Consider the following 72,089-nt stretch of genomic DNA (forward strand, 5'->3'; position numbering starts at 1 on the left):
GGGTGATGAGAGGGAGGAAGGCTAGAAACAGGACAGCACGAGGGGCGCGGTCTTTCCTGATGCCCGGGGCAGGACCATGTGCAGGGTGATGCTCCGGTGAGGAGGAGGGGAACATCGAAGAGGACGGAGAGTCTCCGGGATGACCGGGTGAGCCTCGTGGGCAATGCGGACGAATCAGAAGAGTGAGGGCTGAGAGAACAGTGAGTGTACCACGGGAGGAACGCGTTTCACAGGCCTGGGGTGAGCGGGAGGAGAAATACAGGGGACTTTTACCGGTCCCGCACTTTGGGGGCTTCGGCAGTGGGCGACAGGACCCGGACATACCCGGTCAGGTTCCTCAGTGAATGAAGACTTAGAAACAGGGTCCAGGAGAAAACTCCCAACCGACCCGGGCCAGGAGACTGGCGCGGGGCTCACTGGGTTCCTGCGCGCAGCCGGGCCCACCAAGCTCCGGATTTCCCGGATTCCCTGACTTCCTGCCTGTGTTGCCTTGGTTCCGTGGGCCAGTGGAGAGGAGCCCGCGGTCCCCGGGTGGTTTGGCCGGGCCCCTTCGAGAAGTTCCCTTCCTTTCTCTGGTGCTCATGGGGATTCCCCCTCAACTTCCGCGTCCACGCTGTCCAGTCCTCTGCGCGAAAACCCACCAGAAAGGATGGGTTTTCTTTGGGCCTTGTGGCGTTCTGGTTTCTGTGGTCTGCAGGTGCCAGTGTTGCCCCAAGTATCGCCATTCTGTTTCTCCCCCGCCCTTCGTCGTTGAAAAAACGCGACGAAGCCTTTTGCCACAAGAAGTGTTGTATATTTTTCTCTGCTTGCAAGGGTTGGCTGGTTGAAACTGCATTTGACAAGACCTTCAGACAGCCCTTTGTGGAAACTTTGAACAAGCCCATCGACACTTAAAATTACGATAAAATAATATAAGCTGATCGATTGAATAATGGGGGAGGGACTGAGCTCCCTTGTCTTGCTTCTGATCCTAGAGGAAATGCTGTATTTAGAAAGACCTTTATTATGACAGTGAGTTTTGACTTGAAAATGTTTATGTGAAAGGAAATGAAACTTGCTCAGTCCTGTCAGATTCTTTAAGACCCCTTGGACTGTGTAGGCTGCCAGGCTCCTCTGCCCATGCGATTCTCCATTTAAGAATATTGGAGTGGGCTGCCATTTCCTTCTGCAGCGGATCTTTCCAACCCAGGGACTGAACCTGGGTCTCCTGCATTGCAGGCTGACTCCTTACCATGCGAGCCCCCTACAATAATACCATGACAGGGACAAGTGCCAAGCTAAGACCCTGCTGGGTAGATGCTGGACACCACCAGTGTTACAGCCCTCATTGTTTTGCCTTTGAGAACTGTGGCACACAGAGGGAGAATCAGCTGCCAAGGTTCCCAGGGTTCAGCCAAGAGTGTCCCTCCGATCAGGTCTCAAGTCTGTCAGATTGTAGTTTGCACACTGGTTTGCAGGGTGCTTTCCTATCCCCAAGAGAAGAATGAAATAAAACAATGGGAATGAGGGTAAAGTGAAAGTGTTAGTCGCTCAGCCCTGTCTGATTCTTTGAGACCCCCTGGACTGTAGCCCACCAGGCTCCTCTGTCCATGGGGATTCTCCAAGCAAGAATATTGGAGTTGGTTGCCATTCCCTTCTCCAGCGGATCTTCCCGACCCAGGGATTGACCCTGGGTCTCACAGGGATTGCACCGAGGTCTCCCACATTGCTGGCAGATTCCTTACTATTTGAGCCTCCAGAGAAGCCCAAATGAATGTAAAATAGCCTGCAAAATAGCCTTTTTAAAATGTGTAATAACATAGTTATTACAATAAGATGCTAAATGAAAAGGGAGGGTGCCACATAGAAAACAATTCATGTACTGTATCAGTATCATGCCACAACACAATGATAAAGTAAAGCACCTGGAACAAATCAGGTACTTTTCATTTGGTCTATATTTGACCAGATTTTTATTGAGAACAGACTGCGGGTCATTTCTTGGTTGATAATGGAAATACTAGTGTGAGGAAAAACACAGCAAAAGATATAGCACCTGTCCTTAGACAGTTCTATTATATTTCCCATTTAAGTAGGGGATCCGAGATGAGAAATATAGCTCTGGGGACTACCTGAGAGACAGATGGGCAGACAGCAGAATGCATTTTCACTTCTGAAGAATCTCATGGGCACACAACATTGAGCTCTGAGGGTGGGGAGGAAAAGTAGATTTCATCACTCATGTCTCCTGTAATGAAAAGGGAAGCTGTTTGTTATTAGGGGAAAGATGTTTGTGAATCACAAGTATGAGAAAAGTCTTATATTCAGATACGTAAGGAATTGGAAAATTGCAAAGGACAAAATGTAGTGAAGGCAGACAGATCCTTTTGTCAGGAATTCAGGTGTGGAAGGAGAAACGAGAAAGTGGCAGCTCCTGGGCATTTTCAAGGTGATGGGCGTGGCCTGTTCCTGGTCATGGTGGTGATCACTGGAATTTGCCATGTGTCAGAGCTCAGAAAGCTTCACACCCAAAGACAAGCAGGCCAGGATTTCCCTGGTGGTCCAGTGGTTAAGAATCCGACTGCCATATATAAAATTAATACACAGAAATCCCCTATATTCCTATACACTAACAATGAAAAATCAGAAAGAGAAATTAAGGAAACAATCCCATTCACCATTGCAACAAAAATAATAAAATACTTAGGACTAAATATACGTAAAGAAACAAAGGACCTGTATACAGAAAAAAAAAAAAAACTGGTGAAAGAAATCAAAGATAACACAAATAGATGGAGAAATGTATCATGTTCTTGGATTGAAGAATCTATATAGTGAAAATGATTCTACTACCCAAAGCAATCTGTAGATTTATCACAATCCCGAACTACCAATGGTATTTTTCACAGAACTACAAGAAATAATTTCACAGTTTGTATGGAAACACCAAAGACCCCGAATTCCCAAAGCAATCTTGAGAGAGAAGAGTGTAATGCAGGAATCAACATTCCTGACTCAGACTATATTACAAAGCCACAGTCATCAAGATGGTATGGTACTGGCACAAAGACAGAAATATAGATCAATGGAACAAAACAGAAATCTCAATGATAAATCCCTGCACCTACGAACACCTTGTCTTTGACAAAGGATGCACAAATATGCAATAGCTAAAACACAGTCTGTTCAACGCATGATGCTGGGGAAACTGGTCACCTATGTGTAAAAGAATGAAACTGGAAGACTTTCCAACACCATACACAAAAAGAAACTCAACATGGATTAAAGACCTAAATGTAAGACCAGAAACTAGAAAACTCTTAAGAGGCAAACATAGGCAGAACACTCTGTGACATAAATCACAGCAAAATCCTCTAGGATCTACCTCCCAGAGTAATGGAAATAAAAACAAAAATAAACAAATGGGACCTAATTATACTTAAAAGCTTTTGAACAGCGAAGGATACTATAAGCAAGGTGAAAAGACAGCCCTCAGAACAGGAGAAAATAATAGCAAATGAAACAACTGACAATGAATGAATCTCCAAAATGTACAAGAAGCTCATGCAGCTCGATATCAAAAAAATGATCAACCCAATAAAAAGTGGGCAAGTGACCTAAACAGACATTTCTCCAAAGATATACAGATGGCTAATAAACACATGAAAAGATGCTCAGTATCACAGATTATTAGAAAAATGCAAATCAAAACCACAATGAGGTATGATCTCACACAGGTCAGAATGGCCATCATCAAAATGTCTACAAACAATACATGCTGGAGAGTGTGGGGAGAAAAGGGAACATTATTTCACGATTGGTGGGAATGCAAACTGGTATAGCTACTATGGAGAAGAGTGTGCAGATTCCTTAAAAAACTGGGAATGGAACTGCCATACGACCCACTGCAGGGCATACACTTCAAGGAAACCAGATTTGAAAGAGACATATGTACCCCAATGTTTACTGCAGCACTATTTACAATAGTTAGGACATTGAAGCACCCTAGATGTCTATGAGCAGATGAATGGATAAGGAAGTGGTGGTAAATATACACAATGGAAAATTACCCTGCTATTGAAAAGGAACACGCCTGAATCAGTTCTAATGAGGTGGATGAACCTGGAGCCTGTTATACAGACAGAAGTAAGTCAGAAAGAGAAAGACAAATACTTATATTAATACATCTATATGGAATTTAGAAAGGCGGTAGCAACGATTCTACATGCAGGCTGGCAAAGAAGACAGAGACCTATACAACAGACTTTTCAACTCAGTGGGGGAAGGGGAAGGTGGGATGATTGGAGTGAATAGCATTGAAACATACACATTACCATATGTAAAATAGATGACCAGAACAAGTTCAATGCATGAAGCAGGGCATGGGGAGGGAGGTGGGACCCCCAGTTCCGGAATGGGGGGACATATATATAACTGTGGCCGATTCATGTTGATATATGGCAAAACCCATCAGAATATTGTGAAGAATTATTCTCCAATTAAAATAAATTAATGATTAAAAAAAAAGAAGAATCCACCTGCCAATGAAACAGGCAGACGTTCAGTCCCTGGCCCAGGCAGTTTCCACGTGCCACAGAGCAGCTAAGACTGTGTGTCACAACTCCTGAACCCGCCTTCTCCAACTACCGGAGCCACGAGCCTAGAGCTCATGCTCCGCAACAAGAGCAGTCTCTGCAATGAGAAGCCCGGGCACCACCGCTAGAGAGTAGTGCTCCTTCTCCACAGCTAGAGAAAGCCCTCGTGCAGCAACAAAGACTCAGTGCAGCTACAATAAAGAAAGAAATAAGAAAGAAAACCAGGCCGATCTTACTGTATGTTCATTTGAAAAATCCAGTGGTAGATACTGAAGTAGGTGCATCTCTATATTCTTTGAATACTCGTATCTTGGGTGAAGCTAACAAAATTTACATCACAGGCTATATTAAAACTTTAGAGCAGCTTCCCAGGCACTGCTTGTTTCTAGAAACTACTTTTCTCAGAGAACTTACTTCGGAACTTTAGTAACCGGAACTGCAGCCTCCAGCACATTCAAGGGCAGGAAACAAAACACATTAGGAAGACAGGGTTCAAATCCTGTGAGTTGCCTGTGACCACAGGCTAGGATGAACACACATCCCAGAAAGAGTCTCTTCACATTTCAGTAACTGATCCTGTATTTCAACCACTTAGTTCAGTTCTTCAGGGCCACTGCTGTCCCCTTAAACAAACACTCGGTGTGAAACATTTGGAAAATGACCTCAACCCAATTCACTCCCAACCTCTTTTCACATGTCACAAGGAGTCTCTCACAATGATATTTCTTCACCTAGAAAGCCAATTCTCAGATAAAGAGAAGAATTCACACACACCTTGTGAAGAAATAGTGAGATTTTAGAAACTGACTCACAAGTAACCCATGGATCAACATTCTTTTCTCTCTTCTCCCTCCATCCACTCTGAGAAATGAGTATTTAGCCATGCTATCTGCTTTGCCCACCAAGTTTCTCATACCACACACGTGGTGTTAATAGTGAGACTATACACAAAGGCATTAATACCAGTTAGACCTATTGAAGTCGGCTACCTGGGGGCAGGGAGGTGGCTGGGGCAATGAATTCATCATCTCATTTCCTTCACCACCCCACCCCATTTCATTCCCTGCAGTCACTGGGCCCAAATGAAAAAAGATATCATACCAGATCTCTCCTTAAATCACCACTGCCTCAAGATTCCTTCCTTATCTTACATGGCTTCTGAGGCCAGGGAACAGATTTTACCTGAGATGAGTAAAGCTAGAGAGACAGCCCATTGGCCACAGATTCTGTTTGGGAGGTGATGTCTCAGTGTACTGCTCCCCCAGTGTGATGAATAAAGAAAAAGTCATCTTGGCTTGGCTCTGGTGCCGCATGTTTCAGATGTTAGCCACTAGATGGCAGGCTAGTAAGGTACTTGGATACTTGATCAATAGACTTTCAGTTCAGTTCAGTTGCTCAGTCATGTGCAACTCTTTGTGACCCCATGGACTGCAGCATGCCAGGCCTCCCTGTGCATCACCACCTCCCGGAGCTTACTCGAACTCACGTCCATTGAGTCGGTGATACCATCCAACCATCTCATCCTCTGTTGTCCCCTTCTCCTCCGACCTTCAATCTTTCCCAACATCAGGGTCTTTTCCAATGAGTCAGTTCTTCACATCAGGTTTCAAAATATTGGAGTTTCAGCTTCAGTATCAGTCCGTGTAATGAATATTCAGGACTGATTTCCTTTAGGATGGACTGGTTGGATCTCCTTGCTGTCCAAGGGACTCTCAGGAGTCTTCTCCAACACCACAGTTCAAAAGCATCAATTCTTTGACATTCAGCTTTTTTTATAGTCCAACTCTCACATCCATACATGACTACTGGAAAAACCATAGCTTTGATTTGACAGGCCTTTGTTGGCAAAGTAATGTCTCTGCTTTTTAATATGCGGTCTAGGTTGGTCATAACTTTTCTCCAAGTAGACTTTAAGGGAATTATATTACCGGGCATAATGGGGAAGTGGGGGAGGGGGGGGGAGTGCAGATTCTTCATCCAATCAGTTGAAAAAGCTTAAGCGCAGGGACTGAGGCTTCCTGAGGATGAAACAATTTAGCCTCAAGGCTACAGCCTGAGAAACCCTGCATGAGACTCGACATTGCTGGCCTGCTCTGCAGATTTGGGTCTCTAGAGTGCAACCTGGATTTCCAGCCAGCCGACCTGCCCAAAGGACATCAGAACTGTCAGCACCCACAAGCCCATGATCCAATTCCCTAAAAGAAGTCTCTCTCTATTGGCTGTGTTCCTCTGGAGAAGCCTAACATACCCCCAATATGTCACATCTTTCTCTGTCCAATCCAAAAACATTGGCTGAGTCGAGTATTATTCCACACCAGATGCTGTGCATTAAAGAAGCTGACAGATAAGAGGACACAGACATTTATTTGGAGCCTCCCACCTGCCAGGTCATGGGCGCTAAGTGTTTTACATCTGTTACTTCTGGTAGGTCTCCCAATAAACCTTACCAACAAGTAGACTTATTGCCATTTTACAGATAAGGAATTTGAGGCTGAAGGAGAGTGCCTGGGCTGGTAGGGCCTGCACTGGAACCCAGCTTGAGTGTAAACTGTGAACTGTGGGATGGAGGGAGACGACATGGGGAGAGGAGTTTGGGCACAGGTCCCAGAGAGTTTCCATGGCATAGGGGAGCATGGAAACATCACACCCTTATTTTCAGTCCTGGGCATCTCCTTGCAATAGGAGGAGCCTCAATCCATCTGAGGACAATATTACCAGGAACAGAATGATGTGCGCAACAGAAGATGAAGTCCGTGAGTGGTTTCCAGGCGGGACAGGTGTAACAGAAAAGCCAGCCTCCTAGTGAGGGTTCGTCTAGCTGTGAGGGAGAAGCTCGAGGAGTGTGGCTGAGAAGGAAGGAGCCTCTAGGGCTGGACACAGATGTTTAATGTGACCTTGAAGCTCAGTAGTCATTACACCAGGGAATATGCCAGCACAAACCTCATGCCATACTCACAAATACAACCTGCTAAGTTCGTGTCATTATTCAGAATAATTCACCCATTTTCAGGTGAGGCTGCTGTGGCACAGTGAGCCAATTTAATTTCTCAAGATGTGATGATAACAAGTGGGAGAACTGGGTGCAAGGAAGGTTGTCTAGAATCAGAGCTAGTGTCCGTACCCACACACTGTATTGTTTCCTCATAAAAGAGAAAAAAGGAAGAAAAAAAGAAGAAAATGAAAGAAAAAGAATAAAAGGAGACCCATGATGCTTACAGTATTGCGGCATCCACCTTGGACTGTGAGTAAAGAGAAAACTGCTCAAAGAACCTAATCAGAAAGGTAACTGACGATCACACAACGTGAAATCAGGGGAATGGCTGGGCTCAAGCACAGTGTACATGCACACGGAGAGCAGTGGGAGCACAAAGGAGGGCACGGGAAAGGTACGGAGTAGAAGAAGCTATGGAAGCAAGAGGAAGAGAGGAGAGCAGAGTGACAGGGCTCCTGTGGACTTGGCCAAGGACACTGATCAGCAGGTTCAAAGCGTCCATCCTGCTAATGGCAGAATGAGTGGAAGTTACACCTCTCACCGGTGAAAGAAAGTAGCCTGGCTGTCAGAGCTGTATTCATCCAACAAGTATCCCCCCAGCGCCCACCTGGTCATCAATGCCCTCAGCACAGTGCTGAAAGCAGCTGTAGCCTAGGACAGACCTCAGTCTCAGGAGGTAACGGATTGTCCAAGATATAGAATAAATGGGAAGCCAAGTGGGAAGGGACGGACACTAGACACTCCTGTCCAAGTGGGGACAGAAGACAGGATGCCCACCACCCACTCAAAGGAGCAGAAATGTGAGCCTAAAATTTTCAGAGTTCACTCACTGGCAATTCAGTTGAGAAACAGCTGCTTGATGGTGATGCACTAGGGAGAGGAAAGGCGAGTGTTACTCTCGTACAACAAGGTTCCGGACAAGGTGGGAATAAAAGACAGACACAGCCCTGAGCCTATGAAAACTGAGCCAAGAGGTTTGCTCTAGCCACTTTTTTCGTGTATGTTGTTTGCAGCAAACAAATTAACAAGTATCAACAGCTGCACTGCTCTGTGTACGTCACCTTATCATCACTCATAAGATGGTGAACGTGTTCTGAGCTCCTGTGGGGCACCAGACTCCCAGACCGGTGCTTTCCAGACTCTGTGGGCACAAGAACGTTTCAGGCAGCAAGAGGGTCCTCAAGGAGCTCACCGTGGGGTGGGCAGGGAGCCAGACTGAAGACAATGGTCACACAAGTGTGATGAGAGCCTTGGCCTCAGGAGCCAGCGGAGGCTGGGATCAGAGGGTCAGGAATGGGCTTCTCCTGGGGGTGGGACAACATATAATATTATTGTCCCCATTTGCAGACATGGGAACCGAGGATCAGAGAGGGTGAGCATCTTACTCAAGGTCACACTGCTTGGTAGTGGTCCTGATCATTTTCCATCTGTGTGGGTTGAAATGTGAAGGTTTCTGCACTATTCATAATACCACTCTCTCAATGTCGTCACCTATTTTAGCTCACAATCACCACATCACACATTCCCTTGGCTCTAGGTCCTCCTTTATTAGATGAATAATCTGCTGAACAAAGTATAGATTTCCTGTTAGCACATCCAGTCTGTCCACTTTATAAACAAAATTTCCGTGCAGAACGTGTTGGCTCTACCCAAACTCATTGTTTACACTGAGTTTGTATTGCATCCACATGCAGGGTAAAGAAAATGGATCACTGGGATCTGTAGTTGTACTTACCTATTTCACACAATCTCAAGCATAATTTTAAATGTAGCCAATAATCACTTAAAAAGAGTAGAACCACTTCTTTTCTAAAATGACCACTCATGAAAGAGTTCATTCAATGTCAGTACGTGCTAGGCAGGAGACTAAACCCCTTCATAGGGAGTTGTGGAAATTCATCTCCTTAAGATATGGAAATACTTTTTTTTTTTAAATACATTTTTACTGTTGCTGGTTCCCTGAGAGACTTAAGCAAGCAATGCCACTTCACTTTTCTGTTTCTGACAAAACAAACAAGCAAAGCAACCCTAACACACAGGCGCATAGACGTATATAATACAGCCAATAGAGGTATGTCAAATATAAGGCAATGGTATTGGAAATACAAGGGCTTCCCTGGTGGCTCAGCGGTAAAGAATCCACCTGTTAATGCAGGAGACTGGGGTTTGATCCCTGGGTCATGAAGATCCCCTGACAAAGGAAATGGCAACCCACTCCAGTATTCTGGCCTGGGGAATCCCATGGACAGAGAAGCCTGGTGGGTACAGTCCATGGGATCACAAAAGAATGGGACACGACTTAGGGACTAATCAATAACAATCGAAATACAAGTGGAAATCCCTAACTAATCATATATCCAAATTTCTGACCACAGCAGAGGTCTACTGCCCAGGATCAGCTGTACCCCAGGACACCAGACAACCAAAGATGCCTTCCTTTTTAAATTACTATACACTGCTACTGGTCGATTCAGGAGACAAAAGTTTTCAAAAGCATTGCACACCAAGGCAGGACTCAAGAGCCTATTAAAAGTATGTACTTATTCCTATGTCACATCAAGGTCTAACTCACACACTCTGGAGAACACCTGTGATGATTTCAATATGGGAAACGCATTTCCCCTGAAAATACTTCATTATTTTGTCTCATTTTGTGACGTGGGACAGGAGGTGTGGAGGAAGCTGATGCCAAGGAAAGAGCCTACTTCTGAACCTGGTGAACACCAATTTGAGCCCAGTTATCCTGGTCATCGACTGATGTCCATAGGATGTTTCGATATCAGTTTAAAATGGCGACCCACAAGGAAAGAAACAGAAATAAGTCACATACAGACTGCCCGTACTGTTCATGGGGTTCTCAAGTACCTCAAGGCTATATATTGTCACCCTGCTTATGTAACTTATATGCAGAGTACATCATGGGAAATGCCGGGTCGCATGAACCACAAGCTGGAATCAAGATTGCTGGGAGAAATATCAATAACCTCGGATATGCAGATGACACCACCCTCGTGACAGAAAGCGAAGAAGAACTAAAGAGCCCCTTGATGAACTTGAAAGAGGAGAGTGAAAAATACACCACCTTTATGGCAGAAAGTGAGGAAGAACTAAAGAGCCTGTTGATGAAAGTAAAAGAAGAGAGTGAAAAAGTTGGCTTAAAATTCAACATTCAGAAAACTACTATCATGGCATCCGGTCCCATCACTTCATGGCAAATAGATGGGGAAACAATGGAAACAGTGAGAAACTTCATTTATTGGAATTGAAAATCACTGCAGATGTTGACTGCAGACATGAAGTTAAAAGGCGCTTTCTCCTCGGAAGAAAAGCTGACTAACTTAGACCGCATATTCAAAAGCAGAGACATTACTTTACCAACAAAGGTCCGTCTAGTCAAAGCTTTGGTTTTTCCAGTAGTCATGTATGGATGTGAGAGGTGGACTATAAAGAAAGCTGAGTGCCAAAGAATTGATGCTTTTGAGCTGTGGTGTTGGAAGAGACTTGAGAATCCCTTGGACTGCAGGGAGATCCAGCCAGTCCATTCTAGAGCAAATCAGTCCCGAATATTCATTGGAAGGACTGATGCTGAAACTGAAACTGCAATACTTTGGGCCACCTGATGAGAAAAACCAGCTCATTGGAAAAGACCCTGACGCTGGGAAAGATCGAAGGAAGGAGGAGAAGGGGACAACAGAGGATGAGATCGTTGGATGGAGTCACTGATGGGACGGACATGAGTTTGAGTAGGATCTGCAGGTTGATAAGAGACAGGGAAGCCTGGTGTGCTGGACTCCATGGGGTCGCCAAGAGTCGGATACGACTGAGCAACTGGACTCAACTGAAGACTGTCCAACCGCCATCTGCTACTGAAGTGGTGGGTCATCTGGGGAAAATAACTGTTCTGAGAGAACACGGATCCCACTTGGCTAAAGAGGTTTCTGGTCCTGTGACACTAAGGCACACCTGGTTGGTCCTAGAGAGATAGATGTCTTCCTCTGCGTCTGTCCCTCTCTCTACCCCCTCGCTCTCACACATTCCTTCTCAGGATCAGGTTCTCAACAGCAGGAAGCCAATGCAGTGCCTCCCATCCTCCGCCCGTGCAAGAAGCCGGGAGTGGGTGGCGGTCAGCCTCCCATCCTTAGTGTGTGCAGAATGGAAGGGTAAAGACCACCGAGAGGAGTCCTCCAGCGTCCTATAGAGCCCACCCACCTTTCAGGGGTGAGGAGTTGGCTGGCCTGGTTTTGACGTCACAAAGATGGGACATTTACCCCTCCCTTCCTTATAGAAGGACCTTCCTGCGTATTCCCTGGGTTGTAGTGGATTGAGAGGGAGCCTGGAATGGCCTGAAGACAAGTAGGTTCCTCCACAGGGACGATGGCAGTACGGCGGGGGGGATTCGGAGAAGAGGAGTTAGTGCCGGGTCCTCTCGACCGCGTGCCCAGAGGTCCTCTCCCAGCAGCTTGGAGGCTAGGAGGGACCATCCTTGCCAGAGTCACAGGAAGTTTCCTTCCACACAGATGGCAGCTGGTGATGGTCGGCTCTTGGGATCGGAAGGCGGGGGCTTCTCCCTGATGCCTGGTAATTTGTGTTGTCCCCTGTCCACGTGAGGAGCAGCTCCTGTTACTTGCATGTTTTTCTACCAATTGTTACTAGTAACACACTAGGAAAGAGTAAAAGCAAACTATTAGAGACACTGGCTGTATTTCTACCGATTGAATTTGGGAGAGCACCACAGACCAGATGATCAGACTGCCAGCAAGGTGGTTTTGCACTGTACTTCATTCCACAGAGAGTAGTAGAGAAGTGACAGTGGGGACCTTTGCAGGGGGGAAAACATTTAGGGGGAAATCCCGACAGAAGAGGAAATGATTATCTTTGTGACGAGCTAGTTTCAGGAGAACTGACTTTTAATCTCCGTTCCTAGTCATGAGACAGAAAACAAGGAGTTGGATGGTCTGTGTCTGCCTTTTAATGACAAGGAGGAAGGTCTGTACTTGACCTTGTGGTAGGTAAACCCAGGAGTCACTGGATACTTTGGATGAGTCTTACCGAAGTCTGACAGGGAAGGGTGGTGCTTTGCATTAAGTCATTTTGGGGACATGAAAGTCTGCAGAGATTTCTTTCCTGTGGCTTTTCTTAGCAGCTCAGGTGAAGTGGAACATTGTCAGCATGGTAAATATGAGCATCCTGCATGCCGGTCCCAGTAGATAAGTATAAAGGCAGAGAGGTTCGAACACCCCTCACCTTTTAAAATTGGATTATGATTGCTTTAAATGTTGTGCTAATTTTTGCTGTAGTACAAGGGTGAATAAGCTATAAGTGTATACATATATCCCCTTCCTCTTGAACTTCTCTTCAACCCCGAACCCCACCCCTCTAGGTCATTACAGAGCGCCAAACTAAGCTTCCTGTGCTATACAGAAGCTTCCACTAGCTTTCTATTTTACACATGGTAATCTATATTTCAGTGCTACTCTCTCAATTCAATCCATCCTCTCCTTGCCTCCTGTGTCCATAATTCTCTTGTCCATGACTGAGACTCTAATCTTGCCCTGCAAATAGGTTCATCAGTGCCGTTTTTCTAAATTTCACATATATGTGTTGATGTAGGATATTTGTTTTTCTCTTTCTGATTTATTTCACGCTGTATAAGAGGCTCTGCTGCTGCTAAGTCACATCAGTCGTGTCCGACTCTCTGCGACCCCATAGATGGCAGCCCACTAGGCTCCCCCGTCCCTGGAATTCTCCAGGCAAGAACATGGAGTGGGTTGCCATTTCCTTCTACAATGCATGTAAGTGAAAAGTGAAAGTGAAGTCGCTCAGTCGTGTCTGACTCTTAGCAACCCCATGGACTGCTGCCCACCAGGCTCCTCTGTCCTAGCTTCATCCAATTCACTAGAAATGACTCAAATTTGTTCCCTTTTATAACTGATGACTATTCCATTGTATACATGTACCACAACATGTTTATCCATTCATTGACAGACATCTATGTTTCTTCCAAGTCGTAGATATTGTAGATACTGGTGCAAGGAACATTTGGGTACACGTGTCTTTCGGAATTATAGTTTTCTCAGGGCGTATGCCCAAGAGTGTGATTTCTGGGTCATATGGTAGTTTTATGGGCTTCCATGGCAGCTCAGCTGGTAGAGAGTCCATGTGCAGTGTGGGAGAACCCAGTTGAAATCCTGGGTCGGGAAGACCCCCTGGAGAAGGGATAGGCTAGCCACTCCAGTATTTATGGGCTTCCCTGGTGGCTCAGACAATAAAGGATTGCCTGCACTGCGGGAGACCGGCTTCGGTCCTGGGTTGGGAAGATCCCCTGGAGGAGGGCATGACAACCCACCTCGGTATTCTTGCCTGGGCAGTTCCCATGAGCAGAGTAGCCTGGTGGGCTACTCTGGGGTTGCAAAGAGTCGGACACAACTGAGCAACTAAGCACAGCACAGCATATAGTAGTTTTATTCCCAGTTTTTAAAGAAATCTCCATGCTGTTCTCCATAGTGGCTGTATTAATTTTCATTCTCACAAAGAGTGTAAGAGGATTCCCTTTTCTCCACGTCCACTCCCACATTTCTGATGATGGCCATTCTGACTGCTGTGACAAGATAGCTAATTGTGGTTCTGATTTTCATTTCTCATGATGAGCGAGTTGAGCATCTTTTCATGTCTTTGTTGACAGGTTCCGTTTTTACTCTGGATGTAATCGACACTTGAACATCACTGTATAGTTCTCAACAGGTTTTTTTTTTTTTTTTGGTAATCTAAATGAAGGCAGCAAAAAGGAGTCATTATTGCAGAATAGGATCATCATCCTCTTCAATTCAGGAAACTAAGCCACACAGACTGTAAGTAACTTGCCCACGGTCACAGAAGGAATAAGTGGTGGGACCTTGATTCAGATCTAGGTGTCTGTGGCTTCATCACCTCCCAGCTCGGCACCACAGGCTGATGGTTTCCAGATCCACACATCAGGCTCAGCACTCTCTTCCTGACTACAGACTTCCCTAGTCAACTGACAAGGCTGCAGGGAGACTGCACTCAACAAGTGCTAGGCAACTTCTGGGACACCAGAGATGCCTTCACAGGGAAGAGAAGTGAAAGACACGCTGGGTCCCACAGGCCTCTACCCAGCCCCTGGAGGGAGTGAGGAGATACAGGAGGTTCTAAAGGGGGCTGTGTCTCCGAGAGACAGGCTGATGGACTGCCATTCTGCATGCATGTGACAGGAAACACTTGTTCCTTTGAGTTTATTTCTCTTACGGTTGACAATACATACCACATGGTGAAAATAGACAAAGCAGATATGTAAAACCAAGCAGATATATGGATAAGCAGATACATTCCCATTATACTGATGGAATACCTGACAGTAAGACAGCACTTGTTTGTAAAAGGAGAACATTCTCCTAGACTATAGCAATGAAACAGGAAATTAGTCTTTTTCTTAATTCTTAGCCTCATTCCCCCATCACAGATGAGGCATCATGGGCACAGAGAAGTTAGGTCAACTCCCCCAAGTCGTTCTGATAGTACATGTTTGAGTCCCCCAGGCAAGGAATATTCAACATGTCCAAACTGCACCCATCCCTCCAACCTCGCCCCCCCCACAGCTGCACCTCCTTTACTGTTCCCTGACTCAGTGCAAGGCAGCCTTCTCCCCAGCTGCTTAGGCCAGAGATGCTTACAGCCATCCTTGCCTGCTGCCTCTCTCTCACCACACTCGCAATCATCAAGCCTCACCTCTCTGCCTCCTAAGTCTAAGTAAGTTTCTGTTCCTTCTCCCCATCACCACAGTGAGTTCCCTAGGCCAGGTCACCCTCGTCTCTCTCCTTGACAAGCACCAGCAATCCTGATACTTTCCAATACATGGTCTGTCCTGCTGCCTGAGGAAGGGAAGCTTTCTTCAGTGCAATCTGGGCATGACACCCCTGCTCAAAACTCTGCACGGGCTGCCTGCTGCTCTTAGGATACTGTCCAGCCTCCTGGACTAGGCGCAGCAGGTCTTGTCTGCCCCCAAATGCCCGATCTTCACCAGACACCCTCCTTCTGTTCCATGCCCCACTTGATATTCCAGCCACCCAGACCTCTCTCTGTTCATCAGATGGTCGGTGTGCTCACATTCCTACTCCCTAGCCGCCCCCCCGCCCCCTCTCGCCCCCTCCCCCCACCCACTGAATTCACAATTTCACTCCTGCCTTTGCCTCCATCTTACATGCCCTTTCTCCCTCCTCATCTGCCTGATTCCTTCTTAGGTTCAGCTGCCAGGCTGGGTAGAGCAATTTCCGTTTTTCCTGGGGAGTACCTGGGAGAAAAGTCACAGTTAACAGTTTTGATATTTTTACCAAATGGAAGGTGGTGGAGATTTCACTATGAATCCCCGCTGCACGATGAGCTGAAGAGAAATGCAATCTGATGGCAGAGTTTGTCTGGGAAAGGCTTCCTTGCTAAGAATAGGATACAGACAGAAAAGCTCTCCTCGTGCTTTATATGTGCCTGTTGTTGTCTTTGAATATGGCCTTTTGAATTTGGTCACAGCGTTGGAAGCATAAAGGGATCCAGGGTGACCACCTGCTTCACAGTGAGCAGGGATCAGTGGAAGCGTGGAAATTTCACAATGTCACTTTACGGTGTCTGTGACCCAGTACATGGAACAGGACTTGAGCTGCCCTACCCACGCACTGTGTGTTGAAGAGATTTTCACTATTTTTCACTCTATAGTGTTGAGTTCCTGTTAGGACAAGATGAAGTATATTGACACATCCTCCCTATGCGGGGGTTTGATTTACTAGTCCCTGTGGTCATCAGGGAGGCAAGGACGAGCTGCCAGCTCAGTATGGGGACCCTCCTAGGGAATGTCACAGCACCTTCTTGCAACTCCTCAGGTGTCTCCACCTGGTGCCAACAACCATGGAGGGAACCGCCAGTTCCTGTGATGGCCAGTGGAGGGAGCGACCCCACTGCTGCTTCTACCTGCTACAGATTCAACTGTGATGACTGACTTCCTTCACTACAACTCCTCTGAGCAGAACACACCTAAATATGAAATGAAGTGTGTGCTTATGGTATGTAAAGCCAATTAAATAGTTGGACACGGCACCAGTTCCACCACCCCACCCCAACCCCCACCCCAGCCAGAGGATGGAGTAGATTCTCAGGGGCTCTGGCATGCCACCCTCCCCACTGATGTGTCCATAACACAGGGTGCAGTGTAAATGACTCACCTTGAGCCTACTTATGGAGCTTGTGGGAGCCAGGTATATGGGGTTTTATTCCACACAGACCCAGAGGAGTAAGAATGAACCCCAGCCTTCTCACAGACAAGGAAACAAGCTGAAAGAGCTTAGGTGGCTGATGCAGTAAAAGCTGGATCTGGGAGTCACGCCCTAGTTTCTCTTGAGTGCAAAGCCAGTCCTCTCTGCAGTCACAACAACACGCGTGGCTTGTGTTTCAGTTACCGACATGCAGATGTTGTTCCATGAGAGGAGAGCCACCAGTGTCCCAGTCTCCTGTCCACTTGTGAAACGTGGGTACCCAGTAGGGCAAAGCCACCCTGAAGGGTCCTAAGCCCCTTTGTGTGTGCCTTAGGAGGAGCAGACTTGCAGCCAAGAAACTGGAGTCCGCTGGTAGGAAAGGGTTGCTCCAGAGGCAACACCAAGCAGGACTTTAACTTCCCCTGCGGGGACGCACTCTGCCATATCAGAGAGGCTTTGCAACCAGCCCCCACCCCAGTTATGTCTCCAGCAGTCTCACTCTATTTATCAGGTATAAGGAATCGGGAGGCACGCCAAAGCACAGGAAGTGTTTTTAGTGGCTGTAAGACAGCGCTGGAGACGACCCAGCTGCCATGGTGCTCTGGAGACAACTGGGGATGAAAGTCTGGCTCCACCTGTGTCCAGGTCTGTGCTCTTCTGCTTGTGTGTGTGTAAACTGTGGAAGGTCAAAGTGCCACCTCAAGAAATCTCTCCGTCCCCCCGAGAATGTGTCCTGACTAGGAACCCACACCACATCCCACCCCCGGACATATGGCAGGGGTCAGATGCTCTCTTCTGTGTTCCCAGAGTTCTATAATTTAAATCCTGCCATCGCTTTTCTCACAGAGCACGTGGCAGTCATCTGCTTGCAGGGGACAGTCCCCATCATCCCTAACCAATCCAGCCGCAGTAGGAGGAGACATAGCGTCTGGTCCCTGCTTAGAACTACTTCCTCATGAATGAAGGACCGGGACTCAAGGTAAATTCTCAGTCAATAAAGCGTAGCTCTTCGTGGACCAGTTACTTTTGTGTTAATAATGACACAGGAGAATGGAGTAAGCAGGATATCTGTGGAATAGATTCTCTACCCTTTGGAGGCGGGGATTGGAGTGCATGTTTCATATGACCCCTAATTCTGGAAACTCCTGATCAAAGAGGCTGCAAGGTTCATTACACACGTGTGGGTCACTCTGTTGCCCCATCAGCCACAGTTGTAGCCTCACAGTGGAACTGGGGTCAAGATCCTGAGAGCACCCACTGAACGTTTCCCAAGGACCAAGTGGCAATGTAGGCCCCGCAACTATGTGTCCAGACGATGGACTGTTGAACGAACTCAGGCTGCTAGTGGAGTCTCTGACCCTGTGCCTGGAGCACAGGCGTCTATGGAGTCAGGGACACCAGCACAGGTAGGAAAGGCGTGTGGAGTCCAGGGGAGGCCGTCAGCCTCACTCGGAGCTGCCCCTCGTGCATCCTCCTCACTCCTTGCTTGCCCCACCTCAGCTGTCTCTGCTCTTTCCCCCTGTCCTGCCTCTGCCTCCCTCACAGGCCTGGCACAGGCATGTCCATCAGCACCTATGACCCGTGCTTGTCCCTGTTGGTTCGCCGACAGAGCAGACGCTTACCCAGTGCCGCGGTATCTAGTCCCCACTTTCTGTTCAACTCTCACTCCCTGCTCCCGGCTGCCCTGGCCTCCTGGCAGTGTCTGCCCCCCACATTTATCCCCACTGTTCCCTCTTCTGCAATATCCTGACTCCAGATGTCTGCTGTGCTCATTTCCCCCTTCAAGTCTTTGTTAAAATATCAGCTCCTCAATGAAGCCCGCCCTGGTTGCTCTGTTCAATACTGTGACTTGCAGCTTTCCCCCTTGCTGCCCACAGTACCAGTCCCTTACAGGACTTACATGTATCTGATCACAGCACCACCCCCTTCTAACACACTGTAGAATGTCCTGGGTTATGAGGAGGGTTTACTGGGTGCCTCCTACCCCTACCCGTTCCCCTTTGGAGAGAGTAATTCCAGCACAGGGATTTATGTGGGTTGGCCACTTGTATCCACCACAGAGAACCAGGAAAAGCCTTGATGCATATGTGCTGCCTGAAGCAATGTGCCTGCCTCCCTGCTAGACTGTGAGACCCCTGAGGGTCCTGTTCTTCTCGTCCTTGGGGCAGGCCCTCCCTCCACGCAGGGAGAGGCCCTCAAGTTGCGGCTGCGTCAGTTTCAGCCACACCTCCAGCCCAGCAGCTCCATGACCTGGGACTCAGGAGTCAACTGGCTTCATTCCAAAGTGTAAACGCCTGTCTTTAAAGGAATTTAGGTATTATCAATGTTTAGACTTTACTTTGGGCCTTAAGTTTTTTGGCACCCACATTAAGTAGGAATTGTTGTAGCCTCTGAAACACAAGTTCACAATTTTTGATGAATTTGGTTGTGCCAATGTGAAACAACGTGAAACATACTGGAGTGTGACATCAAGTGGGCCTTAGGAAGCATTACTGTGAACAAAGCTGGTGGAGTTGACGGAATCCTGGCTATTTCAAATGCTAAAAGATGATGCTGTTGAAGTGCTGCTTTCAATATGCCAGGAAATTTGGAAAACTCCACAGTGGCCACAGGACTGGAAAGGTCAGTTTTCATTCCAATCCCAAAGAAGGGTGATGCACTGGACACCCAACACCAAACAATCCACCAAACTGAAACTCTAGAGACTCAATAAATGAGGCAAGACACATGAAATCAGCTGAGATGAAATTCGAATACAGGCTGACATGCATTTTAGCAACTTCATAAGCTGCCATGGAGAAACCCAACTGCACAGAGCACTGGTATGGTGAACGCATACAGCTCTTTCACGATGTTCCATGCAGCCACCACAAAGAGACCTCAGACCATGGTACCCCGCATCCTACAAACCCCAAAGTTCACAGCCTAAGGCATAGTAAACCCCTCAAGGGTTTAGCACCCTCAATCCCTGGCTCACAGACTTATCTCCAGGTCAGAGATGGCACACTCAGGGTGCAGAGCCAGCGATGGGTCACATACCTCCCATGCTTTGTCAAATACACTTTGTGATGTCACAACCAAGGGTATGGACACCTAGGGTGTTCACGTCCCCTGAAATCCCTACGTGGATCAATCCTAGTTGTGGACTTGAGGCTCTTCTAAGGAACTGGACACAAGGTGTCCAGCCTCCTGCCAAGACCTCCCACCCTACAAATGGTACCCAGATGCCAGTAAAGGCACATTCACTCCCCTGCCCCACTGAGGCCAGTGTGAACTGGTGAAACACCTTTGCAGGGGTCTGTGGCAGCACCCATCAGAATTCACATTCCATCCTGCCCTCACCCTCGGCAGCATTTGACTTCATGAAAGAGGGACAAGTGTCAGTCCTATTCTGTGTTGCCTCCTTGGCATTTAGAACAGTGTCAGGCACATGCACATAGTAGGTACTCCACACATGTGTGTTTAGCCAAGGAAGTCTTTGATCCAGCGGTCTCCCTGCTATGAATGTGCCTTAAGGAAATATTCCCACATGCTCAGAGATGTGTGTACAATGACAGCAAATTTCTAGGGGAAACTCTAGTGCCCATTGATAGTCAGCGACCATTTACTTAAATTTTCATTAATTTCGTTCAACTGGTTTTGTCATTTTCAGTGTACAAATCTTACACCTCCTTGGTTAAACTAATTCCTAAGTTCTTTTTATATTGTAACTGGAATTTTCTTACTTATTAGGAGTATTCACCACGAGTATGGAAATACAGTTGAGTTTTGTATATTGAAGCTGGTGATGATTTCACGGGTGTGATGATTTCACGGGTGTGTACACAGCTTTTTACATGTCACACATACCACAATAAAGTGGTTTAAGAAAATAAAAATGAAAGCAAAGTAAAGGTATGCCCAAATTAAAAAAAAAAAAAAACTCAGGGAATGTGTTGGTAGACCTGGCTTACAAGAAAAACTAAAGGAAGTTCTTCATGCTACAATAAGTGAATTCAGATGTTAATCTGAATCCATGTGAAAAAGCAAAGAGCACAGGTAAAGGTAATTATATGAAGAAAAATTCTTTATGGACACATATTTCCCTCCTTTCTTCCTGTATTTAAAAAGCAACTGTCTAAAACAATATCACATAATTTATTGTCGTGAAAGCAGAAGTTGCTCAGTCATGTCTGACTCTTGGCAACCCCATGACTGTAGCCTGCCAGGCTCCTCTGTCCATGGGAATTTCCAGGCAAGAATACCAGAGTGGTTAGCCATTCCCTTCTCCAGGGGATCTTCCTGACCAAGGGATTGAACCCACGTCTCTGAATTGCAGGCACATTTCTTACTGTCTGAGCCACCAGAGAAGCCCAATTATTGTTGGGCCAACAACATATGGCATGTAATATATTTGCAGTAGCAGCACAAAGGAGGTGGTTTGGAGCAAAGTTGTATTAGGTAAGGAAACAAATCTGGATGGTGTCAAATCCATACAGACATATGCAAAGTATCAGAAATCATGACAAAGAGGATGAATATAACAGAAGTTATAAATAGATACCTGATATCCTGCCATATATCAGCTTTTCATCACATAACGTTATATATAATGTAATAATAATAATGTATTAATGGGCTTACCCTTTATAGATTTATTATATATGTGACAATATGAGGAAAAGAGGGAAACATGAATAGAGCGATATAGGAGTAATGTTTCTGTATCTCATTAGCATTTGTGTAAATTTCAAGCTGATTGTGATCAAGTAAGATGTTTACGGTGGCATACAGCTAAGGAAACAACTTAAAAGTAGTGGAAAATCAGTAAAGGGTTTAAAATGCTACATTAGAAACTATCCATTGACTGGAAAAGAAAGCAGTAAAATGAGGACCATAGAAGAAAATGACATGAGACAGAAATATACATTGGCAGATGTAAGTCTGTATCAACATTAAATGTAAATAGATAAAACAATCCAACCAGAAGGCAGACACTGAGAGAACAGTTAAAAAAACATCCATGTGTATCTGGTCTACAGAAGACACAGTTTAGATTCTAAGATACACAAATTACCATGTATGTGTGTGTGTGTTCCGTCGCTCAGTCGTGTTTAACTCTCTGGGGCCCCATGGACTGTAACCTGCCAGGACCCCTCTTCATGGAATTTTCCAGGCAAGAATACTGGAGCGGGTTGCTATTTCCTACTCCAGGGGATCTTCCAGAGCAAGAGATTGAAGCTGAGTCTCCTGCATTGGCAGATGGGTTCTTTACCACTAGCGCCACCTGGGAAGCCTTATATGACCCAGCAAGTCTACTCCTAGGCAGTTTTCCCAAGAGAAATGAAAACATGCTCACACAGTGGGCTGCACTCAAATATTCCACACGTGTATTCCTAATAGCCAAACGTAGAAACAACCCAGTTATTCAACAACTGGTATACAGATGAAAGAAAAACAAAAGAGTATACCTGCACAAAGCAATACTACACGATAATAAAAAAAAAAAAAGTAACTAATGCATGTAAGAGCAAGGATGCATCTCAACTGTGCAAATGAGAGAAACCAGACACAGAAGGCTACATATTATATGATTTCATGCCAATGGATTTCTGGAAACGGCACAACTGTTGGCACAGAAATGTATCTGTGGTTGCCAGGGTACAGGAGTGGAGGAAGGAGTCTGATGGCAAATGCCCCAAGGGAGCATTTTTGAACATTGAGCCCTTTTCTACGTTTTTATTGTGGTAGCATTTACACCACGGTATACATTTGTCAAATATTTACAAACGGTAATACGTTTAAGTGTTGGCTTTTATTGTATATAAATTATACCACAATACTTTTTTTAAAGGAAAAGTAAATTTTAAGTATTTAAATACTGGTTATTGTATCCATGTAGACCATGAGCTCAAAAACATAAAAATCTAATTTGGAATTCTTCCCAGACCTGGCCAACTTCCAGAATTCACCATGACAGTTTTGTACTTTATGACAGGACACTTGGTCTTAACCATGTTTACGATTCCCTCTCCCTCACCTCAAGTCCAAATTCTTGCTGAGTTCTGTCCATTTTACTTCGTAAACGTCTAACGTATCTAATTTTTCTAAAACATCTACTTCTGTGTCATTGACTACGCTAAGACCTCTGACTGCGTGGATCACAACAAATAGAGAAAATTCTTAAACAGAGGGCAGTACCAGACTACTCGACCTGTCTCTTCAGAAACCTGTATGGGGGCCAAGAAGCAACTGTTAGAACCAGAGTTGGAACAAATGACTGCTTCATAATTGGGGAAGGAGTACGACAAGGCTGTATATTGTCATGCTGCTTATTTAACTTATACGCAGAGTACATCATGGAAAATGCTGTACCGGATGACTCAAAAGCTGGAATGAAGATTGCTGGGAGAAATCTCGACAAGTTCAGATACACAGATGATACCACTCTAATGGCAGAAAGTGAAGAGCGACTAAAGAACCTTTGGATACGGGTGAAAGAGGAGAGTGAAAAAACTGGCTTAAAACTCAACTATTAAAACACTAAGATCATGGCATCTGGTCCTATCACTTCATGGCAAATAGAAGGGGGGTAAGTGGAAGCAGTCCATCCTAAAAGAGATCAGTCCTGGGTGTTCATTGGAAGGGCTGATGTTGAAGCTGAAACTCCAATATTTTGGCCACCTGATGCGAAGAACTGACTCATTTGAAAAGACCCTAATGCTGGCAAAGATTGAGGGAAGGAGGAGAAGGGGACGACAAAGGATGGGATGGTTGGATGGCATCACCAGCTCAATGGACATGAGTTTGGGTGAACTCCGGGAGTTGGTGATGGACAGGGAGGCCTGGCATGCTGCGGTTCAAGGGGTCACAAAGAGTCGGACACGGCTGAGCAACTGAACTGAACTGAACTGAAGTGGAAGCAGTGACACATTTCATTTTCTTGGGCTCGAAAATCACTGCAAATGGTGATTGCAGCCATGAAATTAAAAGACGCTTGCTCCTTGGAAGGAAAGCTATGACAAACCTAGCTTGCATGCATTCTCAGGCACTTCAGTAGTGTCTGGCTCTTTACGACCCCATGGACCGAGGCCCACCAGGCTCCTCTGTCCAGGGGATTCTCCACATGAGAATATTGGAGTGGGTTGCCATGCCTTCCTCCAGGGGATCATCCTGACCCAGGGATTGAACCCATATCTCCTAAGTGTGCTGCATTACAGACAGATTATTTACCGCAGAGCCCCCAGGGAAGCCCATGAAAAACCTGCTGCTGCTAAGTCACTTCAGTCATCTCCGAATCTGTGCGACCCCAGAGACAGCAGCCCACCAGGCTCCCCTGTCCCTGGGATTCTCCAGGCAAGAACACTGGAGTGGATTACCATTTCCTTCTCCAATGCATGAAAGTGAAAAGTGAAAATGAAGTCGCTCAGTCATGTCCGACTCTTAGCGACCCCATGGACTGCAGCCTACCAGCCTCCTCCGTCCATGGGATTTTCCAGGCAAGAGTACTGGAGTGGGGTGCCATTGCCTTCTCCGATGACAAACCTAGACACCATATTAAAAAGCAGAGCCATCACTTTGCTGACAAAGGTCTGTAGAGTCAAAACTATGGTTTCTCCAGTAGTGATGTACAGATGTGTGAGTTAGATCATTAAGAAGGCTGAGTGCCAAAGAATTGATGTTTTCGAATTGTGGTGCTAGAGATGAGCCTTGAGAATCCCTTGGACAGCAAGGAGAACAAACCCGCCAATCCTAAAGGAAATGAACTCTGAATAGTCACTGGAAGGACGGATGCTGAAGCTTTGGCCCCCAGATGCAAATAGCTGACTAATTGGAAAGGACCCTGATGCAAAAAATCGAAGGCAGGAGGAGAAGGGGGCGACAGAGGGTGAGATGATTAGATAGCATCACCAACCCCAATGGACATTAATTTGATCAAACTCAGGGAGACAGGGTAGGAGAGAGAAGCCTGGCATGCTGCAGGCCATGGGTAGTAAATAGTTGGACACGACTGAGCGACTGAACAACCACCACCACCTCCACCTTACCTTTGAGCTTCCCTAAGCTGCCAGACGGAGAAGGCAATGGTACCCCACTTCAGTACTCTTGCCTGGAAAATCCCACGGACGGAGGAGCCTGGTGCGCTGCAGTCCATGGGGTCGCTAGGGGTCGGACACGACTGAGCGACTTCCCTTTCACTTTTCACTTTCACGCTTTGGAGAAGGAAATAGCAACCCACTCCAGTGTTCTTGCCTGGAGAATCCCAGGGACGGGGGAGCCTGGTGGGCTGCCGTCTATGGGGTCGCACAGAGTCGGACGCGACTTAGCAGCAGCAGCAGAAGCTGCCAGAGCCCCACTCTCAGCAGGACTAAGAAGCTTTGTGTCTGTCAGTGGTAAAGGCTGACACTTATGTATTCACACACTCAGTGCCCCCTGCTTAGGTGATGATGGGTCCTTAGAATGCTCATCACTCCCTCCCAGAGCTCAGACCAGGGAGCCTTCTCACGACAGTAATGGAGCACCTACCCTGGTACAGAAATGGGAGTTGGAGCTGTTTACCCCCTCTCAATGTGTTTTCTCCCTTTACATTCATTTGCACATTTCTTCTTGAGTCACCGAATCCAACTCTGCTCATCCCCACCTGGTTACTGTAAAAAGCTGCACCTGCATCTCTATCAGGGCGGGTGCATGTATCCCCTGCACTCTTTATTTTCTTTCTCTCCCTTCAGAATCTCTAGACTCCCAGACACCACCCTCAAAAGGGGCAGTGATGAAGGGGAGGTTGTGACTCTCATCCATAGCCTGGGTCAAAGCACGACTGCGTTATATATAACCTCTTTCATTCTTAGAATGAACGTTATCTTCTAACTTTCCTCCTGCTTCTTGGCCACCCTGCTCACCGTTTTGCTTTGTTTTTCCCTTAGGTCCATTCCCTGTGTTTCTCCTTTGCACTTCTTTTCTGTTTATGTGTCTGTCTGGTCCACCAGTGTGATATTCCCATCATCCACCTCACATCACTGGTCTTGTTATTTCATGCATTGCAGACACGTCCTGAGACATGCTAGTAATCAATGTGTGTGTACTCAATGAAGGAATATTTTTAATGACTGACAGGAAAAGCATCTCCTCCATGTAGGAGTCAGCATATAGGTGTCATATTTGTAGCACCATACATAAAGCCTTGTCGTGTTCCAAAAAACACTGTTGGAGTGTGACTCTGTCTTGTTGCCCTGGTGCCCTTGCATGTCCCCAGTTAGGCTACGTAGGCAAGGCTACACTGCAGGCTGACTTGAACCTTGTCAGAGAACCTCCTGATTGCTCTTGCAGCAAGGGGAGATAAGCAGCCTGATGAAGAGCTGCTATGAGGCCATTTCTCACCTGCCTCCTCATCCAGCTGGAGGTGACACAAAGTTGCTACTCATCCACCTCTGGTTTCAGTTGAACATAGGATGGTCTCCCTAGCCCCAGCTGAGATACAGCTGTGGACTACAGAGCTGCTCAGTGCCCTAGGGCGCAACTGTGGGCTCCTTCCTGGCAGAGACGACCACCTGTAGTGCCTTTACTGAGGCCTTCCAGTTCAGTGGCAAACCGCGGGACTAGGGACAAGGCAACTGACGCCAGGGTCGTATTGCTTCTGCACTGTCTGTAAGTTAGAATCTGAATCCGTTCGGGTTCATTGTCTCCTTACTGGCCAAGCCCGTAGAAGGTGACAAGCCACACTAACAACTGCAGTGGTGCCCTGAGGCCCTGTAGCGCCTGCGCTCTGACTTAGGGACTGGCTGCCTGACTACGTGACACAGTCTGGTGTTGAGTTGTGTGATGTTGCGTGACCAGAATACTGGCTTATTTTCTTTGTCATCACGCACAGCAAGGAGCACAGTTTTCACTATATACTATGACTTAGGGTGGCTTTGTCAGTCCTCATTAACAAACCAGCCTTAGAATGGATGCCATGTCTGATACCAGCTATTGAATCTGCTATTGAATCAATATATTTATTTAGACAAAATATGTTTCTGAAGTCCAATTCATTTTAAAAGTTAACCTTATTGTCTACTTGAAATTCAAAATCTGTATCACTTGTGAGAGAATTATAATTGTAAAGGTAAATGTTTAAATGAAAAAATGGAGTAGAATGAGCCAAATTCATTTGCAATGTAATGCCTACTTCACATGTTATCTTGTTTATTCTTCATAACAAATATTTAGTGTAAACTTGTAATTTCCATTTCAGAAATGGGGAAACAGATCCAAAGGATGTAAATACCTTTCTCACCTTCACTCAGTATGTGTCAGAGCCAGTACTGATACTCTTAGTTATGTCACATCCTGTGCTTAGTTGCTCAGTCTTGTCCAACTCTTTGCGACCCCATGGACTGCAGTCCGTCAGGCACCTCTATCCATTGGGATTCTTCAGGCAAGAATACTGGAGTGGGTTGCCGTGGCCTCCTCCAGATCTTCCCAACACAGGGATCAAACCCAGGTCTCCAGCACTGCAGGCGGATTCTTTACTGTCTGAGCCACCAGGGAAGCCCAGTTATGTCATGTCATAGCCAATAAGGAGACAGAGCAGATAAAACTCAAGTCATTTTGTCTCAGGAAGTTCCCTCATTCCTTTCCCTTTTCTTCTAGCTAGGATCTAATCTTGTCAGGCAGCTCCATGACCTAGGGGCTTTTTCACATACTTTTTGGTAACATGGGATACTCTTATTTAAGTCTCATGGTAGATTTGAACCTCCCTTTTTCAGTCCTTTAGGACCTGGATTTTCATACCTCTGTAAGGGCACAACAGCTGCTATTTATAATCCCCTGTTATTCGCTAAGCAGAGTGAAGTCTGAATAGGTCCTTTGTTGCAGAAATATATTTTTTTGGTGCCTGAGGATGCAGATGGGGGCTCAGAGATGTAAGCGTTTTGTTATTATGTTAATAATAAGGATGTAAGGGAGGAATCAGACAGCTGGAGGACTTCCCTGTAGCTCAAACGGTAAAGAATCTGCAGGAGACCAGGGTTCGATCCCTGGGCTGGGAAGATCCTCTGGAGAAGGGAATGGCAATCCACTCCAGTATTCTTGCCTGGAGAATTCCATGGACAGAGAAGCCTGGCGGGCTACAGTTCGTGGGGTCGCAAAGAGTCAGACATGACTGAGTGATTCACACACACACACACACACACACACACAGACAACTGGAGGGCTTCTGAGATCTGGTGACTATCAAGCCAATGGAGGACATCATGGAGAAGAAAAGATGTTTGTGGCTGCTCTCCCTGCACCCAAAAAAACTTGGAAGGCAAGTCAGAAATGTGTGAAAGATATGCTGTGCTATTTGCCATGGAACTTGACAGCAGTTTTTTTTCCTGTCTCCCTACCACCTTTAACAATGGCTTTGGCATTCCATTTCTCTATAAGACAGTACAAACACATTACATTTTTAAAAATGTTTCTCTGTCAATGATTTCATCAGGGACACCATATGAGATTTGAGTGGCACATTTTGTAAACGCATTTATTCAAGAGAAGACAAAAGGCTTTTATGAATTTTGTATGTGTGGGTATACATATGTATGTATAGGCATTAACATGTAGATTACGCCTAAAGAACATGTTATGACCCAATTTTTTTAACCCTAGAAGTGCAAGGGTGGTTTACATGTATAAGGTTACCAATGCAATTCACCACATCAACAGAAAAATGGAGGGAATTCAATTCTATGATCATCACAATTGATGCAATATAAGTGATGAAAATTAATCGATATTCAAGACAGCAAACTAGGAATAGAATGGAAATTACTCTGATAAAGTATATCTACAAAAAAGCAATGTAAACAGGTTGAAATGGAGAAGATTTTTCATTTCCTCTTGGGAAAAATGCCGATTATCACCTACTTTAGTCAAGAATATTCTGTCTAGATTTGTTCAATGCTGCAAAATGAGGAAAGGCTTAAGGTTTAAGCCAGTAGAAACTGTTGATATTCAAATATAATAGTATATTTTGAAAAGCAAAAATAATCTACATCTAAATTTTTGGAAATATGCATATTTAGACGAACTGTTGGACAGAAAATCCATATACAGACATTCTCTCCCTACATACATCCTCAACTAGACAATATAAATCACAAACCATCAATTTTCAATAACATTAAATACCCAGGGATAAATTTAACAAAAAAATGTGCAATTAGAAAACGAAACTTTCTTGACAGAACTTTAACAGTCAAATACACAACATAAGAACAGCATAGATGGTTTCAGTTTATCTTCTTTCAAGCAAATGGCTGCCCTTCACCTATAATATAAACATTAAAAAAGTTACTTAGCAGAACTTTATTTTGATGACAGGAGAGGTATACAAAGTTCACTGCAGTTGTAGTTTTATAAAATGGACTAAAACAGGAACACTAAGGGCGACCTTTGGCTTACCTTCAGTTAATCCTCTATAGAGACTTTATAGACTTTTCAAGCATATTACCAGTATTTTTAAAAACACACTACTCTTCCTAGTTACACAAGAAAATAAGGACACTGAGTTCAGAACAAATGCAATCAATGGAACCTATCAGAAGGTAGTTTTCAGTAGAAGGCAAAACTGTGTACACATTCAGTAAAATAGCTAACAACAAAAAGCACCCTAAGAAAAACAAAATACACAAAAACTGAAACAAAAAATCCCCCAAAAAGTATCATTTAAATGCACTGGTTTGAAATAATATTCCGAATATAGGATAGCTAAACAGTTGTTCTCTCTGTTACTGCTTAAGTGAAGTAAATAAAAAGGCCAGTATTACATTTGTTTCTTCTCTACTGTGGAAAGGTGTAGACATTTTCATTTGTTCTAAATGGTTGATATGGTTGTTTTAAGTCGGTTAAACATGTGTCCCCCTTTCTACTTGTGGCCCTCAGGTAATTCTGAACGTTTCTTTTCTCCCTGGAAAGCATTCCAGTTGCTATAATACATTATATGGTGACACTAATTTTAAGCCATTACTATCACTGGCGACATGGTGACATCAAAATGTGAAGCAGAGATAGGTCTGTTTCTCACAGCCACACCAAAAAAAAGGAAAGAAAGAAAAAAAGGAGAGACGAAAAGGGAGAGCAAGAGCGAGTATGAGTGAGAGAGAAAAGCAAGTAGGAAGAGAGAAAGAAAATCTGGAAAAGCAGATTTTTTTGTTTCTAAATGATAATGGCTTTTGAGAGAAAACTCTGACCAATTTCAAAAGTTCATCCACGGTGATGTTTAGTTATTTAGCTACTGTGGGGTATGTTAAATAATACTTGTTTTTATACCCTACTAGCCATTTCATCAATATTCTGAAAATATTTGAGTTCCAGATTATACCCTGTTTTAATTCTGTAATATACTAACTGTTAGTGTCTTGTTCCTATTTCTAATTATGTGTACTTGGGCTTTGTCCATTTGCTTCACAATTACGTAAACTGAGAGGAATGGACTGGCAGTTTGGGGTTGGCAGATACAAACTATTACATTCAGAATGGATAAACAACAAGGTCCTACTACATAGCACAGGGAACTAATGTCCAATCTGCTGTGATAAATCACAACAGAAAAGAATATTAAAAAATGTGTGTGTGTGTATATATATAAAATTTTGTAAACTAGAATATTGTCTTTATTAGTTGAGTTTATTTTCCTCTTCCTAACAATTCATACCTGTCTTTTATTAAGTATCTTTTTCTTTTTCCCTTAGGTTTATTCTGTTGCTCTTTTTCTTTGTCAATACCACACATATTTAGGGCTAAGATTTTTCTATGAGAACATTTTAATCATGTTCTGTAGTTACTTGAAAGTAGTCTGAAAGTTTTATTTTTCCTTAATTGTTCTAATGGAATGGAAAAAAAATGTAAAGTGAAAATATTTTGAAGGCTAATACACAGTAAATTCTTCCCTAACTATGAAGTTCTTCCTTTAAAATCAGAACCATGCAATTCATTGTCAGCAATTTGGAAAACACTTATGTGAAAGACACTAAGTTGATTATGTGGGAAGAACTAGACTTACAATATTTGGCCTTCAAAACTTTTTAAACTCATGTATCAAAGAAGAAAAATAACATACTTGATATGGTTAGAGATGATTATATCATGAGGCTCAGATTTTTATTAGTTCTTTAAGAGCGAGAGTGGGGTGTATGGCAAAACCATCATAGTACTGTAAAGTAATGATCCTCCGATTAAAATAAGCAACCTCCCCCTGCAAAAAAAACCAAACGTGGGGGCAGGTAGTGTGCTTAGCATATGTATCTTACTCACACCTGCCTTGAATATCACTGACTAAATGCACTCTCTCAACTTGACCAGCCACAGAAACAGGAAACTAGACTATCTTTTGCCATTTTATTATTCAGTCATTTCATGCTTCCCTGGGGAAAGGATTTAAAATGCAACTTTTTTTTTAAGAGTTAGAGAATTCAGAATTTGAGAGAATTTAACAAACATCAAGCAGAATGTTGGCTCATTTTCTTTTTAAAAAAAAATAATTAATTGATTTTAATTGGAGGCTAATTACAATAGTCTGGTCGTTTTTGCCATACATTGACATGAATCAGCCACAGGTGTACATGTGTCCCCCGTCAGAAAATGAAATCTCAATCCCCCTGTTAGAATTTGACTCAAGATGATATTTTATGATAAATACATCATACAAAACAGAGTATTCTTGTATGCATTCCATCAAAGAGAATCAGAGAATGCAAAAATTAGCATTGAAAAATCAGCATTTTCGTGTATCTGTTCTGAATTCACAACTTACAGGAGTAAAGTTGAGTTTAGAAGTTAAGGGATGTCACAGAATCACACACATTATGCTAAAGCTGGTACTAGAACCTACTTGGCTGCCTAAGCATATTTCAAATAAACTGATATTTATTACAAATGCATTCCATATTTGCTACAAGCAGAAATTATAAAAGAACCTGAAAATTATTAGCTGTTGCTTAAAGTACTTATACTCAAGAGAAGAAAACGGTTTCCTAGTTTCATTTTGATATGGCTTTGATCTTGTCTGTTTCTTTATTTGACAGTCTGTAAGTCAGGCACTCAGGCATCTGGGGTCTGAACTATCTTTTCAAAGAATACGTGAACTCTGTTATTAAAATAATAGTAATGTTCCCTCAATATTAGTAAAGATATAATATTCTGAAAAACAGAAACCACATAAATTACTTTCTGAATGGATGACATACCTGCTTCTGGCACTTCAACAGGCTCTGTATATGATGCAAACTCCTCCCTGACATCAGGACCATCTCCACCTTCACCCCCAGTCTTTGCCAAAGCCAATTGCTCGAGAGCAGCTTCCAGGCCAGAATCTTTAAAAAAAAAATGCATCAATTCAGCTGTAAAGCATACAATATAAACAAGGGAATGATGATATTCATTCCCTCGGTGTTATGAATTAAAAGCCTTAGGTTAGTATACTAAAAATGTGATGAATAAGAACCTCAGGAGCATTATTCTGGGAATGTTTTGCTGGAGAAAAAGGAAAGCAGAATTTTCCGAAAATGTTATTACCATTTTCCTTTTCCAGGGTTGTCCTCGGACAATTTAGTTGCCCGCCTCTCTGTCTTGAAACCAAGGGAAAATTTGAGCGACCACACTAGCCTGCAAACTATACTCGCCTCAGTTTTTTAGGAACTGTCTGAAGTCCTTTTCTAATGTTTCCTTTCCTCCTCTTACTGGTTATGTCTTAAGGCATGATGCACACATACACTTTACCTTCAGAGGCATCCTTCTCCTCCTCTTCATCACGATTCACTGGATCCTCTCCATGTACTTCCTCCTTTCCAGGTGTGATATCCTGAATCTCAGCTGGTGGTTCTCCTTGTTGAGGTTGCTCAACACTGGGCTGCTGGTCCTAGTAGAGTGTGCATGCAAATAAAAACTTTTGTTGTTAATACATCTAATAGCATAAATATACTTAAAACATAGATATATCTGATCATAAGCAAACCTAACAACATTTTCCCAACACAATTCTATGTACTTACTTTTAATACAATTACTCTTACCACAGAGAAGAGTTAGCACCCATAAGAGTTACCCAGAAAGACTTTGGAAGTTATTTAAATCTATGTTGGGATGGAAGCATGCAGGCTGTTGTTAATAATCAGGAGGAGGGAGTCACTGGGCACATTTCCAGGAAATTTAACAGTATAATCATCCAGGCAACGCCAGACTATAATATATCTGGATCAATGTTCCTTCCTAAGACAAATTCTCACCCTTTATCAGCATGGAAGACGTTTATCACTGCATCTGTACTACTTAACATTATTTTCTCAAAAATAAACTTGTGCTAATAGAAAACATCAAATGGCAAGGTACTCACAACCACAGGTTCATCCAGCTGGGAGGAATCTTGATCTATAGGTCCCAATGTTGATGCCACTTGCCCACTCATATTTCTCCCTGAAAGCAGAATATGGTGATTTAGAAAATGTATTTAAGAGTACAGCTATATTTGATCACTTTTATGACCATATGTTGACTTATTTTTTTTTTAATGTGAGAATACTTTCAAAAGAAAACTCTGGTAAGTATGAGTGTACATGCATTTCAATTACACCAAATACAGTCGCTTGCAAAGCCATTTGTGTCTTTGCGAAGCTGGCAGAGAAATCACCTGAAGGTACACAAGAAGGCTGAATGTTTGGGAGGACGTTTGATTTTACAACAGAATTCTCCATCATGAAGATATTTAGTGAAATGCTGCTAGGAATTTAAAAACTCAGGACTATTGCTCTTATCACACTCCTATTTACCAGACCTATTTTCCCCAACTCCTTTGGAATTCAGTTGGCACATGAAGAAAGGCTCAGTCTTTACAGCCTGACTATGGCGATTTTCTCAGTGTCTGGGGCTGAGGTGAGGCTGCATACAGAGCAACCGGTCCACTTCTCTCTCGGCACCTTACCACAAAACCCACAATACAGTCACAACCCCACGGCGGTCCGGTTTCTAGGCCTTTCCTTAATCGCCCACCCCGTCCCCTGCCCAGGTCCCAGTACCGGCCCCAGAGTCTGTGCTCTGTCGTCAGTTCCAGGGCCCCAATGAACCAGATATCTCAAATAGTACCCCCAAGTCTCCCCCCACCATCATCCTACCCCCTGCCCTCCTCTGCCCACTGCCCTTCCTCTCCCACCACCAGGGCAAGAACTATGGCGTCGCGACACTTGTGAGGAGAAAGATGACGACCTCAAAGGCCTTCGTCTTCAAAGGCCCCAAATCGCACTGCCCTACCCGCCCGAAACTCGCTGGCTCCCTCTCACACACACGCACGCTTAAACTCCAGACAGGACAGATCTGTGAACCTACCTGGTGAGTCTCAAGTAGTGAGAAAGAACCGGGACTGAATAAACAGACCCGGCTCAGGCCCAATGCTCCTCACAGAACGCTCAGGAAGGCGCATGCGCACCAAGGCGCATGCGCAGCAATGGATGCGCATGCACACACTGCGCATGCTCTCTGAGTTGGGCCTGTGCAGTGCCCGTTGCGGTTTTCCCGCCACTGAGGTAGACTCCTGGAACCGCAGGGTCTCTGGAGGATGAGAAAGGGGCTTGAAGACTATATTCTTTTCCTTCCACTACAGTCTTTCGTATGCATCCACAAACTGTGGTGATAGGTAGTCCCAGGTTACCCTTAGTGGAGAATGTGTCTCAGAAAGACAGTCATGACAGAAATAGATATTATGATTTTAATACCTAGTTTTACACATGCTCTGATGAACCATTTCCTTCAGTTGCTTCTGGGTTTTCCATTATACGCCCAATGGCTTTACTCACTTCCATGGAATAAGTACGTGAATAAATACCTCTGTTTCCACTTTTTGTTTGGCACATTGCACATTTAAATCTCTGAACTGGTAACTAGTTTCTCTGAATATACCTCTGATTCTTATACAGTATATTGTCCTTTTAGCATCGGACTTTACTTTCACCACCAGACACATCCACAGCTAGGTGTTGTTTACACTTTGGCTTACCTTTTCATTCCTTCTATAGCTATTTCTTCACTCTTCTCTAGTAGCACATTCTTCTTATTCTATTATAGCGGGAATTTTCGTACTTACTAGGAGTTTTAATTTTACCCAATTTTACCCAAGAGAAAGGAAAACATGTTCACACAAGGACCTTTACTCAAATATTCTACTCATGTACTCCTAATAGCCAAAACTAGAAACAGCCCAACTATTCAACAACTGGTATATAGATGAAAGAAAAACAAGAGTATACTCGTACAAAAGAACACTACACAGTCATTTGAAAAGGAACTACTAATGCATGTAACAGCAAGGATGCATCTCAGCTGTGCCAATGAGAGATGTCAGACACAGAAAGCTGTGTATTACATGACTTCATGTCAATGCATTTCTGGAAAAGCACAACTATAGGCAGAGAAATACATCTGTGGTTGCCAGCGTGTAGGAGTGGAGGAAGGAGTTTGAATGCAAATAGCCCAAGGGAGCATTTTCAAACCAATGGGACATTTTCTATGTTTTTATTCTGGTAGCATTTACACAATGGTATGCATAAGGCTGGGGTTATTGATATTTCTCCCAGCAATCTTGATTCCAGCTTGTGCTTCTTCCAGCCCAGCGTTTCTCATGAGGTACTCTGCATATAAGTTAAATAAGCAGGGTGACAATATACAGCCTTGACGTACTTCTTTTCCTATTTGGAACCAGTCTGTTGTTCCATGCCCAGTTCTAACTCTTGCTTCCTGACCTGTATGTAGGTTTCTCAAGGGGCAGATCAGGTGATCTGGTATTCCCATCTCTTTCAGAATTTTCCACAGTTTATAGTGATCCACACAGTCAAAGGCTTTGGCATAGTCAATAAAGCAGAAATAGATGTTTTTCTGGAAGTCTCTTAATGATCCAGCAGATGTTGGCAATTTGATCTCTGGTTCCTCTGCCTTTTTGAAAACCAGCATGAACATCTGGAAGTTCATGGTTCACATATTGCTGAAGCCTGGCTTTGGAGAATTTTGAGCATTACTTTACTAGTGTGTGAGATGAGTGCAATTGTGTGGTAGTTTGAGCATTCTTCGGAGAAGGCAATGGCACCCCACTCCAGTACTCTTGCCTGGAGAATCCCATGGACGGAGGAGCCTGGTAGGCTGCAGTCCATGGGGTCGCTAAAAGTCGGACACAACTGAGTGACTTCACTTCACTTTCATTTTGAGCATTCTTTGGCATTGCTTTTCTTTGGGATTGGAATGAAATCTGACCTTTTCCAGTCCTGTGGCCACTGCTGAGTCTTCCAAGTGTGCTGGCATATTGAGTGCAACACTTTCACAGCATCATCTTTCAGGATTTGAAATAGCTCAACTGGAATTCCATCACCTCCACTAGCTTTGTTCATAGTGATGCTTTCTAAGGCACACTTGACTTCACATTCCAGGATGTCCAGCTCTAGGTGAGTGATCACACCATCGTGATTATCTGGGTCGTGAAGATCTTTTTTGTAGAGTTCTTCTGCCCTTATGGCAGAAAGTGAAGAGGAACTAAAAAGCCTCTTGATGAAAGTGAAAGTGGGGGTGAAAAAGTTGGCTTAAAGCTCAACATTCAGAAAACGAAGATCATGGCATCTGGTCCCATCACTTCATGGGAAATAGATGGGGAAACAGTGGAAACAGTGTCAGACTTTATTTTGGGGGAGCTCCAAAATCACTGCAGATGGTGACTGCACCCATGAAATTAAGACGCTTACTCTTTGGAAGAAAAGTTATGACCAAGCTAGATAGCATATTATAAAGCAGAGACATTACTTTGCCAAAAAACGTCCGTCTAGTCAAGGCTATGGTTTTTCCAGTGGTCATGTATGGATGTGAAATTTGGACTGTGAAGAAGGCTGAGTGCCAAAGAATTGATGCTTTTGAAGTGTAGTGTTGGAGAAGACTCTTGAGAGTCCCTTGGACTGCAAGGAGATCCAACCAGTCCATTCTGAAGGACATCAGCCCTGGGATTTCTTTGGAAGGAATGATGCTGAAGCTGAAACTCCAGTACTTTGGCCACCTCATGCGAAGAGGTGACACATTGGAAAAGACCCTGATGCTGGGAGGGATTTGGGGCAGGAGAAGGGGACGACAGAGGGTGAGATGGCTGGATGGCATCACTGACTCGATGGACGTGAGTCTCAGTGAACTCCAGGAGTTGGTGATGCACAGGGAGGCCTGGCATGCTGCGATTCATGGGGTCGCAAAGAGTCGGACACGACTGAGCGACTGAACTGAACTGATGCATATGTCAAAACTTGACAAACGGTAATGTTTAAAACTTTGACTTCATTGTATATAAATTATATCTCAATACTTCTCACTTTTTTAAAAAGGAAAAGGATCTTTTAAGTACGTAAATACTGGTTATTGTATCCATCTAGACCTTGAGCTCATAAACCTAAAACTCTTATTTGGAATTCTTCCCAGACCTGGCCAACTTCCAGGATTCCCCATGACACCTTTGTACCCTTATGACAGGACACAGAAACTTGGTCTTAACCAGGTTTAAAATCCCCTCTCCTTCACCTCAAGTCAATATTCTTGCTGAGTTCTGTCCATTTTACTTCGAAAATGTCTAATGTATCTACTTTTTCCCATGTCCACCACACCTGCTCTAGTCCAAAGCCCCCCTCCATTTAAATGTCAACCCCCTTCTATTGGGTCTCTCACATCCATTCAGGGTGCCTGTCTCCCACTCACCGCCCTCTCCCTCCCTCTCTTACAGCTGCAGAACTGTTTATGACTTTCTAGATAAAGGCTACTGTCCTACACAAGAACTTGAAGGTATGGTCTAGCCGTTGCACAGCTTGCTAACAACATGGAAAGTAGAGAATCTTCTTCTTGTCTCTCTTATTGGGATTCATTCATACCCTCCAATTTCTCAAGCTTAGATTGTCCCATATTTCTGAAGCCTCCGGTTAGTAGACTCCTTCAAGCTAGGCTTCAACAGTATATGGAATGAGAACTTCCAGATATACAAGCTGGTTTTGAAGAGGCACAGAAACAAGAGATCAAATTGCAACCTTCGTTAGATCATGGGGAAAGCAAGGGAATTCCAGAAACACATCTACTTCTGCTTCATTGACTAGACTACCTCAAGGCCTCTGACTGTGTGGATCACAACAAACTGTGGAAAATTCTTAGAGATGGGAGTAACAGACTAGCTGACCTGTCTCCTAAGAAACCTGTATGAGGCTTAAGAAGCAACAGTTAGAATAAAACATGGAACAATGGGCTGGTTGAAAATTGGGAAAGGAGTAAGACAAGGTTGTACAGTGTCACTCTGCTTATTCAACTTACACGCAGAGCACATCATGGGAAATCCTGGGCTGGATGACTCACAAGCTGGAATCAAGGTTGCTGGCAGAAATATCAAGAAGCTCAGATATGCAGATCATACCACTTTAATGGCAGGAACTGAAAAGGAACTTAAGAACCTCTTGATGACTGTGAAAGAGGAGAGTGAAAAGGCTGGCTTAAAACTTAACATTCAAAAATATAAGATTATGGCATCCAGTCCTATCATTTCACGGAAAACAGAAGGGGGGAAGTGGATGCACAGAGAGATTTAATTTTGGAGGCTCCAAAATCACCGTGGATGGCGATTGCTGCCATAAAATTAAGACACTTGATCCTTGGAAGAACAGCTATGACAAAACTAGTATGCATGCATGCCCATTGCTTCAGTCGTGTCTGACTCTTTATGACCCCATGGACGGTAGCCTGCCAGGTGCCGCTGTCCATGGGATTCTCCAGGTGAGAATACTTTAATGGATTGCCATGCCCTCCTCCCACTGGGCATGGCAGAGCATCTTCCCAACCCAGGGGTGAAACCCATGACTCATGCATCCCATGCATTGCAGGGAGATTCTTTTTTTTTTTTTTTTTGCCACTTTATTTATTTTTTAATTGAAGGATAATTGATTTACAGAATTTTGTTGTTTTCTGTCAAACATGAACAAGAATCAGCCATAGGTACACCCGTGCAGGCGAATTCTTTACCAATGAGCCACCAAGGAAGCCCATGTCAAACCTAGACAGCATAGTATAAAGCAGAGACATCACTTTGCTGACAAAGGTCCATATAGTCAAAACTATGGCTTTTTCAGTAGTCATGTACAGATGTGTGACTTCGATCATTAAGAAGGCTGAGTGACAAAGAATTGACGCTTTCGGTTTGTGGTGCTGGAGAAGACACTTGAGAATTCCTCGGACAGCAAAGATATCAAAACAGCCGATCCTAAAGGAAACCAACTGAATATTCACTGGCAGGACCGATGCTGAAGCTGAAGCTCCAATACTTTGGCCACCTGATGGTAAGAGCTGACTCACAGGAAAAGACCCTGATGCTGGTGATCAGGATGGGAAGCGTAAAGCAGGTTATGCCCTGGTGACTGCTGAACAGGTTTTAGAAGCAAAATCTCTCCCCCAGGGAACCAGTTAGTGGAACTTGTGGTTCTGACCCGAGCTCTAGAGTTAAGCAAATGGCAGTGAGCAAATATCTTCACTGATTATAAGTATGCTTATTTGACTTTACACGCTCATGCTGCAATATGGAAAGAAAAACAGTTTAAAAGGGCAACAGGAGAACCTATTAAGCATTTCAGAGAGATCCAGAGACTTTTAACGACTATATATTGTCCTAAAGAAGTATCTGTAATGCACTGCAAAGGGTACAGCAGGGATGGGAGTAAAGTAGCTGAAGGTAATCAGCTGGTTGACTTTCAAGCCAGAAAAGCAGCACTTTAAGAATCCCCTTCACTGCAGATGCTTTTGATCTGGACAGGTCCTGTGGAACAGGAAAACCCACAATATACTGGGGAAGAATTAGAAAGATATGAGAAAAGAGGAGCAAAGATTACTGATAAAGGATGGCTACAGTCCGAGAGTTTACACCCGAGTTTTCGTTTAGGTGTAGAGAGTACTTCAGGTCAGTTCAGTTCAGTTCAGTTCAGTCGCTCAGTCGTGTCCGACTCTTTGCGACACCACGAGTCGCAGCACGCCAGGCCTCCCTGTCCATCACCAACTCCCAGAGTTCACCCAGACTCATGTCCATCGAGTCAGTGATGCCATTCAGCCATCTCATCCTCTGCCTTCCCCTTCTCCTCCTGCCCCTAATCCCTCCCAGCATCAGAGTCTTTTCCAATGAGTCAACTCTTTGCATGAGGTGGCCAAAGTACTGGAGTTTCAGCTTCAGCATCATTCCCTCCAAAGAAATCCCAGGGCTGATCTCCTTCAGAATGGACTGGTTGGATCTCCTTGCAGTCCAAGGGACTCTCAAGAATCTTCTCCAACACCACAGTTCAAAAGCATCAATTCTTTGGCACAGGGAAACGCAAAGGTAAGGTGGTGGTGGTTGTTCGTTTTCAATTGCTTGGTGTGTACCACTCTTTTCACGAGACCTCCATGGACTGTAGCACCCTAGGCTCCTGTGTCCTCCACTATCTGCCATAGTTTGTTCAAATTCATGTCCGTTGAGTCAGTGATGCTAAGCATCTCATCCTCTACTTCCCCCTTCTCCATTTGCTTTCAATCCTTCCCAGTGAAAGGTTGTTGCTGAACCATGAAAGACACTGGGATTCTTGGCCTCTGGAGGAGAAGACTTCATTCCAGGGCCAGAGACAAGCCTTGATCGCTCAGAGCAGAAATAGATGCTTTTCTGGAACTCTCTTGCTTTTTTGGTGATCCAGCAGATGTTGGCAATTTGATCTCTGGTTCCTCTGCCTTTTCTAAAACCAGCTTGAACATCTGGAAGTTCACGGTTCACGTTTTGCTGAAAGCCGGGCTTGGAGAATTTTGAGCAGTACTTTACTAGCCTGTGAGATGAGTGCAATTGTGAGGTAGTTTGAGCATTCTTTGGCATTGCCTTTCTTTGGGATTGGAATGAAAACTGACCTTTTCCAGTCCTGTGGCCACTGCTGAGTTTTCCAAATTTGCTGGCATAGTGAGTGCAGCACTTTCACAGCATCATCTTTCAGGATTTGGAATAGCTCAACTGGAATTCCATCACCTCCACTAGCTTTGTTCATAGTGATGCTTTCTAAGGCCCACTTGACTTCACATTCCAGGATGTCTGGCTCTAGGTCAGTGATCACACCATCGTGATTATCTGGGTCATGAAGATCTTTTTTGTACAGTTCTTCTGTGTATTCTTGCCATCTCTTCTTAATATCTTCTGCTTCTGTTAGGTCCATACCATTTCTGTCCTTTATCGAGCCCATCTTAGCATGAAATGTTCCTTTGGTATCTCTGATTTTCTTGAAGAGATCCCTAGTCTTTCCCATTCTGTTGTTTTCCTCTATTTCTTTGCATTGATTGCTGAGGAAGGCTTTCTTATCTCTTCTTGCTGTTCTTTGGAACTCTGCATTCAGATGTTTATATCTTTCCTTGTCTCCTTTGCTTTTCGCTTCTCTTCTTTTCACAGCTATTTGTAAGGCCTCCCCAGACAGCCATTTTGCTTTTCTGCATTTCTTTTCTATGGGGATGGTCTTGATCCCTGTCTCCTGTACAATGTCACGAACCTCATTCCATAGTTCATCAGGCACTCTATCAGATCTAGGCCCTTAAATCTATTTCTCACTTCCACTGTATAATCATAAGGGATTTGATTTAGGTCATACCTGAATGGTCTAGTGGTTTTCCCTACTTTCTTCAATTTCAGTCTGAATTTGGCAATAAGGAGTTCACGATCGGAGCCATAGTCAGCTCCTGGTCTTGTTTTTGCTGACTGTATAGAGCTTCTCCATCTTTGGCTGCAAAGAATATAATCAATCTGATTTCTGTGTGGACCATCTGGTGATGTCCATGTATAGAGTCTTCTCTTGTGTTGTTGGAAGAGGTGTTTGCTATGACCAGTGAATTTTCTTGGCAAAAGTTTATTAGTCTTTGCCCTGCTTCATTCCCTATTCCAAGGCCAAATTTGCCTGTTACTCCAGGTGTTTCTTGACTTCCTACTTTTGCATTCCACTCCCGTATAATGAAAAGGACATCTTTTTGGGGTGTTAGTTCTAAAAGGTCTAGTAGGTCTTCATAGAGCCATTCAACTTCAGCTTCTACAGCGTTACTGGTTGGGGCATAGACTTGGATTACTGTGATATTGAATGGTTTGCCTTGGAAACGAACAGAGATGATTCTGTCGTTTTTGAGATTGCATCCAAGTACTGCATTTCAGACTCTTTTGTTGACCATGATGGCCACTCCATTTCTTCTAAGGGATTCCTGCCCGCAGTAGTAGACATAATGGTCATCTGAGTTAAATTCACCCATTCCAGTCCATTTCAGTTCACTGATTCCTAGAATGTCGACATTCACTCTTGCCATCTCTTGTTTGACCACTTCCAATTTGCCTTGATTCATGGACCTGACATTCCAGGTTCCTATGCAATATTGCTCTTTACAGCATCGGACCTTTCTTCTATCATCAGTCACATCCACAGCTGGGTATTCTTTTTGCTTTGGCTTCATCCCTTCATTCTTTATGGAGTTATTTCTCCATTGATCTCCAGTACCATATTGGGCACCTACTGACCTGGGGAGTTTCTCTTTCAGTATCCTATCATTTTGCCTTTTCATACTGTTCATGGGGTTCTCAAGGCAACAATACTGAAGTGGTTTGCCATTCCCTTCTCCAGTGGACCACATTCTGTCAGATCTCTCCACCATGACCCGCCCATCTTGGGTTGCCCCACGGGCATGGCTTAGTTTCATTGAGTTAGACAAGGCTGTGGTCCTAGTGTGATTAGATTGACTAGTTTTCTGTGAGTATGCTTTCAGTGTGTTTGCCCTCTGATGCCCTCTTGCAACACCTACTGTTTTACTTGGGTTTCTCTTACCTTGGGCGTTGGGTATCTCTTCACGGCTGCTCCAGCAAAGCGCAGCCATTGCTCCTTACCTTGGATGAGGGGTATCTCCTCATCGCCGCCCTTCCTGACCTTCAACGTGGGATAGCTCCTCTAGGCCTTCCTGCGAACGCACAGCCAGGGCTCCTTGGACGTGGGGTTGGTCCTCCCAGCCACTGCCCCTGGCCTCGGGCGTGGGGTATCTCCTCCCGGCCGCGGCCCCTGACCTCGGACGCGGGGTAACTAACTCCTCTCATCGCTGCCCCTGACCTCGGACGTGGGGTAACTCCTCTCGTCGCAGCCCCTGACCTCGGACACTGGGTATCTCCTCTCGCCTGCCCCGCCTGACCTCTGACGCGGGGTAGCTCCTCTCGGCCGTTCCTGTGCCGCCGCAGTCTGGTACTCTTGGCCACTGCCCCTGACCTCGGACGTGGGGTAACTCCTCTTGGCCGCCGCCCTTCGGGCATGGGGTCCTCCCGGCTTCTGCCCCTGACCTCACACGTCGGGTGGCGCTTTAGCGCGCCCGTCGCAGCCGCCTGCACTGCGACGGGGCGTATGACAACAAAGTACCTTTACACTGCGTCAGGCATCGACCAGAGTTCCTAGCGGAGGCACTCATGGCACCACTGGGTCCATCCCCATTCGCTCCACTCCGTCTTCCCGCTGCATTTGAGTCCGAGTGGACACCGGTATTAAGCTGCAACTGTCTTTGTCTCGTTTCCAATTCCACCCCTTCGTTTCTACATGGTTACATCCAAGGGGGGATGGCTACGGAGCGAGATGGGCTGCCAGTATGGGGAATGGCCTCACGGAAGCGTTCTGGGCATTGATTGGCCACTGCGTGATTGCCGGAATTAGCTCTTCCAGGGCGCGAATAGGCGCCAGAAGTCCCGTGACTTCTACCCTGCTTCCTCTCCTGCCCAGTTCCAATTGGCTGGAAGGCTTTTACAGGAACTGGGATCGCAGAGCTGGAACTGAGGGCGAGAGGCGTGTTGCCCTGCGCGGCTTTTTAGAACATAAAATTTTTCTGCGAGTTTTATTGCTTTTTCCGAAGGGGTCGAATAGCTGCCCTAGTTAGTGGCGAGGTTTGGCGCAGTCGCTGGCTGTGCGTGGTGACGGCGTTTCAGTCTTGTTTAGCTCTCGCTCAGTCTGGATCGTGTGGCAGTGCACGGTTATTCGCACAAATGCATGCAATTCCTGTCCAGGGAGAGGTCTCTGAATTTGCTTTCTTTCCCTGGAGAGTCACCTGTGTCAGGGATCCTGGGCTTGTGTATCGCTACGTGTGACAACACAGGTGCTGTTTGGGTACATTTGATCTCCTTGGGCAGAGTTGTGAGTGGTGGGATATTTGATCTGAGCGGATTTTGTGAGCCATATAGTACAGAGCCCCTAGGATGCGTGTCCCTGTATTCCGGGCCATGCACTTTTGGAGCTTTCTGGCATCTCAGTCCCTGGGTGTGAGATCTCTGTGTAGGCGTGTGCACCTGAGATTGTGAGAGCTCTGAGATTTTGATTCTGGGCCCTAAGTTGTGACGTCTCTGAGCTGCTTTAAGGATGGGTTGGTGTAAAGGTATAAACTCTCAGCTGCTTGGGGATCTGTGCACAGGGTGCAGGGTTTCCATTTGTCTGGGGACTTTATCTAAAGGTTATATGATGTTCTTGAGTTATTAAAAGTTCTGTCTTTCTGTTTAGGGCTTTTGTACTAGATTGGTAAGTGTCAAGTGGTTTGGGAGTCAGTCTCCATGATGTGAAGTATCTGTGCAGTTTTCATTTGTTTCTGTCTGGAAGACTTTGGTCTGTTTGGAGGGTCTTTGTCACAGTGTGTATGGTTATGGTCTCAGTTGTATTTGAGGGTCTGAGACGAGTTGTGCACTCTCTGTGCAGAGATTCAGTGAGCTCTTTTTGGTGTCTCTGGGTATCTATCTGAGCTACTTGGAGTCTTTGTGTCAGAAATAAAACCTCTTATGTTCTTGGTTGTGAGGTCTCTGTCTGGGAACTGAGGATTTGGAAGCTGGTAGACAGGATTCCGAGGCCTGGAACCTAACATGCTGACTGTGTGTTGTTGAGCATATCAGTTGTCTCCTGGAATCTCAGTATGTATCGTAATTAATACAGTGGGGCCAGTGCACGTCTTGCAGGGTATCTGTGCATGTTAGTGATGTGTGCAAAGGGCCTGGCTTCAGACTATCCTTCAGCAAATGTTTTCTGAGCACCTGCCATATACCTGAGCACTATTGGAGGAGTTTGGGACAGGACAGAACTGACCAAGTCTCCTTTCATAGACTTAAGTAAAGTGAAGTCACTCAGTCAGGTCCGATTCTTTGCAACCCCATGGACTGTAGCCTACCAGGCTCCTCTGTATATGGGATTTTCCAGGCAATAGTACTGGAGTGGATTGCCATGTCCTTGTCCAGCGAATCTTCCTGACCCAGGGATCGAACCCAGGTCTCCTGCATTGTAGACAGACACTTTACCATCTGAGCCACCAGGGAAGTCCTTTCATAGATTCTGTGGTCAGTAAATAAATCAAGGGTGGCAGGCACTATGAAGAAAGATAATGCTAGATCAGGGGAAAGGGTATATGTAGGTATTATATTATTTTATTCAAGGTAATGAGGGAAAGTCTCCCTGAAAGATGGCAAGTAAACAGAGATCTGGAGGAGGTGAGGGAGCAGGCCATGGGGTTATCTAAGGGAAGAGCATTCCAGGCAGAAGGAACAAGAAATGCAACTGTCCTGGCATGGAAATCTACTTGGCGTGCTCCTGAATGTCAAGCAGTCCTGTGATGCACTGGGTTTGGCATGTAGCAGTCATTGAAAGGGGTCTGGTTCCTGCTGTCTCTGGTTCTCCCACAATTTGTGATCATCTGCATTTCACAGATGAAGGACTGAAGGCTCCAGTATGTACCCTGCACCTTCTCTCCTACATATCTCTGAAATTAGGCATGAAGCCTTCTGGTCCATCATGAGAGAGAGCGAGAGTTTGAGTGTCCCAGCTACAGGGATGTCACGCTGAATGTCAGCCAAGCAGCAGAGATCAGTTATAATGTGGGAATCATGCCTCGTAACATTGGTACTCTTGATGGAGGGGAGGACATAAGAAAAAAAAGGAACTGGGGCAAAGGACAGAGGCAGGAAGGGAAGTTGAAAGACAATGATGGGAAAAAACAAAACAAAACAAAACACGGCTGGCTTCATCACATTGCTTGGGTTTGGCCCAGTTCACGTTGATTGGCTGACTGTATTAGGACATATTCACCTTTTCCTGTCCCTACCCTTTCTTTCCCTTCCCTTTTTTGTGCCTGAGCAAGTCAGTCCTAAAGCCATTAGGTGTTGCCAGGCAAGGCATGTGTATGTGTAAAGGGGCATCCCTGCCTGGAGAGTCAGGGCCCAAGGTGGAAAGAAGGATATCCCTGGGGATTGGGTGGGAAGGAGGCTAACTGCTTCATGGATTCAAGCTTGAGTGAGGTGTGGAAGTCAAGGGCCAGGGATGGTTCTGCATAGATTGGGAGGAGGACCTTTTTGTGGAGGAAGGATCACTTATATGCACTGGCATTCATCAACTCGGCAAATACATAAGAATGCTGAGAGCCACGTCTGTCAATTTTGGAAAAGGGAATTTCCAATATGGGAAAGGAAGTAAACTAGAACAAATTCTGAGGAATTCTACTGGAATTAAAGGTCTCCATGCAAACTTCTTGTATTCGATAGGTGTGCATATATGGCTAGTCTGATATATAACTATCGATGTGTGTCTACGAGTTTGTGTGTGTGATTGTGTACACACATGTATTCCCAACTTACTGGAAACAGCAACATTCCAATGGCACTAATTACACCAGTCCCCAGATCCTAGCTTCTGAACACCTTTCTCCACTAAAGGATGGGGTTCCCAGGCTGAGGAAGGAAAGGATAAATGAGCCTGGTTCACCTTGTCATGTCAGTAATAAGGGAAAGCTCAAGAATGATGGGGAGATGTCAGAGGGACACAGAATATAGCGTGAAGGCCCTCCCACCAGAAACACTCAGGGCTCTCTTATTTTTTCCACCTTTTTTGAGGTATTATTGACATATAACCTGTAAGTTTAAGATGCCAATGTGATGATTTGGTACACACATATTTGGCAAAACCATTACCATGGCAGGGTTGGCACTCTATCCCCTCACATAATCCTTTTAAAAAATTGTTGAGGAAATAACATCTCGGATATACCCTCTTAGCTTTCACTGTATTACACAGTTTTGTTAATTATACTCACCATGCTATACATTGGATCCACGTAACTTATTCATCTCATACCTGTAAGTTTGTACCCTGTATTCAACATTTTCCCCAGGGCCTGGAAACCACCATTCTAAACTCTTATTTCTGTAAGTTTGACTTTTTTAGATTCTGCGTATAAGTGAGAACATACAATATATGTCTTTCTCTCTTTCACCTTTTTCACTTAGCATAAAGACTTTGAAGTCCATTCATGTTGTTGCAAAAGGCATAATTTTCTTCTTTGTGACTGAATAATATTCCATTGTATATATCACCATATTGCCTCTTTTAAAATTAGTTTATTTTAATTGGAGGGTAATTAGTTTACAATATTTTGATGTTTTTGTCATATATCAACATGAATCGGCCATAGGGATTCACGTGTCCCCTCATCCTGAACCCCCCTCCCACCTCCCTCCCTACCCTATCCCTTGGGGTTGTCCCAGAGTACCGGCTTTGGGTGCCCTGCGTCATGCATGGAACTGGTCATCTATTTTACATATGGTACTGTACATGTTTCAATGCTATGCTCTCAAATCATCCCACCCATTCCTCCCACTGAGTCCCAGAGTCTGTTCTTTACGTCTATATCTCCTTTGCTGCCCTGCATGTAGGGTTATTGGTACCGTCTTTCTAAATTCCATATATATGTGTTAATATACAGCATTCGTCTTTCTCTTTCTGACTTACTTCACTCTGTATAATAGGCTCCAGGTTCATCCACCTCATTAGAACTGACTCAAGTGTGTTCCTTTTTATACTTGAGTAATATGCCATTGTATATGTACCACAACTTCCTTATCCGTTCATCTGCTAATGGACATCCAGGTTGCTTCCATGTCCTAGCTATTGTAAACAGTGCTGCAGTGAACGTTGGGGTACATGTGTCTGTTTCACTTCTGGTTTCCTCGGGGTGTCTGCTGGGTCACATGGCAGTTCCATTCCCAGTTTTTAAAGGAATCCCACACTGTTCTCCTCAGTGGCTATAGCAGTTTGCATTCCCATCAACTGAGTGAGAGCGTTCCCCTTCCTCCACACCCTATCCAGCATTTGTTGTTTGTAGACTTTTTGATGGTGGCCGTTCTGACCGGTGTCACCACGTTTTCTATATCCATTCACTCTTCATAGACACTTAGCTGCTTACAACTTTTGGTTGAAGGTGCAAAGTAAATTTCAGGTTAGTGTTAATCCTCCAACATTGTTTTTCACAATCATTTGGCTATTCTAGTTCATTTGCCTTACCACAGAAATTTTATCATCAGTTAGTCTATATGTACAAAAAAGTCCTGCTGGAATTTCTGACTGGAATTGTATGAAATTGATGGATCTGCATGGGGACTACTGACATCCTAATTATATTGAATTTCTCAACCCGTGAACACACCGTGTGCCCCCATTTTGTTAGGTCTTATTTAAGGAACCACGTTGCACTGCCTTTTCTGCCATTGTTTTATCAAGTCTAATTCTCGTATATCAAATTCTGAAGATCTGAATCTGATGAAGATATGAAAATATTAGGAGTCAGACTTTCATCAGTAATGCCTCATTTCTTGTGTAGTTTTAGCATTGCCCGTATATTGTGTTTCTTACCTTTTCTGCTAATATTCATGATTGTTTAATCCAAGGGTGATGGTATGGGTATTTTCTGGGGTAAATCGTGAGGAGATGTTCAGCTGTGTTTTGGGATGGAGAGTCTGAGGACAGGGGCACAGGGGAGAGAGAGCAGAGTAGGGGCGGGGGAGGTGAAAGCGTGGGGGCAGGGACAGGGGGCTACTAGTACAAGCGGAAACAGAAGTGAAGACACAAGAAGAAGAGCTCCCCTCTGGACCGTGCTTAGCTCTCCGTACATATACGCGTAATGAAGTCTTTGAGCGCTCATAGCAACACTGTGAGGTAAGCATTTTTAGTGCTATCATCCCTTTCGGCAGCTGAGGAGCAGAGACACATAGACGTTAATGGGTGAGTGAATCTGCACAAAGTCACCTAGCTGGCAAGAGCAGAGTCAGATTGGTGCCCAGGCCAGACAGAAACAGCCAGGTGTGGTATCTGACCCCCAATCTGGAATACAGTGCAGTGTCTGGTGTAGTCTGGATCAAAAGGCAGATCAACCTGTCCATCTGCATGAAACATTACTATGGATCTGTGTATGGATAGAACACAGTTTCTCCTAGGTGCCTGAAAGGCCATGGGGTGTCATGTCAACATGCACACGTCACAGAGAACAGTTCCTGGTCCATACCGAGGTCCAAACTGCGTTTCCTCTGACCAACACTAGAGGAGCACCCTCATCATCGTGGAAAGTAGCATAACCATCGTGATAAACAGATAGAACCACAGATACAATATCATGAAGACATTACCTCCCCCATCTCGTAATTTTCTTAAATGCAGAGAACAAAACCTGGAAGGCAATAGACCACATACTAAGTTTTTTTCTCTTAAGGGTGACATACTAGATAATTTGCAAGTAACATTTTATTAGTATTTTAATGTGTTGTATCTTCATTGTTACATAGGCAGTTTTTCTATTATAATTGAAAAATGGACTTTCTGAAGACTCATTCTCCTCAGGTATCTTGAGGTTTCAGCATAAAAAAGTTGTGTTGGTATCCCTACCAGGTGAAAACCCAATCGGCGCACTGAAGTCAGAAGTAATATCTTTGGTACAGTAGGTGGGGGGCTGTGGGGAGTAGAGAGGTCCTGATGGAGGGCTGGCTGAGCCTGCAAGCGTTGTGAAAAAGGTCACTGACGCTATAGGCCCCAACCAAACAACAGCTCACAGGTCCCAAGGAAGACACTGGTGTTCTATGCACGGAAATGTCTGTGTTAGGACTGTCAGACCTTTGCTCTTTTGGCTCCCATGATGCAGTGGGGCAGCTTGCGGTGCTTATAACACAGTCCTGCTTTGACCCAGGCTGTGGATGAGAGTCACAGCCTCCCCTGCAGCACCGCCCCCTTTGTGGGCGATCTGGAGCCCTTTTTGTGATGTCTGGGAGTCGACAGATTCCGAAGAGAAAGGAGAAAGAAGATACATAGCGCAGGGGGTACATGCACCCACCCTGTGCATGTGGTGCTAGAGATGTGCTAGAGATGCAGGTGCAGCTTGTTACAGGAACCCGTTGGGGATGAGCAGAGTTGGATTCGGTGACTCAGGAAGAAATGTGGAAGTGAATGTAAAGAGAGAAAACACGTTGAGGGGGTAAACAGCTCCAACTCCCAATTCTGTACCAGGGTAGGGTGCTCCATTACGGTTGTGAGAAGGCTCCCTGGTCTGAACTCTGGGAGGGAGTGATGAGTGGTCTAAGGACCCACCATCAACCCTAAGTAGAGGCGCTGAGAATGTGAAGACATTGAGTCTCAGCCTTTACCACTGACAGACACAGAAAGCTTCTTAGCCCTGCTGAGAGTGGGGCTGTGGCACCTTAGGGAAGCTCAAAGGTAGGGTGGTGGTGGCGGTGGTTCAGTCGCTCAGTCGTGTCTGACTATTAACGAGCCCATGGACTGCAGCACGCCAGGCTCCTCTGTCCCACACTATTTCCCTGAGTGTGATCAAATTAATGTCCATTGTGTTGGTGATGCTATCTAACCATCTCACCCTCTGTCTCCCCCTTCTCCTCCTGCCTTCAATCTTTTCCAGCATTAGGGTGTTTTCCAATGAGTCAGCTATTTGCATCAGGTGGCCAAAGTATTGCAGCTTCAGCATCAGTCCTTCCAGTCAGTATTCAGAGTATTCAGTATTCATTTCCTTTAGGATTGGCCGGGTTGTTCTTACGGTCCGAGGGATTCTAAAGGGTCATCTCTCTAGCACCACAATTCGAAAGCATCACTCAGCCTTCTTAATGATCCAACTCACACATCTGTACACGACTACTGGAAAAACCATAGTTTTGACTCTGCAGACCTTTGTCAGCAAAGTGATGTCTCAGCTTTTTAATATGCTGTCTAGGTTCGTCATGGGTTTCCCGGGGGCTCAGGGGTAGAGAATCTGTCTGCAATGCAGGGGAATTAGGACACCTGGGTTCAACCCCTGGGTCAGGAAGGTTCCCTGGAGGAGGGCATGGCAGCCCACTCCAGTATTCTCGCCTGGAGAACCCCCTGGACAGAGGAGCTTTGGTCCATGGGGTCGTAAAGAGTACACCGAGAGACATCACCTCCCAAACAGAATCTCTGGCCAATGGGCTGTCTCTCTAGCTTTACTCATCTCAAGTAAAATCTGTTCCCTGGCCTCAGAAGCCACGTCAGATGACGAAGGAAACTTGAGGCAGTGGTGATTTATGCAGCGATTTGGTGCGAGATCTGTATTCGTTTGGGCCAAGTGATTGCAGGGAATGAAATGGGGTAGGGTGATGAAGGCAATGAGATGATGAATTTATTGCCCCAGCCACCTCCGTGCCTCCCAGGTAGCCGACTTCAGTAGGGCTGGCTGGTGTCAATGCCTTGTGTATAGGCTCACTTGTAACAACATCCTGTGTGTGGTATGAGCAACTTGGTGGGCAAATCAGACAGCATGGCCAAATATTCCTTTCTCAGAGTGGATGGAGGGAGAAGAGAGAAAAGAATGATGAACCATGGGCTAGTTGGGAGTCACTTTCTAAATCTCAGTATTTTTTCACAAGGTGTGTGTGTGTGAATTCTTTTGTTTATCTGAGAACTGGCTGTCGAGGTGAGGAAATATCATCATGAAAGACTCCTTGTGACATGTGAAAAGAGGTTGGAAGTAAATTGGATTAAGGTCATTTTCCAAGTGTTTCACACCAAGTGTTTGTTTAAGGGGACAGCAGTGGCCTAAAGGAAGTGAACTAAGTGGTAGAAATACAGGATCAGTTACTGAAATGTGAAGAGACTCTTTCTGGGATGTGTGTTCATCCTAGCCTGTGGTCACAGGCAACTCATAAACTCATAGGATTTGAACCGTGTCTTCCTAATGTCTTTTGCTTTCTGCCCTGGAATGTGGTGGAGGCCTCAGTTCTGGTGACTAAAGTTCCTAGGTAACAGTTCTCTGAGAAAAGCAGCTGTCTAGAAAAGAGCAGTGCCTGGGAAGCTGATCTAAAATTTTAATAAAGCCTGTGATGTAATTTTTGTTAGCTTCACCCAAGATATGATCATTCAAAGGATATAGAGAGATGCACCTACTTCTGTATCTACCATTGGATTTTTCAAATGAACATACAGTAAGATTGGCCCGGTTTTCTTTCTTCTTATTTATTTATTCATTGTTGGCTGCACTGCGTCTTTGTTGCTGCACGAGGGCTTTCTCTAGTTGTGGAGAAGGAGGACTAGTCTCTAGTGGGGGTGCGTGCGCTTCTCATCTCAGAGACTCCTCTTGTTGCGGAGCATGGGCTCTAGGCTCGAGGGCTTCCGTAGTCGGAGCAGGTGGGTTCAGTAGTTGTGACACACAGTCTTCGTTGCCCTGCGGCACGTGGAATCTTCCTGGACTAGGGACCGAACGCCTGCCTGTTGCATTGGCAGGGCGCTTCTGTTTTATTTTTTTAATCATCAATTCATTTTAATTGGAGAATAATTACTATACGATATTGTGATGGGTTTTGCCATATATCAACACGAATCGGCTGCAGGTATACATATGTCCTCCCCTCCTGAACCCCCATCCCACCTCCCTCCCCACCCTATCCCTCTGGGTTATCCCGGAGCACCAGCTTTGGGTGCCCTGCTTCATGCATTGAACTTGCACTGGTCATCTGTTTTACATGTGGCAATGTATATGTTTCACTGCTATTCTCTCAAATCATCCCACCCTCGCCTTCTTTTGCCGAGTTGAAAAGTGTGTTCTGTACGTCTCTGTCTGCTTTGCTTCCCTGCATGTAGAATCGTTGCTACCTTCTTTCTAAATTCCATATATAGGCATTAATATAAGTATTTGTCTTTCTCTTTCTAACTTACTTCTGTCTGTAAAACAGGCTCCAGGTTCATCCACCTCATTAGCACTGATTCAAATGTGTTCCTTTTTATAGCTGAGTAATGTTCCATTGTGTATATGTACCACAACTTCCTTATCCATTCATCTGCCGATAGACATCTAGGTTCCTTCCCTGTCCGAGCTATTGTAAATAGTGCTGCTGTGAACATTGGGGTACATGTGTCTGTTTCACTTCTGGTTTCCTCGAGGTGTATGCCCAGCAGTGGGATTGCTGGGTCGTATGGCAGTTCTATTCCCAGTTTTTTAAGGACTCTCCACTCTCTTCTCCATAGTGGCTGTACCAGTTTGCATTCCCACCAACAGTGGAAGAAGTTTCCCTTTTCTCCACACCATCTCCAGCATTTATTGTTTGTAGACTTTTTGATGATGGCCATTCTGACTTGTGTGAGATGATACCTCATTGTGGTTTTGATTTGCAGTTTTCTAATAATGAGTGATGTTGAGCATCTCTTCATGTGTTTGGTAGCCATCTGTGTGTCTTTGGAGAAATGTCTGTTCAGGTCTCTTGTCCACTTTTTATGGGGTTGTTCGTTTTTCTGGTATTGAGCCGCATGAGCTGCTTGTATATTTTGGAGATTCATTCTTTGTCAGTTGTTTCATTTGCTATTATTTTCTCCCATTCTGAGGGCTGTCCATTCACCTTGCTTATAGTTTCCTTAATTGTGCAAAAGTATTTAAGTTAAATTTGGTCCCTTTTGTTTATTTGTGTTTTTATTTGCATTACTCTGGGAGGTGGGTCATAGAGGATCTTGCTGTGATTTATGTCAGAGCGTGTTCTTCCTATGGTTTCCTCTTAAGAGTTTTATAGTTTTTGGTCTTACATTTAGGTCTTTAATCCATTTTGAGTTTATTTTTGTGTATGGTGTTAGAAAGTCTTCCAGTTTCTTTCTTTTACACGTAGTTGAGCATTTTCCCCAGCACCACGTGTTGAAGAGACTTTGTTTATGCCATTGTATATTTGTGCCTCCTTTGTCAAAGATAACCTGTGCATAGGTGTGTGGATTTATCTCTGGGTTCTCTATTTTGTTCCATTAATCTATACTTCTGTCTTTGGGCCAGTACCATACTGTCTTGATGACTGTAGCTTTGTAGTATAGTCTGAAGTCAGGAAGGTTGATTCCTCCAGTTCCATTCTTCTTTCTCAAGATTGCTTTGGGTATTCGGAGTCTTTAGTGTTTCCATACAAACTATGAAATTATTTGTTCTAGTTCTGTAAAAAATACCTTTGGTAGTTTGATCGGGATTGTGATGAATCTATAGATTGCTTTGGGTAGTAGAGTCATTTTCACTGTACTGATTCTTCCAATCCAAGAACGTGGTCATTTCTCCATCCATTTGTGTCATTGTTGGTTACTTTCGTCAGTTTTTTTTTTTATACTCTGTATACAGGTCTTTTGTTTCCTTATGTAAATTTATTCCTAAGTATTTTATTCTTTTCATTGCAATGGAGAATGGGATTGTTTCCTTAATTACTCTTTCTGATTTTTCCTTATTAGTATATAGGAATGCAAGGGATTTCTGTATATTAATTTTATATGGCAGGCACATTCTGAACCACTGGACCACCATGGAATTCCTGGCCTGCTTGTCTTTGGACGTGCAGCTCTCTGAGCTGTGACACACGGAGAGATTCCAGTGATCACCACCACGACCAGGACACAGGCCACGTCCATCACCCTAAAAACGCCCAGGTGCTGCCCCTTTCTGGTTTCCCCTCCCACACCCCAACCGCTGGCACAAGGATCTGTCCTCCTTCACTACATTTTGTTCTTTGCAATTTTAAAATTCCTTATGTATTCTGAATAGAAGACCTTTCTCAGATCTGTGCTTCACAAACATCTTTCCCCTAATAACAAATAGCTTGCCTTTTCATTACAGGAGACATGAGTGATGAAATGTACTTTTCCTCCCCATACTCAGAGCCCGGTGATGTTTAGCCAGCAAGTGCTTGTAAGATTCTTCAGAAGTGCAAATGAATTCTGCTGTGTGTCAGTCTGTGCTCTCAGCTAGTCCCCAGAGCTGTATTTCTGCAGAAATCCACGAGTATTCTGCAGACAGAGGTGCTTGAGAACAGGTATATTTACTGGAGTCTGAACTTGTGATCTCATCAGAGAGCTTCAGAGCTCAGCCCATCTTGCAGGACTTGTCTCCCAAGGGAGCTTTTCTTCTTGAAACTCAGAGGCATGAATTTAGTCAGTGTGGGCACGTTTAGCAGGGCTAACATGGCATTTCAAGGTTGTTCATCCTTTACCAGGTATCAGACCACATTCAATATATTTCTTTCTGTCACTTTAGTTACCCCTCCTTCAAAGACCCATCATTTTGGAAGATTTCAATCCTAATTGATGAGGTGATAAACCAGAGGACAGGGAAGTTAGGGGGATTGCTCAGAGTCACATAGGCTGCCAGAGGAAAAGTGACCCACAGTCCTTGGCATCCTCCATTCAGAGCCCCTGCTCTTTATTTCTTCAGTAAAGTTGCCATGCGTGTGTGCATGCTAAGTCACATCAGCCATGTCCAACTCTTTGCGACCACATGACTGTAGCCCGCCAGGCTCCTCTGTCCATGGGATTCTCCAGGCAAGAATACTGGAGTGGGTTGCCATGCCCTACTCCAGGGGATCTTCCCGACTCAGGAGTCCAACCCACGCCTCCTGCAGCTCCAGCATTGCAGGAGGATGCTTTACCGCTGAGCCACTGGGGAGGCCCAAAGTTGACATATGATATTATATTTGTTTCAGGTGCACAACAGAGTGATTCCATATTGTTAAACATTATGAAATGAATTGCTAGGATAAGTTTGGTTACCATGTGTCACCACAGAGATTTCTTACAAGATTATTGACTATATTTCCTGTATGTACATTCCATTCCCATGACTTATTTTATAACTAGAAGTTTGTATCTCCTAATCCCTTCCCTGTTTCACACATCCCCCTACTCCCTCCTCCTCTGGTAACCACCAGTTTGTTCTCTGTGTCTCTGAATCTATTTCTGTCTTGTTTCCCGTGTTCTCTTATTTTATTTCTGAGGTTCCACATGTAAATAAAACGGTGTGGTATTTGTCTTTCTCTGTGTGCCTAGTTTTACTTGGCATAACACCCTCTAGGTCCATCCATGTTGTCGACAATGACAAGATTTCACTGTTTTTTTATATTGCTGAGTAATATTCCACTGTGTGTGGGTGTGTGTGTGTACCATTTCTTCCTTTTTGACTCATCTATCGATGGGCACTTAGGTTCCTTCCATATCTTGGCTCCCCTTGGCTGTAAATAACGCTTCAGTGAACAGAGGCACACATATATGTTTTGTGACTAGTGTTTCTTCTATTCTTAAGAAAAATACCGAGAAGTGGAACTGCTGGATCATATGGTAGTTCTTACTACCATGTACCCTCCATAAAGGCTGGGGTGAAGTAAGAAGACCCGGTGACTTCAGTGTCCGTCCACAGCTGGTGGCACACCAAGTCTGGATAAGGTGCGTCACTGATGCTAGCCACAGGGCACTGGGGCAGGGATGGTCATCCCCGCCTGGCACAAGGTCCCCAGTGTGGGATGTGATGGGCTCACTCCAGCAGCCAACCCAGGTCGATCGTGCCATCCACAGTCCCTCATTTAGCCAATCATGAAGGTTTTCACTGTATATGTTACATCCCCTCCATGCCGTGCCAGGCTGGCTATTGAGACGGGGAGGTGAGGAGGAATTGCATGGCCAGTACCTGCCCTTGAGAGTTGACTCATTGAGCAGAGAGGAGATCTGACACCCTTAGATGTGGTGGCGAGTGCGTCACTGAACCCCTGTGAGGCTACGTTGCTAGGAGATGAGAAGACTGACAAGGATCAGGGTAGATGAAGTGGACGTGGCGGGGGAGGGGACAGGGTACTCTGGGGCCTTGCTGTGCCAGTCCCAACTGCAGAATTACCCACGGCCTGCATGAGGGCGCCCGGAGGATGGATAGGTGGCTGTAAATGAGGATATCAGCAGTGCAACCCCCTCCCCACCTCAAAGTCTGTATCCCCAACCTGCCTATTGGGTGTTGGTGATCTGGAGGTCACTTTTGAGACAGCATACTCTCCCCAGTTGCAGAGTAGGAGTCAGAATCCTGTGATGTACAGAGATGTCCAGCACGTCAAATTCTAGACCAGAGACCTAGCCATAGGAACCAACAGGCCAGAGAATACTGGATGGGAGTTGCCTTAAAGGCAGTGGCCAAATAACAAATCCGAATGTACCTGTAGCAAGCAACGATATTGAACCGTTCATTTAAAGACCTTCCCACAGAGGGAAGTCCTGGGCCTCCTGGTTTCCTCAGTGAATTCTATCAAAAGTTTGAAGAAGAAATAGCACCCATCCTTCACAGATTCTTCCTGAATAGACAGGAGGGAGGAGGGAACATTTCCTAATTCATCCTATAAGCACACTATTACCCCATTACCAATGCCAGACTTGCCATCACCAGAAAGCTACAGATCCATATCTATCATGAATAGCGATGCATACACCCTCAACACAGTATCAGCAAACCAAATCGAGAAACATTTTGCCAAGGGCTGTGCGAGATCTTTCTTTGAGATTGGAATGAAAACTGACCTTTTCCAGTCCTGTGGCCACTGCTGAATTTTCCAAATTTGCTGTCATATTGAGTGCAGCACTTTCACAGCATCATCTTTCAGGATTTGGAATAGCTCAACTGGAATTCTATCACCTCCACTAGCTTTATTCGTAGTGATGCTTTCTAAGGCCCACTTGACTTCACATTCTAGGATGTCTGGCTCTAGGTCAGTGATGACACCATCGTGATTATCTGGGTCGTGAAGATCTTTTTTGTTCAGTTCTTCTGTGTATTCTTGCCATCTCTTCTTAATATCTTCTACTTCTGTTAGGTCCATGCCATTTCTGTCCTTTATCGAGCCCATCTTTGCATGAAATGTTCCTTTCGTATCTCTGATTTTCTTGAAGAGATCCCTAGTCATTCCCATTCTGTTGTTTTCCTCTATTTCTTACCATTGATCACTGAAGAATGCTTTCTTATCTCTTCTTGCTATTCTTTGGAACTCTGCATTCAGATGTTTATATCTTTCCTTTTCTCCTTTGCTTTTCGCTTCTCTTCTTTTCACAGCTATTTGTAAGGCCTTCCCAGACAGCCATTTTGCTTTTTTGCATTTCTTTTCTATGGGGATGGTCTTGATCCCTGTCTCCTGTACAGTGTCACGAACCTCATTCCATATTTCATCAGGCACTCTGTCTATCAAATCTAGGCCCTTAAATCTATTTCTCACTTCCACTGCATAATCATAAGGGATTTGATTTAGGTCATACCTGAATGGTCTAGTGGTTTTCCCTACTTTGTCCATTCTGAAGGAGATCAGCCCTGGGATTTCTTTGGAAGGAATGATGCTAAAGCTGAAACTCCAGTACTTTGGCCACCTCGTGCGAAGAGTTGACTCATTGGAAAAGACTCTGATGCTGCGAGGGATTGGGGGCAGGAGGAGAAGGGGACGACAGAGGATGAGATGGCTGGATGGCATCACTGACTCGATGGACGTGAGTTTGGGTGAACTCCGGGAGTTGGTGATGGACACAGAGGCCTGGCGTGCTGCGATTCATGCGGTTGCAAAGAGTCGGACACGACTGAGCGACTGATGTGATCTGTGCGAGATCTTTCCTAGGACTGCAGTATTGGACCAACACTCAACTTCAGTTATGGGAAACAGCGTATTGATATAATGAAGGACGGAAACCACCTGCCATCTTGACAGACAAAGAAAAAGCATTTGACACAGTTCAAGACCCGTTCATGACAAATAAGTAAATAACTAAATCAATAAACACCGTCAACCATCTCGGGATAGAAGGGGTCGTTGTTGCCAAGCTGAAGAACATCCCCGAGAAACATCCAGCTCTCGTCACATCACATCTAGTAGAGTCTGAGTGAATGCTTGCCTCTTGAGATACAGACCAAGATAGGAGGTTTGCTTCAACCACGTCTATTCCACACTGACTGAAGGGTCTAGCCTGTGCACCATGCAAAAGAAGAAATGAAATCATGGAGAAATGAGAAATGAAACCCATGTCCACGCAAATACTCGTCCTTACATGTCTTTCACGGCAGCACTGTTTGTAATCTCCAAATAGTGGAACAGCCTAAAAGTCTGTCAGCTAGAGAGTGTTAAACAGAGTATTCTGTAGCCATTCAGTGGAATAGCACAGATGGATGAAAAGTGATGAACTTCTGCTTTCTGCTGCCACATGGGTCAGCCTCCAAAGCACTGTGCTAAGTGAAAGAACCCAGACACAAAAGGCCACTTCCTGCAGGAGTCCGTTGATGTGAATGCCCACAAAGGGCAAATCTACAGAGACAGAAATTAGATGAGAGGATGCCTGAGCCTGCAGGTGCTGTTGGGGATCGACTGCTGATGGGTACACGGAACCTTTTAGTGGTGTTGGCAGTGTTGCACAACTGCACTGTGGAGGTGGCTGCACCACTGTGTGAAGTTACTAAAGACACTGCAGTGGAAGTGATGGGTGTAATTTGTGGTGTGTAACTATACCTCAGTAAAGCAGTTTAGGAAGGTAATGCAGATGTCCAAGTGAGACATGTGGGAAAAGATATGCCATTGCTTTTGTAACAAGGAGGAGTGCCCCTGCTCCTTCCACCTTCTGGGTCCGGCCTCCTCCACATGTGCAGGATGCTCCCTCCAGAGACACTCGCTGTGCACGTCAGGACAGAATCCCCAGTGAGCACACACATCTAGTTTGACTCTAGGAAACACGTCTTTGTTTACTCACAGGCGCCCGTTGTGTGACCACAAGTCAGTGGCCCTGGACAGGCTCCCAGAACCCACCCTGCATCTGAAATTCTACTTAGTTGTTTTCCCATCCTCAAATCACGTGGACCCAGCTTCCATTTCCCGGATTCAGTAACAGATCTCAGCCCTTAGCTCCAACCTCTGGTCACAGGAATACCTGTTAACCTGGTGTGAGGGCCCCTGCCTGACCTCAGCAATCTGGGAGGGATGCTCAGCAGAGCAGTAACCAGGACAACGGAACTCCATCCATCCTCTTTCTGCTGCCAGGACTGACGTGCATTCCCTCCCCTCCATCTGCCCAAGTGTCTGGTAAGGAAGGGGACTTGGGGGCATAACACACCACTGAGTCATTGAAATTGTTCTCAATATGGCTGTGAATAAATATGTCAAAATTTGTCTCAGAAGGGAAGACACATAATTAAAAATTTTTGTAACGTCTTTAGTAGCAAACATGGCTCTTCAGTTCAGGATTCTATTTAAAACCAGGAAGGGTGAAGCATCATGTGATTGTGCTTCTCAACCTAAACTATGCATCACTTCTCCCCTGGAGAGGCTTTAGGAGAGCCAATGCTGTCAGAATATCCCCAGAGAGTTTGAAGTAGTAGGTCTGGAATGTGGCCCTGACGTGAGCATTATCTGAAAAAGTTCTCTTATGAAAGCCGAGCTTGCAGCTGTGGAAACAGAACCCATGCTTACAGGAGGAAATCGAAGATCGAAAATTTGCGACTCCCTCTACAGCGAAAGCAGGTTTTCATCATGACCCGCTATGCTTGACTGCTGTCTTAGGCTGAGGAAAGGGACAACTTGCCCAAATTAATACTAGTTTGAAAACTGACCTTGTGCTTGCTCTGCTGCGTGTTCCTGAATCCAAAGTTTTACAGTTAAAACCCTGTTGTTGTTAGTGAAACTCAGTATATTTTAGTTCTTGTCAGGATCCCTCGTGTCTAGTTAGTTGAATACATTTCTAAAACACTGTGGAGATAACTTCATTTGAACAGATCAGAATAGTGCATCAAAAATTAAAGATGGCTGAGAATTGTAGCTGCTGATGTTGATGTAGCAGGATTGGCTGCCAGCATATCTGCAGCCTGTGCTCAGTTGCCGTTTTAACCTGTTTCCTGTGTTATCAAATTAACTCCCGCGCTCAGATGAAGACCAAATCGGAACAGGATGCTTATTGGGAAAAATACAGTTAAGCAATCCCTTTTTTGGCGCACACCCATGAAGACCCACCTCCCTAAACGTTCTTTAGGGATCTCTTCCAAATATTCTTTGGCACATTCCCCAGTGATGGGCTTGCACTGCTGTGTCCTGACTCATCGTCTTGTTAAAGACAGGGCTTTCAACCTCTCAGGTGCATTACAGTGCCCGGGTTCTCTCAGAGATCCAAAAGAGGGTGATGGCCCATGCTCAGAACACCTTCAGAGCGTGTCTGCAGGAACAGGGCCTCTCAGAGGAACCCATCCCCACCTGTGGCAACAGGAAGATCTCGAGTCAGCCTTTTCCAGAGCAGCTCCAGGGGAGTCATGGCACAGTGAAGATCACACCCAGCACCATGCCCTGGATTGTGGTTTAAGGAACTGGGTGGATGGCGGTGCCCATCCATGAGACACCCCAGGGAACATTGGCCTGGGGTTACTTGCAGGTCTGCAGGGCTTATGGGACAACTGAGTGCAGATGCCCCATATGTCTCGGCCTGTGCAGAATCTGGGGCCCAGCTGAGATCTCCTAGGTAGATTTAGTGATAGGAAAAGCCAAGAGCATACAGGGGGATACTGATGAAAACAAGTCAGATGGGTAAAAGCTCTGGGGGTGACATGGTCACCCAGGAACATGTGTGGAGTGGAAGAGCACAGGGCAGAGGTTGGAAACCAGAGGAAAGCAAAGCCCAAGATTTAGGAGGGGATCAAAGTAAGTGGACAGACAAGGAGACTTAGAAGTAATGGACTGAGAGGTATGGGGAAAGCCAGGGTGGGCTGCGGTCACAGACTCTGACCAAGGAAAAGTGGTTTTGAAAACGGAATCTGTCCGTGGCCAATAGAGCACTGGGTACTATGGTTGGCCCACGGAGCTCTTGGGAGACGTTAGCAAGGGGATGTTCTGTGGATGGGCACATGGCGGAGGAATTGAGAGGTAACCAGATAAGGATGGTCCTGGTGTCTATACTTTCAAGAAGCATGGCTTGAAAGGAACCAAAGATGCATGGTATTGGAAGTAGCGGGCTGTGTGCTCACAGGGTGTGCTCTCCTCTCCTGGTTCCCCCTGGTGATGCTGACCTGCAACACCCGTGGGTGGGGGTGATGAAACTTGCATTTTTGTCTCCCTCCTCTTGCTGTGGGCCCGGTCCTCCCCGGCTGACTGAGCTTCAGCCACCCTGCTGGCATGTACAGACCCCTCTGAATCTGGGTCTGATCGTCCGGGCCATACCCGGGCAGGGACGTCCACTCCTCAGCCTCAGCCGCAAGGTCCCCTAGACCATTGCCTGCTTAGGCTTCGTCTGGATTCAGTCCTTTTCCACATTTCTCCCTCGGGTGTTGCAGAGCCCTCCCTTGGATTTCACCTGCACTGCAGCAGGAACCAAGATCAGCTCCAGAAAATGAAATTCCTAAACTGCAGCCACCCTTCTGCCCAAAGCCTCCGTTGAGTCATTGTACAGTGTGCCCCCTGTGAGTCCCAAGTGTGAATGGGGTGGAACCCTCCTTTCCCTGGTGTTCCTCTTCATTTCTTGTCACACCTCCCTTGTTTGAGCTCTCTCACCTCTGCCTGCCACTGCCTCTGTGGGCCATTCCCACGCAGTGACTGGGACGCTCTTTCCTTTGGCTTGTCTTTCATTTGACCCAAGACTTCCCATACAATATCCAGGTGTAGAATATGTACCTTGTCGAGTACATCTAGGAGACGCTGTTGTCACATAAGCCCCATGCCCCGGAACTATAAAAAAAACAGAGGGATAAAGAACACAAGAGTCAAATATGCCAAAGGTACCTGAGATGTTGGCTAAGATGAGCACTGAAGAGTGTCTGTGGGATCAGGAAGTATGGATATTAATGATGGACATGACGAGGCCAGTTACAGTGGAGTGACTGGGACAAAAGCTCCGTGGAAGGGGGCTGAGGAGAGAATATCTCAGCAGAATCTGAAGCAGTTTTACTTTGAAGGGCAACCGGTAATGTGCCAGTAGCTGCAGAATAGGGTGGTGGAAGACGGTGGGTTTCCCCCTGTGCTGTGGAATGCTCCGATGTAGAGGGAGCAGCTGCCGGTTCAGGAGAGAGCAATGATAACTGCAGGTGCAAAGTCCCTGAGAAGGTGCAAGGCATGGGATCCCGGGCAGAGGTGAGGGGCTGGGTGCAGTCAGGAGCAGGCGTGGAGAGGGGCAGCAGAGTGCCAGGGCAGAAACATGCAGATCGGGACTGGGAAACTGGAGAAATCCCACGGGGTTGCTTCGGTATTCTCCACGAATTATTAGTGGGTGGGGCTGGTGGTCATTAGCATGGAGGAAGGTTACTAGTGTGTAGTGTAAGAGTGTAGCCTGGTGACAGTGAAACTGAACAGCGGTCTACTCCCGCCATGGATTCAAGATAAAACACTTCTGTCAGGTTTTCTCCTCGATGCTCAGGTGCTCAGACACAGACAGGGAGTGGGCAGGAGGGTGCAAGGAGCCCAACAGGTGTGTTTGTCGGGGAGAGGTGTGTTTGCGGGGGACAGCATCCAGCCCTGGCTCAGCCGATCGAGGAGGGGCCTGGTGCATGCTGGGAAAGGACGCGTGGTCGGTGAGCTGGGTCTCCAGGAGGTCGTATCCGTGCACTGGCACTAGTGCGAAGGAGCTGGAGGACAGGACGTCATGTTGAGGGTGATGCCAGGGAGGAAGGCTGGAAACAGGACAGCATGTGGGGCGCGGTCTTTCCTGATACCTCGGGCGGGACCGTGGGCAGAGGGATGATCGGGTGGGGAGGCAGGGAACATCGCTAAGGACGGAGAGTCTCCGGGGTGACCGGGTGAGCCTCGTGGGCACTGAGGACGGATCAGAAGAGTGAGGCCTGAGAGAACACTGAGTGTACCACGGGAGGAAAGCGTTCACAGGCGGGGGATGGGAGGGAGGAGAATGGGCAGGAGACTTGTAACGTCCCCGCACGTGGGGGGCTTCGGCAGTGGGCGACAGGACCCGGACGTCACGACCGGTCAGGTTCTTCAGTGAAGAGTTCCAAACAAGGTCCCAAACAAAACTCCCAGCCGACCAGGGCCAAGAGACTGGCACGGGCCTCACTGGGTGGCTGCGCGCCTGCCCAGAGCAAGCCAATCGGAGTGCAGCCCCGCCCGCCAAGCTCCGGATCATCCCGGACACCCTGACTTCCTGCCCGTGTTGCTATGGTCCCGCGGAGGGCTCCGTGTCCAGGGGTGGTTTGGCCGGACCCCGTCGAGAGATTCCCTTCCTTTCTCTGGTGCTTACGGGCATCCCCCTTAACTTTCTCATCGACGCTGTCCAGTCCTCTGCGCGAAAACCCAGCAGAAACGATGAATTTTCTTCCGGGCTTGCGGCGTTTTGGTTTCTGTGGCCTGCAGGTGGCAGTGTTGCTCCACAGTGTCGCCGGGACGGTTTTTCCTCTGCTCTCGCGCTTTAATAAAATGACAGGAAGCCTTTAGCCACAAGAAGCAGCCAGTTTGGTTTGGTTTTGTTTTCCTCCGCTAGTGCCGGTTGGCTGATTCAAACTGCATCTGAGCCCTTCTGAGAGCCCGTTGTGAGAACTTTCGCCGGACCCACTGACACTTAAAAATCCAATAAAATAATATAAGCTGACATAGTGAATGGTAGTGGAGGGAGTGGTTACCCTTGTCTTGCTTCCGATCGTTGAGGAATTCTTGTATGTTTAAAGAGAACTTTATTATGACAGTGAGTTTTGACTTCAAAATCATTACGTGAAGTGGAAGTGAAAGTGGCTCAGACGTGTCTGATTCTTTAAGACCCCTTGGACTGTAGCCTGCCAGGTTCCTCTGCCCATGGGATTCTCCAGGCAAGAATAATGGAGTGGTTGCCATTTCCTTCTCCAGAGGATCTTCCCAACCCAGCGATTGAATCTGGCTATCCTGCACTGCAGGCTGACTCCTTACCATCTGAGCCACCTACAATAATAACATAACATGCACAAGTGCCGAGCTAAGATCCTGCTGGGTAATTGACGCTGGACACCACCCAAGAAGCAAATGCTACTACTGCTCTCATTTTATGCCTTTGGGACCTGGGGCACACAGAGGAAGAGTCAGCTCTCCAGGTTCTCAGGGTTCCTCAGAGAGTGTCCCTATGTTCAGGTCTCAAGGCTGTCAGATTGTAGCTTGCACACTGGTTTGCAGGATACATTCCCCTCCCCAGTGGAAGAGTGAAAGAAAATGCTCACTGGGATCGAGGGTAAGACAGCCTGCAATGCTGCGAAAGACTGACTGCAGGAGGAGAAGGGGATGACAGAGGACAAGATGGTTGGATGGCATCACTGACTCAATGGACAGGAGTCTGAGCAAGCTCCGGGAGGTGGTGAAGGGCAGGGAAGCCTCTTGACGTGCTGCATGCAGTCCATGGGGTGGCAAAGAGTCGGACACGGCCGACGGACTGAAAACCAACAATAACGTATTTATTACAATGAGATACTAAACGAAAGGGGGCGGGGAGGGAAACTACATAGAAAACGACTCATCCACTCTATCAAGATTATGACATGATAACACATTTATAATGCAAAGCACCTGGAAGTAATCAGCTGTTACAGAGTACAAGTTGCTCAGCTCCCTGCAAGGTGAATTAGGAAGGGACTTTAATCCGGAGTCGACTGACAGAGAAGAGGGCAAGCTAGTGACCCAAAATAACCATCTTGTTGGGGCCAGGTTGGACAGGACTCGGACATCACGGATCAAGTCCTTCAGTGGAGAGTTCCAAGCAGTTTCAGGGAGAAATCTCCCAGCGGACGCAGGCTGGGAGACTGGCACTGACCTCAGTGCTCCCCGGGGCAGGCCCAGAACCAGCCCTCAGCAACTCCGGATCTTCCTGGACGTCCTGACTTCTTGCCCGCCTCGCTGTGGTTCTGTGGGCGGGTCGAGCGGAACTCGCGCGGTCCAGGGGTGGTTGGCCCGAGCCCCTTCGAGAGGTTCCCTTTCTTTCTCTGGTCCTCAAGGGCATCCCCCATTAAGTCCTCTGCCCGAAAACCCAGCGGGAAGGATCGATTTTCTTCCGGGCTTGCTGGCATTTTGGTTTCTGTGGTCTGCAGGGGGCAGTGTTGCTCCGCGGAGCCGCTTGCTCGTTTCTCCCCCGCCAGTCCTGTTTGAAATGAAGGTCTCAAAGCTTTTTGTGGTAATCAGCGGCGGGTTTTCTTTTTGTGCTTGTGCGGGTTGGCTGGCGGAAGTGCTGAGGAAAATGCTGAGACACATATTAAGCAAACTGAAAAATTAACAACAGAGAGAAAATATTAAGCAGGTCAAGGGAAAAGTAGCAAATAACATAGGAGGGAATCCTCATAAGATTATGAGCTGATTTCTCAGCAGAAACTCTGCAAGCCAGAAGAGAGTAGCATGATATATTTAAAGTGGTGAAAGGGAAAAACCTACAACCAAAAATACTCTACCAAGCAAGGCTCTTCTTTCAGATTCAACAGAGAAATCAAAAGACAGGCAAAGGCTCAGAGAATTCAACAGTACCACATTACAACAAAGACTCATGTAACATCTCTAGGCAAGAACAAAAAGAAAGACCAATGGAACACAATAGGAAGCCCAGAGATAGACCCATGCACCTATGGGGCACTTCAGCTATACCCAAGGAGGTAAGAATGTACAATGGAGAAAAGACAGCATCTTCAATAAGTGGTGCTGTGAAAATTAGACAGTAAATTGTGTAAATACTGTAAGTATAATTAGGTCCCATTTATTTATTTTTATTTTATTTCCATTAATGGAAAGAGGATATTGCTAAATTTTTTTTGTTAGAGTGTTCTGCCCATTTGTTCCCCTAAGAGTGAAATTAGAATACTTCCTAACACCAAGGTGGGGGCGTGGGGGGGAGGGGAGGGACACACGACTCAGAATCAATTAAAGACCAAATGTAAGGCCAGATACTATAAAATTCTTGGGGGAACAAATAGGCAGAACACTCTAACAAAAAAATTAGCAATATCCTCTTTTCATGTATTTTACACAGCAAGTTCAGTTCAGTCGGTTAGTCGAGTCTAACTCTTTTACACAGTACCACACTAAACTGAATTCTCTAAGCCTTTCCTATATTTTCCTATGTGTTCCTCTAAGAATTTTATAGTATCTGGCCTTACATTTGGTCTTTAATTGATTTTGAGTTTTTTTTCCCCCTGTGGTGTTAGGAAGTATTCTAATTTCATGAGCCTTTGCTTGTCTTTTGATTACTCTGTTGAATCTGAAAGAGCCTTGCTTGGTAGAGTATGTTTGGTTCTAGATTTTTCCCTTTCACCACTTTAAATATATCATGCCACTCCCTTCTGGCCTGCAGAGTTTCTGCTGAGAAATCAGCTCATAATCTTATGAGGATTCCCTCCTATGTTATTTGCTACTTTTCCCTTGACCTGCTTAATATTTTCTCTCTGTTGTTAATTTTTCAGTTTGCTTAATATGTGTCTCAGCATTTTCCTCAGCACTTCCGCCAGCCAACCCGCACAAGCACAGAAAGAAAATGCGCCGCTGATTACCACAAAATGCTTTGAGACCTTTATTTCAAACAGGACTGGCGGGGAAGAAACGGGCAAGCGGCTCCGCGGAGCAACACTGCCCCCTGCAGACCACAGAAACCAAAATGCCAGCAAGCCCGGAAGAAAATCGATCCTTCCCGCTGGGTTTTCGGGCAGAGGACTTAATGGGGGATGCCCTTGAGGACCAGAGAAAGAAAGGGAACCTCTCGAAGGGGCTCGGGCCAACCACCCCTGGACCGCGCGAGTTCCGCTCGACCCGCCCACAGAACCACAGCGAGGCGGGCAAGAAGTCAGGACGTCCAGGAAGATCCGGAGTTGCTGAGGGCTGGTTCTGGGCCTGCCCCGGGGAGCACTGAGGTCAGTGCCAGTCTCCCAGCCTGCGTCTGCTGGGAGATTTCTCCCTGAAACTGCTTAGAACTCTCCAGTGCGGGACCTGATTCGTGATGTCCGGGTCCTGTCAACCTGGCCCCAACAAGATGGTTATTTTGGGTCACTAGCTTGCCCTCTTCTCTGTCAGTCGACTCCGGATTAAAGTCCCTTCCTAATTCACCTTGCAGGGAGCTGAGCAACTTGTACTCTGTAACAGCTGATTACTTCCAGGTGCTTTGCATTATAAATGTGTTATCATGTCATAATCTTGATAGAGTGGATGAGTCGTTTTCTATGTAGTTTCCCTCCCCGCCCCCTTTCGTTTAGTATCTCATTGTAATAAATACGTTATTGTTGGTTTTCAGTCCGTCGGCCGTGTCCGACTCTTTGCCACCCCATGGACTGCATGCAGCACGTCAAGAGGCTTCCCTGCCCTTCACCACCTCCCGGAGCTTGCTCAGACTCCTGTCCATTGAGTCAGTGATGCCATCCAACCATCTTGTCCTCTGTCATCCCCTTCTCCTCCTGCAGTCAGTCTTTCGCAGCATTGCAGGCTGTCTTACCCTCGATCCCAGTGAGCATTTTCTTTCACTCTTCCACTGGGGAGGGGAATGTATCCTGCAAACCAGTGTGCAAGCTACAATCTGACAGCCTTGAGACCTGAACATAGGGACACTCTCTGAGGAACCCTGAGAACCTGGAGAGCTGACTCTTCCTCTGTGTGCCCCAGGTCCCAAAGGCATAAAATGAGAGCAGTAGTAGCATTTGCTTCTTGGGTGGTGTCCAGCGTCAATTACCCAGCAGGATCTTAGCTCGGCACTTGTGCATGTTATGTTATTATTGTAGGTGGCTCAGATGGTAAGGAGTCAGCCTGCAGTGCAGGATAGCCAGATTCAATCGCTGGGTTGGGAAGATCCTCTGGAGAAGGAAATGGCAACCACTCCATTATTCTTGCCTGGAGAATCCCATGGGCAGAGGAACCTGGCAGGCTAAAAGAATCAGACACGTCTGAGCCACTTTCACTTCCACTTCACGTAATGATTTTGAAGTCAAAACTCACTGTCATAATAAAGTTCTCTTTAAACATACAAGAATTCCTCAACGATCGGAAGCAAGACAAGGGTAACCACTCCCTCCACTACCATTCACTATGTCAGCTTATATTATTTTATTGGATTTTTAAGTGTCAGTGGGTCCGGCGAAAGTTCTCACAACGGGCTCTCAGAAGGGCTCAGATGCAGTTTGAATCAGCCAACCGGCACTAGCGGAGGAAAACAAAACCAAACCAAACTGGCTGCTTCTTGTGGCTAAAGGCTTCCTGTCATTTTATTAAAGCGCGAGAGCGGAGGAAAAACCGTCCCGGCGACACTGTGGAGCAACACTGCCACCTGCAGGCCACAGAAACCAAAACGCCGCAAGCCCGGAAGAAAATTCATCGTTTCTGCTAGGTTTTCGCGCAGAGGACTGGACAGTGTGGTTGCGAAAGTTAAGGGGGATGCCCGTAAGGACCAGAGAAAGGAAGGGAATCTCTCGACGGGGTCCGGCCAAACCACCCCTGAACCGGGAGCCCTCCGCGGAACCATAGCAACACGGACAGGAAGTCAGGGTGTCTGGGAAGATCCGGAGCTTGGCGGGCGGGGCTGCACTCCGATTGGCTTGCTCTGGGCCGGCGCGCAGCCACCCAGTGAGGCCCGTGCCAGTGTCTTGGCTCTGGTCGGCTGGGAGTTTTCTCCGGACAGTGTCTCGAACTCTCCACTGACTTCCGGGTCCTGTCGCTCACTGCCGAAGCCCCCCACGTGCGGGAACCTTAAAAGTCCCCTATCCATACTCCTCCCTCCCACCCCCGGCCTGTGAACGCGTTCCTCCCGTGGTACACTCACTGTTCTCTCAGGCCTCACTCTTCTGATCTGTCCTCAGTGCCCACGAGGCTCACCGTTCTCACCCGAGCATCCCTCTGCCCACGGTCCCGCCCCGGGAATCAGGAAAGGCCGCGCCCCTCATGCTGTCCTGTTTCCAGCCTTCCTCCCTGTCACCACGCTAAACATGACCTCCTGTCCTCCAGCTCCCTCGCACTACTGCCAGTGCACTGATGCCACAACCTCCTGGAGACCCAGCTCACCGACCACGCGTCCTTTCCCAGCATGCACCAGGCCCCTCCTGGATAGGCTGAGCCAGGGCTGGAAGCTGTCCCCCGCAAACACACCTCTCCCCGACAAACACACCTGTTGGGCTCCTTGCACCCTCCTGGCTGCCCACTCTCTGCCTGTGTCTGAGCACCTGAGCATCCAGGAGAAAACTTTACAACTTTACAGAAATGTTTTATCTTGAATCCATGGCCGGAGTAGATCGCTGTTCAGTTTCACGGTCACCTAGCTACACTCCTACACTACACACTAGTAACCTTCCTCCATGCTAATGACCACCAGCCCCAACCGCCAATAATTCGTGGAGAATGCGGAAGCAATCCCGTAGGATTTCTCAAGTCTTCCAGTCCCGATCTGCATGATTCTGCCCCTGCATTCTGCTGCCCCTCTCCACGCCTGCTCCTGACTGCACCCAGCCCCTCACCTCTGCCCGGGATCCCATGCCTTGCACCTTCTCAGGGACTTTGCACCTGCAGTTATCATTGCTCTCTCCTGAACCGGCAGCTGCTCCCTCTACATCGGAGCATTCCTCAGCACAGAGGGAAACCCACCGTTTTCCACCACCCTATTCTGCAGCTACTGGCACATTACCGGTTGCCCTTCAAAACAAAACTGCTTCAAATTCTGCTGAGATATTCTCTCCTCAGCCCCCTTCCATGGAGCTTTTGTCCCAGTCACTCCCCTGTAACTGGCCTCCTCATGGCCATCATTAATATCCATACTTCCTGATCCCACAGACACTCTTCAGTGCTCATCTTAGCCAACATCTCAGGTACCTTTGGCATATTTGACTCTTGTGTTCTTTATCCCTCTGTTTTTTTATATTTCGGGGTCGTGGGGCTTATGTGACAACAGCATCTCCTAGATGTACTCGACAAAGTACACAGTCTACACCTGGATATTGTATGGGAAGTCTTGGGTCAAATGAAAGACAAGCCAAAGGAAAAGAGCGTCCCAGTCACTGCGCGGGAATGGCCCACAGAGGCAGTGGCAGGCAGAGGTGAGAGAGCTCAAACAAGGGAGGTGTGACAAGAAATGAAGAGGAACACCAGGGAAAGGAGGGTTCCACCCCATTCACACTTGGGACTCACAGGGGGCACACTGTACAACGACCCAACGCAGGCTTTGGGCAGAAGGGTGGCTGCAGTTTAGGAATTTCATTTTCTGGAGTTGATCTTGGTTCCTGCTGCGGTGCAGGTGAAATCCAAGGGAGGGCTCTGCAACACCCGAGGGAGAAATGTGGAAAGGAACTGAATCCAGACGAAGCCTAAGCAGGCAATGGGCTAGGGGACCTTGCGGCTGAGGCTGAGGAGTGGACATCCCTGCCCGGGGATGGGCCGGACGATCAGACCCAGATTCAGAAGGGTCTGCAGATGCCACCAGGGTGGCTGAGGCTCAGTCAGCCGGGAAGGACCGGGCCCACAGCAAGAAGAGGGAGACAAAAATGCAAGTTTCACCATCCCACCCACGGGCGGTGCAGGTCAGCATCACCAGGGGGAACCAGGAGAGGAGAGCACACCCTGTGAGCACACAGCCTGCTACTTCCAATACCATGCATCTTTGGTTCCTTTCAAGCCATGCTTCTTGAAAGTATAGACACCAGGACCATCCTTATCTGGTTACCTCTCAATTCCTCCGCCATGTGCCCATCCACAGAACATCCCCTTGCTAACGTCTCCCAAGAGCTCCGTGGGCCAAACCATAGTACCCAGTGCTGTACTGGCCACAGACACATTCCATTTTCAAAACCACTTTTCCTTGGTCAGAGTCTGTGACAGGAGCCAACCCTGGCTTTCCCTCTACCTCTCAGTCCATTACTTCTAAGTCTCCTTGTCTGTCCACTTACTTTGATCCTAAATCTTGGGATTTGTTTTCCTCGGTTTCCAACCTCTGCCCTGTGCTCTTCCACTTGACACATGATCCTTGGGTGACCACGTCACCCCCCAGAGCTTTTTCCCATCTGACTTTTTTCATCAGTATCCCCCTGTATGCTGTTGGCTTTTCCTATCACTAAATCTACGTAGGACATCTCAGCTGGGCCCCAGATTCCCCACAGGCCGAGACGTATGGGGCATCTGCACTCAGTTGTCCTATAAGCCCTGCAGGCCTGCTAGTAGCCCCAGGCCAACGTTTCCTGTCTCATGGATGGGCACTGCCATCCACCCAGTTCCTTAATCCACAATCCCGGGCATGCTGCTGGGTGTGATCTTCA

General features: G+C 46.0%; 1 protein-coding gene and 1 long non-coding RNA gene across 2 annotated transcripts; one reads left to right on the forward strand and one right to left on the reverse strand.

The window, feature by feature from the left end:
* Positions 1-14,230: 14,230 nt before the first annotated feature.
* Positions 14,231-17,463, forward strand: LOC129638912 (uncharacterized). Its single transcript, XR_008708087.1, has 3 exons — positions 14,231-14,414; positions 16,452-16,631; positions 17,332-17,463. It is a non-coding gene; the product is annotated as an uncharacterized LOC129638912 (long non-coding RNA).
* An 11,534-nt stretch (positions 17,464-28,997) lies between these two features.
* LOC129638879 (P antigen family member 3-like) lies at positions 28,998-34,242 on the reverse strand. Its single transcript, XM_055563601.1, has 5 exons — positions 34,140-34,242; positions 33,154-33,233; positions 32,541-32,679; positions 32,009-32,134; positions 28,998-29,091 (listed from the first exon to the last, which is right to left on the reverse strand). The coding sequence occupies exons 2-5, from the start codon at positions 33,223-33,225 to the stop codon at positions 29,069-29,071; spliced, it is 360 nt and encodes a 119-aa protein (XP_055419576.1). The 5' UTR covers positions 33,226-33,233; positions 34,140-34,242; the 3' UTR covers positions 28,998-29,068.
* Between the last annotated feature and the right edge of the window lie 37,847 nt (positions 34,243-72,089).

The sequence above is a fragment of the Bubalus kerabau genome, chromosome X, assembly GCF_029407905.1.
Source record: "Bubalus kerabau isolate K-KA32 ecotype Philippines breed swamp buffalo chromosome X, PCC_UOA_SB_1v2, whole genome shotgun sequence".
Taxonomy (NCBI): Eukaryota; Metazoa; Chordata; class Mammalia; order Artiodactyla; family Bovidae; genus Bubalus; species Bubalus kerabau.

Bases quoted from the DNA above. Each gene is read 5' to 3' on its own strand.
- LOC129638879 (XM_055563601.1), bottom strand. From the start codon at position 33,225: ATGAGTGGGCAAGTGGCATCAACATTGGGACCTATAGATCAAGATTCC. The intron at 32,135-32,540 runs GTAAAGTGTATG...TTTTTTTTAAAG, and splicing joins GGAGAAGGATGCCTCTGAAG to ATTCTGGCCTGGAAGCTGCT. The intron at 29,092-32,008 runs GTATGTCATCCA...TTTATATTATAG, and splicing joins TGTTGAAGTGCCAGAAGCAG to GTGAAGGGCAGCCATTTGCT.